A 71617-nucleotide genomic window follows, 5' to 3' on the forward strand; every position below is an offset into this window, starting at 1 on the left:
TTTATTGGCAGTTTGGTTTTGGTTCTGATTTTGACTTGGCTTAAATTGCTTGACGAACAGGTGTGCCTTTAACAACTTTGGTTTTAGTTTTGATTTTGATTTAGTGTAAATTAGATGAGTGAGTGACCTTTTACCCTTTCCGTCTTATAGTGTGAATGTTGTTTTGTCTCGAGAGAAGAATAGGTCAGACACAAAGTAAGCCCACTCTGCTAGGAACTGTCAAAAAGAAAAATAAAAGAAGAAAGGAAAGTCATCAAATCATCAAAACTTACTCTATCAAAATGCATGTTACAGAACCTAAGAAAGGTTTTGCAGGAGATTATAGAGTTAAGTTAACCCTTTGGAGGTTAAGATCTCTGTGTGAATTAGAACTGCCCTCTTTTGGTGTTGGATGGCCCACCGAAGGAATTATAGACAAGGAACAATTGGCCATGTATTTAAGGTGGTGACAGGGGTCGGAGGACAGCCAGTATACCTAGATCAAGTTCCCTCATATTGACGCATGGTTAAATATAATATAGAAAAAACCAGCATAAATTTAGCCCTGTTTAACAGCTTATTGCAAGAAAAGCCAAAAGTAAACGTAAGAGCAGCTTCGCCAGCAGACACAGAATTAAAAAAGGGAGTCTCAGAAACAGCAAGAGAAGCCAGTTTCGCAGGAGCTACCAGAGAGAGATAATAGAAATTCTTTCTCCATATGTCCCAGCCTACCCCGCTTTACCGAGGCCAACAGCCCCCTCAGAAACTAGATTCAGGAGCTAACACGCCCCAGGTCTCACCTCAAAGGGGAGGATGGGAGTCTCGAGAGACCAAGGAAGGAAGTCAAGATAATCAAGTGGGCCGTCTCAGATCTGGTCTTGCTGGAGCTATGCAAATGCCTCTCAGGGAGACGCGAGGGCCTGTCTATTATAATGACCAGGCCCACATCCGTGGGGGCAACAGACTTTCATCTATCAGCCCTTTTCAACCATTGATCTACGAAACTGGAAACACCCTGAACCCGCCACCTTGCTCTCGGCAGCTAGAGCCCTGTCGAGCATGACTGTGTAGAGGTGTTGGACTCCAGTTTACTCTAGCAGACCTGACCTCCGGGACCAGCCTTGGGCATCAGTACACTAGGAGCTATGCGCGGATGGGAGCAGCTTCATCAACCCACAAGGAAAGAGATGTGCAGAATATGCGGTGGTAACCCTGGACACTGTCGTGAAGCTGAGCTCATTGCTTTAATTCGGGCCTTAGAACTCAGTGAAGGTAAGACTGTAAACATTTACACTGACTATCGGTACACCTGTTTAACCCTCCAAGTGCATGGAGAATTATATATAACAAAGAGCCTGTTAAACTCTAAAAAATAAAGGGAAAAAAAGACCCAGAGAATGCAACTCAGTTTCAGCGTTCGCAGAGGTACTGAGAAGCACTTCTGCAGAGGCTAAGAGTTGGTAGAAAAAAACAAGTAATATAAAAAAAATTTCAGAAATGCTTCAAGGAGCTGACAAAAGCCTAAGTCAGTTTTATAAGAGACTCTATAAAGCATCCTGGCTTTACACCCCATTTAACCCTGAGGCTGCTGAAAACCAGTATATAGTGAATACTTCATTTGTAAAGCAAGCCCAGGGTAACATCAAGCAGAAGCTGCAGGCGTGAATACCACCTAGTCTACAAAAGTGGCCACCAAGGTGTATGTTAACTGTAACCAAGGCACAAAACTGGGAAAGAGCAAAAGAGAAAGAAAGACTAAGAGTAAGTGTAAAAAAAGAAAAATTAGCAATGTGAGAGGACGTGGATGTGGATGTAAATGTGAAAGAAGTCAAGGTAGGCAGGGATTCAAGAGCTGGACAAGGCTAGAGAGAGATTAATGTGTGAGATGCAAAAAGAAAGGACACTAGAAGGATAAATGTTCAAAAGGCAATAAAGGAAATCGCCAAGGCCACAAGACAAAGAGGCCATCGGCCAAGGGCTGCCGCACCTTGGAGGAACCAAATACTGATCTGATCAGACTGACAGGAGCTGAAGGATGTAAAGACTAGGGCAGACTAAGCACCTTCTCATTAGGCTCCCAGGAGCCCATGGTCACGTTAGAAGTTAAAAGCAGCAAGATTCTGCCGTATCTGGATTCCAATTTCTCACTGAAGGCTAAGCCACTAAATAGAGTTACAAAGCGGCAGGGGGCGGGGGGGTGGGGAGAAAAACTCCTCCTCTAAGAAACTTAAACAGTAAAAAGAGCCATGCCTTGTGAAAACTTGCTTATAGACCTTACAGAACTGCCCCGTGCTGGAGACTATTGGTACATGCTAGTGCTTGTTTGCTCATTTAAGATAAAATCAGGTTTTTGCCTATGGTCCTCCTCCGAGTCAGGTGCACCCCTACCAAACAAACTAGGTATTTGCCCTATAAGATTTTGTTCCGTCGGCCATCCCCAAATCATAAGTTAAATTAAAGGTGACCTCCAGAAACTAAAGGAATTAACCTTAAAAAAGCAAATGCAGGCTTTAAAAATAGCCATACAAAGTGTTCATAATTAAATAAATGAAAATGCCTAGAAGCCTGACACCCCTTTAAATCTAGTGACTCTGTTTAAAGTAAAATCTAATTTTTCTAGGACCCACATAAGATGGGCTCTATACTGTTAAAGTTGCAGGTGTTGTGTCTTGGATCCACCACAGTCAGCTAACACTGGCGGCTCAGGACAAGTGGACCAGCCAGCAGGACACAGATCATCCAACCCGGCTGATCCTGAGATGAGACCAAGCTGCTGCTGAGGACGACAGCCCTGCTCTGGTCACTCCGGAGGCTGACCAGTCTATGCACGGCTGAAGCTTGAGGAGACAACAAGCCCTGTTCTAGTCACACACCGGCAGCTGACTAGTCTACACACGGCCGAAGCTTAAGGACTTGTCAAGCAAGTAAATGTAGTTAAAAATCTTAAGACTAATAGTTTTCCTGTAATACTATTTTCCTATCGTTCTGTCGCTGTATTCAACCTTTTTCCCAGGTAAGGACCTCTTTTGCCCTTGCTGGATATGAACATGCTGTACATTGTTTTGTTGTTGTTACCTCCCATAACCATGCTAGAAGAAACACCTATATAAGGTGTCCCCACTGTACACATACTACTTAGGAAACCCGGACCTGTCCAGCCCAGCAACAATTCCGAGTCTTGCAGTCATTCTTTAAACATACAAACCAGAAGTTACCAGAACCTCTTCCTTTAGCAAAAACAGAAAAAACCTATTTGCTCAGTTGGCTGAACACGTTGCTGGCAGTCTGGATGTTTCTTCATGTTATGTTTATAAAAAGGTTAACATAGGAGACCAATGGCCTTGAGAAGCAAAAGAGTTAATGCCTCAGGATAACTTTTACTTTAACTTTTTCCCCAAACAGATGCCACCAGTTCAAGCATCTGACTCTTAAAAACTTCTCTTATTAAAAAATACTGTGTTACTCGCTAGGAAAAAGGTTTTAAGACCCAGTAAAAAACTCACCTGCTTAGGACATGACAAAGTTGATACATGTGCCTGTACAGGTTTAACACAGGTTTGATCCTAAGTCTTCATTTAGAAAATAGTTTGCAGCTGTAAAAATTTAAAACCCTCATTATAAATGTGTTACTGGTAATAGAAAGTTGCTTGCTGCTCCCCTGTGTATTACACTTGTTCCTTCAAATGATAAAAGGTTTTGTAGCTACCGTGGTTCATCAGAAAACTTCAGCGCAAGTGTATTGCATAAAACACTATCGCTCTGTCTCACAAAGAGACTCAGAAAGTAAAAATAAAAGTGAGAACTCCCACTAATTAGTAAAAATTCTCAAAGCGGGGGATAAGGAAGGAGACCACTACTACTCCTGCTGCCCTCCTCCCCCCACCTTGCCTAGTTCACAAGACAAAAGAGAAAAAGCAAAAAGTTAGAAAGAAACAAAAGTAAGATAAATAGCCAGACAACCTTGGCACCACCACCCGGCCCTAGGAGTCAAAAAAAGTGATAATAATAATGTGAACCGCTGACCTAAACTACTTGTGTTATCTGTAAATTCCAGACACTGTGTGAAAAAAGCATTGTAAAACTTTTTGTTCTGTTAGCTGATGCATGTAACCCCCAGTCACGTTTCCCACGCTTGCTTGATTTATCACGATCCTTTCACGTGGACCCCTTAAAGTTGTAAGCCTTTAAAAAGGCCAAGCATTTCTTTTTCAGAGAGCTCAGTTCTTAAGATGCGAGTCTGCCGATGCTCCCGGCCGAATAAAAAACCTCTTCCTTCTTTAATCTGGTGTCTGAGCAGTTTTGTCTGTGGCTCGTCCTGCTACAATGGCACATCATTTCAGTGGCTGTCATATGGGGTTGTCAAAACAAATAAGGTCAATCAATAAGAACTGATATGGAACAATACCTAAGATTTTTGTTGTTGTTGCTGTTGTTGTTGAGATAGAGTCTTACTCTGTCGCCCAGGCTGGAGTGCAGTGGTGCAATATCAGCTCATTGCAGCCTCAACCTCCCGGGTTCAAGCCATCCTCCCATTTCCACCTCCCTAGTAGCTGTGATTACAGGTGTGTGGCATCACGCCTGGCTAATATTTTTGTATTTGTAGAGATGAGGTCTTGCTATGTTTGCTGGTCTCAAATTCCTGAGCTCAAGTAATCCCTCTACCTCAGCCTTCCAAAGTGCTGAGATTATAGCCACTGCCAGGCCAATGCCTAAGACATTTGAAGTGAAAAAGTCAGTAACAGGATGGAACATGGTGTACTACCATTTATGTAAAAGTAGATAAGGGTCTTACCCATTTTTTGAAGCCAGACTGCCTTGGCTTAAATCCCAGCTCCACCACTTTCTAGCTATGTAACCTGGGAAAAGTTGCCTGTGCCTCAGTTTCCTCAGCTGTCACCCTCATACGGTTATCAAGGAAAGGAAGGAGTTTACTTCTCCCTCTTGTATTTTTGAACCATGGGACTATGTTAACCTATTCTTTTCTTTTCTTTTTTTTTTTTTTTTTTTTTTTTTGAGACAAGGTCTCTGTCACCCAGGCTGGAGCGTGGTGGCATGAAGATAGGTCACTGCAGCTTCCATCTCCTGGTCTCAAGCAATCCTCCCACCTCCTGAGTAGCTGGGACTACAGGCACCTATCGTCATGCCTGGCTAATTTTTAATTTCTTGTAGAGACGGGGTTTTGCTATGTCACCCAGGCTGGTCACAAACTCCTGGGCTCAAGCAAATCGTCCTGCCTTGGCCTCCCAAAGTGCTGGGATTACAGGCGTGAGCCACAGCCCCCAGCCTACCTAATTTTTTTTAGTTGAGATGAGATTTTGCTACATTGCCCAGGCTGGTCACAAAATCTTGGCCTCAAGCAATCCTCCCACCTCAGCCTCCCAAAGTGCTGGGATTATAGGTATAAGGCACTGCACCTGGCCTACCTCTTTTAATTAAAAATTCTAATCAAAGAAGACACACAAGTAGCAAATAAACATGTGGAAAAGACGCTCAACATCATCATTAGGGAAATGCACAGTCAGGCCACAATGAGATACCACCTCATACTTATTCATGTGGCTGAAATGATAAAGGCTGACAATACCAAGTGCTGGTGAAGATGTGGGCAGCTGGAATTTTCATGTGCTGCTGGTGGAAATGCAAAATGGTACAGCCACTCTGGAAAACAAGATGGCAGTTTCTTATTAAGTGAAACATGCACCCACTGTACCTTCACAGTGACCTGCAATTTCAGTCCTAGGAATTGACCCAAGTGGAATAAAAACCTATGTACGTGAATGTTCTTGACAGCTTCCTTCAAAATAGCCCAAAACTTGAAACCACCCCAAAGTTCATCAACCTGGAAATTGATAACCAAGCTGGTATATCCATACAATGGTATAAAAAGAAATGAACTACTGATACTTGGAACAACATTGATGAATTACGCTAAATGAAAACAACATTATACTAAGTGAAAGAATCCAGAAACAAAAACCTTGGCTGGGCATGGTGGCTCACTCCTGTAATCTCAGCACTTTGGGAGGCCTAGGTGGGTGGATCACTTGAGGTCAGGTGTTCGAGAGCAGTCTGGCTAACATGGCAAAACCCTGTCTCTACTAAAAAGACAAAAAATTAGCCAGGCGTGATGGCACGCACCTGTAATCCCAGCTACTTGGGAGGCTGAAGTAGGAGAATCACTTGAACCCAGGAGGTGGAGGTTGCAGTGTCCTGCCACTGCACTCCAGCCTGGGCAACAGAGTGAGACCCTGTCTCAAAAAACAAAACAAACAAAATAAAACAAAACGAAAAACCGCACAACACCTAAATACTGTATGGTTCTGTTAAGAGTAGGTAGGCAGACATGAGCAGGGCAGGAGAGGGCTCCCCCTGATCCACAGACCAGGACTGTCAGGCGACCATCAGGTGATGGCCAGGCAGCTGTTAAGCTGCTCTTTAAAATAATAATTGGTTGCCGGGCACGGTGGCTCAAGCCTGTAATCCCAGCACTTTGGGAGGCTGAGACGGGCGGATCACAAGGTCAGGAGATCGAGACCATCCTGGCTAACACGGTGAAACCCCGTCTCTACTAAAAAAATACAAAAAACTAGCCGGGCGAGGTGGCGGGCGCCTGTGGTCCCAGCTACTCCGGAGGCTGAGGCAGGAGAATGGTGTAAACCCGGGAGGCGGAGCTTGCAGTGAGCTGAGATCCGGCCACTGCACTCCAGCCTGGGCGACAGAGCCAGACTCAGTCTCAAAAAATAAATAAATAAATAATAATAATAATAATAATAATTGGTCACAGTCAGTGCCAGGGAAACAGTCTACCAATAGATAGAAAAACCTGAAACTAGTGAAGAGCAGCTTCCCAATAAGCTCTTGGGAGTTGAGTGAGTGGGCTCAAGCATGCTCATTAACAGGCAAAATGGCAGAGTTTAACTGATATATGGCCTTCCAGGAATATTCAGCTGGTAAGGGAAGAATGCCTCAAGTAGGCATGCGTACAACTCCAGTAAACACAGTATGCATGCAGCCCCTCCCAAGCACTGGCAGGTCACTGTGCATGCAGACAGCTCACCCCAAGAGAAGAATTAAGGAACAGATACAAGACCCTGGAAGTATGCCAACATATAAAACTCTAAGTCAAAAGGTCCAACCATGCACTGGACCTCTCTCAAGTCACCTGCTTGGCCCTCTTCCAAGTGTACCTTCCTTCCTTTTGTTCCTGCTCTAAAGCTTGGTCATAAACTTTCCCTCCTGCTCTAAAACTTGCCCTGGTCTCTCACTCTGCCTGATGTCCCTTGGATGAATTATTTCTTCTGAGGAGGCAAGAATTGAGGTTGTTGTAGACTCGTACAGATTAGCGACCGCTACAGTTCCATTTATAGAAAATTCTAGAAAAGGCAAAATCCATAGTAATAAGAAGTAGATTAGTGGTTGCCAAGGAGTAGGAGTGGGGAGGGCTTGAGAGCAAAGAGGTGCAAGGGAACTTTAGGGGGACTGAAATATTCTATATCATGGTAATGGTGGTGGTTCCATGACTGTATATTGTCAAAACTCAAATTGGATTAAAGAAATTGTGAATTTGGGCCACACACAGTGGTGCATGCCTGTAATCCTAGCACTCTGGGAGGCCTAGGCGGGTGGATCACCTGAGGTCAGGAGTTCGAGACCAGCCTGGCCAACATGGTGAAACCCTGACTCTACTATGAATACAAAAATTAGCCGGGTGTGGTGCCACGCGCCTGTAATCCCAGCTACTTGGGAGGCTGAGGCAGGAGAATCGCTTGAATCTAGGAGGTGGAGGTTGCAGTGAGCTGAGATCACACCACTGCACACCAGCCTGGGTGACAGAGTGAGACTCCATCTCAAAACAAAACAAAACAAAACAAAACAGCAGGCTTCATCTAACAACTATACTTTTTTTTTTAGAAGGATGACCTGGCCTAAAAGGCTCAGGGGAAGAGGGATGGCCTGGTCTCTAATGTTTGGTGGCAGGGAAATTAAACAGGATGAGGCTGGGAAGGGCCCATTTGGTTGGATGCTTTTGTGGCCCTTTTGCTGGGGCATCTTGGTTGGGGAGGGACAGAATGGATCCCAAACTGTAAGGAGTAAAAGAGTCAATGTGGGGTGAATAAGGGGAGGTAGCCATCTGAGATCAACTTCCAGGAAATTCGTCTGTTCGTAGACAATGGAATAAACATGACCCAACCTCTCTGGTTACAAAAGAAATGCAGATTAAAAGGACAACATTGTGACTTATCTGCTTGGTACAGTCTGATGGCCTGGGCAGTCCTGGGTGTAGGAAAGTGGTGTGTAATCTTTGTACAAAGCAATTTGAAATAAAAGGACTCTCTCTTCTCAAAGTGTAAGCTCTAGGCCGGGCGCAGTGGCTCACTCCTGTAATCTCGGTACTTTGGGAGGCCAAGGTGGGAGGATCACTTGAGGCCAGGAGTTCGAGACCAGCCTGGACAACATGGTGAAACCCCATCTCTACTAAAAATACAAAAATTAGTTGGGTGTGGTGTCACATGTCTGTAATCCTAGCTACTCGGGAGGCTGAGGCACGAGAATCACTTGAACCCGGGAGGCAGAGGTTGCAGTGAGCCGAGATCGCCCCACTGCACTCCAGCCTGGGCAGCAGAGTGAGACCCTGTCTCCAAAAAAAAAAAAAAAAAAAAAAAAGTGTAAAAGTGTAAACTCTTTGACCTGGCTGCTCCAGTAGGAATTTATCCTAAGGAAATAGTTTGGCAAAGGCAGCGGTGAATCAAAGTGTTGTTTATAATGTAAACTTATAGAAACAACCTATGTATCCAGTAATAGAGGATTGGCTGAGTGAAATAATGGTTTATTCATCCCAGAATTTGCTGTCAGCTTTAACCTGTTTTGATCCACACATGTGGTGGATCATGTGGTGGAGAAAAGGATTGGGTGAGTGGGAAATGGGGATGGGAGGGAGATTTTTGCTAAATATTCTTTTCTACCTTTTGTATGTTGAACCATGTGAGTCTATTACCTATCAAAAAGTTAAAATAAAAACGTTAATGTGATAAAAATGATGATCTTGAGCTATAATTGCCAACATGAAAGGCCATTTATGATACACAATTTAGTGGAAAAAGCAGATTGTAGGACCGGGTGAGCATATTTTTGTGAAAAAAAATATATATTATATATATATATTTACTTGGGTAAACACTACAAGAGAAAAGCAAAATGTCACCTATAGTTGTGTCTGGATCGTGGTTTTTGGTGACTGTGGGTTTTTTTTCTCTTTTTATATTTGTATTTTCTAATTTTTAAAAGAATGATGAATGAAGGTATTGTATAATTTAAAACACACACTTTTTGGACGTTAGTGGGAAAACTGGTGAAACTGAATAAAGTCTGTAATTCAGTTCAAAGTTTTGTACCAGCATTCATTTCTTAGTTTTGACAAACATCCCATGACTCTTTAAGCCACAGTAACATTAGGAGAAACTGGGTAAAGGGTGTACGGAAACTGTCCATACTATTTTTGCAAGTCATCCATAGAGCTAAACTGATTTAAAGCAAAAAGCCTTTTTTGTTTGTTTGTTTGTTTCAAGGAAATTGGGTCTTGTTCTGTCTTCCAGGCTGGAGTGCAGTAACACAATCACCGCTGATTGCAGCTTCAACCTCCCAGATCAAGTGATCCTCCCACTTCAGCCTCCCAAGTAGCTGGGACTACAGGTACATGTTACCACGTCCAGCTAATTTCCGTATTTTTTTGTAGAGACAGGGTCTTGCTACACTGCCAGGGCTGGCCTTGAGCTCCTGGGCACAAGCCATCCTCCTGATTCGGTCTCCCAAAATGTTGAGATTACAAGTGCAAGCCACTGAGCCTGGCCCAAAAAGCCTTTTAAGAAAAGTTTTTAGCTGGGCACAGTGGCTCACGCCTGTGATCCCAGGCGTGATGGAGGCTGAGGCAGGCAGGTCACTTGAGGTCAGGAGTTTAAGACCAGCCTGGCCAACATGGTGAAACCCTGTCTCTACTAATAAAAATACAAAAGCCGGGCATGGTGGTGCACATTTGTAATCCCAGCTATTCAGGAGGCCAAGGCAGGAGAATGGCTTGAACCCAGGAGACGGAGGTTGCATTGAGCTGAGATCACACCACAGCACTCCAGCTTGGGTGACAAGAGCAAAACTCCATCTCGAAAAAATAAAAAAATTAAAAAAAAGAAGTTGTTTTTAAAATAAGTTTACTGGTGTGGTGGCACATGCTTGTAGTGCCAACTACTCTGGAGGCTGAGGCGGGAGGATCACTTCAGCCCGGGAAGTCAAGACTGCAGTGAGCCAAGGTCACACCACTGCATTCCAGCCTGGGCGACAGAACAAGATCCCATCTCTTAAAAAAATAAAAAAATAAAAATAAATAAAAAGTTTATGACCAAAAAAAAGTCTCACAGGCAGGCTGGGTGTGGTGGCTCATGCCTGTAATCTCAGCACTTTGGGAGGGTGAGGCGGGTGGATCACCTGAGTTCAGGAGATCTGAGACTAGCCTGGCCAACATGGTGAAAGCCAGTCTCTACTAAAAATACAAAAATTAGCTGGGTGTGGTGGTACCCACCTGTAATCCCAGCTACTCGAAAGGCTGAGGTGGGAGAATCGCTTGAACCGGGGAGGTGGAGGTTGCAGTTAGCCGAGGTTATGCCACTGCACTCCAACCTGGGCAACAAGAGTGAGACTCCCTCTAAAAACAAAAACAAAAACAACAAAAAAGAAAGAATAGGAGGGGAATTGTGGGAGAACAAGGGGGATGAACGGCGGAGGGGAATGGGCTAGGGTAGAAGAGGCACCTCCTTCTCCAACCTTGGAGGGAAAAGAACAAAGATAAGAGGGGACATAAGTGAAGTTTCATTCATGCCAACACACCTTAGTTGTCTCTGGAAGGTCAGGGCCAGCTCATCTGCTGAGGCTTATGGGGATGAGTAAAGGGTGGGGATTGTGAATGGCAGAGAAGGTCTGGAATCCAAAATGAGATATGCAAATCAAATTACATGAAAGAACACTGTTTTCCAATTATCCCAGGAGATAAGTCACTTCAAAATTGTTAAAATTAAGGAGACCTTTTGGCCTCCAACCCCTACATATTGAGTCGGAAATTCCATGGAAGAGACCTGATATCTTCATATTTAACAAGCACCCCAGGTTCTTGAGGAATGGCTGAGGGACACTAAGGTAAAGGAATGCTGAACCCTGACCGCTGAAAGTGTGCTCTGAGGACCAGTAGCTTCTTTTTTTATTTTGTTTTGATTTGCTTGAGATGGAGTTTCGCCCTTGTCACCCAGGCTGGAGTGCAATGTTGGGATCTCGACTCACTGCAACTTCTGTCTCCAGGGTTCAAGCAATTCTCCTGCCTCAACCTCCCGAGTAGCTGGGATTACAGGTGCCCACCATCACGCCCAGCTAATTTTTGTATTGTAGTGGAGAAGGGGCTTCGCCATGTTGGCCAGGCTGGTCTCGAACTCCTGACCTCAGGTGATTTGCCTCCCTCGGCCTCCCGAAGTGCTGGGATTACAGGCCTGAGCCACCGCACCCAGCTGATGACCAGTAGCTTCTGCCTCACCTGGGAGCCAGTTAGAACTGTACACCTCATTCCAGACCTAACAGATCAGAGTCTGCATTTTAAATTGAATCCCTAATGGTTCATATGAAGATCAAAGTTTGAGAAGCATTATGCTAACTAACTGCCCTGACCATAAATGTGTAACTGATCAATTGATATAATTACACAATTTTCCCCAGCTGGGCTAATGAGCCCACTAGCCGAAAGAGAGAAACTCTCATTTGCACTGTTCCAGGGTTGCAGGAGTGAAAAGGTAGGGAGGTGTTGAATGCATGGCTAAAGTGTTTGACTATGAGGTCTCCTACAGAAAGATGAAGGAGAGGACAGATGAGTTGGGAGTTTAGCTCCTCAAAGTTGAACACTTGAGGCCAGGAGTTCAAGACCAGCCTGGCAACACGGTGAGAACCCATTTCCACAAAAAATTTAGCAAATCTGGAGATTCCAATTGGGTCAAGAAATAGGGTAGAGAACAAGAGTAGGAAAAGTGGAGGGGGCCAGGCACGGTGGCTCACGCCTGTAATCCCAGCACTTTGGGAGGCCGAGGCGGGTGGATCACTTGAGGTCAGGAGTTCGAAACCAGCCTGACCAATATGGTGAACCCCGTCTCTACTAAAAATATAAAAAAAATCAGTCGGGTGGCCGGGCGCTGTGGCTCACGCCTGTAATCCCAGCACTTTGGGAGGCCGAGGCGGGCGGATCACGAGGTCAGGAGATCGAGACCATCCTGGCTAACACGGTGAAACCCCGTCTCTACTAAAAATGCAAAAAATTAGCCGGGCGAGGCGGCGGGCGCCTGTAGTTCCAGCTACTCGGGAGGCTGAGACAGGAGAATGGCGTGAACCCGGGAGGCGGAGCTTGCAGTGAGCCGAGTTCGCGCCATTGCACTCCAGCCTGGGCGACTAAGCGAGACTCTGTCTCAAAAAAAAAAAAAAAAAAAAAAAAAAAAAAAATCAGTCGGGCGTGGTAGAGGGAGCCTGTAATCCCAGCTACTCGGGAGGCTGAGGCAAGAGAATCCCTTGAACCCCGGAGGTGGAGGTTGTGGTGAGCCGAGATCACGCCACTGCACTCCAGTCTGGGCGACAGGGTGAATTCCCTCTCAAAAAGAAAAAAAAAAAGTGGAGGAATGGGAAGTATTTCATACCAAATGTGTAGCTTTGGGAATGTGTGGCTACCAAAGACTGAAGAGGAAAGTTATTGGAGTTGAGGAACTCAAAGAATTGTGAGGTCTCCTGATTGAGTGGGTCATTCAGAGTTCAAGTACAATCTGCTCAAGCTGAGGACTTAGACTTGTTTGCTTGGTCACTGTTCTTTGGGAAATCCACATGGTGTGGGTGGCACTCACCTTTATCCAGGATGGAAACATGACTCAGATATGGCCAATGAGAGTGTCATCCTCTGACCACTGTGATTGGTTCAGAGCTGGGCATGTGACCCAAACAGGACCAATCAGAATCCCTTGCTGGGTTTGATCTATGAATGCAGGCCGAAGGAGGAGCTAGTTTTCTTTGACATGAATGAGCTGGAAAAGCAGTAGAGGCTTAGCGGGGTGAGTGGTTGTCAGAGGCCATCTTCACACACTGTGGAGAGAAGTGATCTCAAAGAAAGTCAAGGAGATCAGGGGAATGGAGGAGGGTGATAGATGGGGCCCTAATGACTGAACATTGGGTCCATCTGCCCTTAAAGCTAGATGCATCTAGACAGTTCATTTAAGTGAGTCACAATAACCCCCTCCCTCACTGTTTACCAAAGCCAGTGTGAGCTGGGGTGTCTGCCATACCTGAAAAAGCACAAATAAGACTGGGTGCCGTGGCTCAGGTCTATAATCCCAGAGCTTTGGGAGGCCAAGGCGGCAGGATCAGTTGAGGCCAGGAGTTGAAGACCAGCCTGGCAACACGGTGAGAACCCATTTCCACAAAAAATTAAAAAAAAAAAATTTTTTTTTTCTTTTAAGGAGCCGGGCATGGCGGTCCATGCCTGTAGTCCCAGCTACTCAGAAGGCTGAGGCAGGAGAATGGCTTGAGCCCAAGGAGTAGGGGCTGCAGTGAGGTATGATGGTGCCACTGCACTCCAGCCTGTGTCACAGAGCAAGACTCCATCTCTTCAATTAAAAAAAAAAAAATGCGTAAATGCAAGAGGAGCAAACAGGGCAGCAGGGGCTGAAGTCTTCAGGGGATGTAAACGGTCCTGGATGATGGTGGGTGGTGTTGGCAAGGGTGAGAGAGGTGGTATGTTGGTGCCAGGGTCTTCAAAGGAGGAAGGCTGTAAATAGTGCAGTGGAAGGGAAGTGGCAGAGACAGCCTGGGAAAATGTCAAGGTCACCTTGAGGAGGCCTGTGGACAAGGAAGCAGCCCGTAGCCTCCACCCAAAGCCTGACAGTGAGGCAGGACCATCAGGACCAGAGACCTGTACATGAACTGAGCCTGGCCCTTGTTCGGGTTTAACCCTGACCTGACCACCAATTGACCCCTGATTCTGACTGCACTGGGCTCTCCTCTGGCCATTGGCTCACCCTCGACTCAGGCCCCATGCCAAGCTCTGATCCTGTCCTTTTTCTCTCCCTCCTTTCATACTCAGTGTAAAGCCCCTGGTGTATGCTGGCTGGCCCACGGCCATCATAGTCTCTCCTTATTTCATGAGGGGCATCCATTACTCGCCAAGGCCAAGAACATTATTCTAAGATCTCAAGCCATGGCCCAGAAAGCCGTATCCAGTTTTCCACCTAAAGAAGCAGCTAGTGACCTTCTAAATCCTCCTCTCTTTTTCAACGTCTCTGCCCCAAGGGAGGATGTGATGAGGACACCCCCTTGACTCCCAAGATATTCTGTAAGGCCATCAATTTCCATAAACTGTCCATTGAGGGTGGGCTGGCATCTGCATGAATATGGGGGCTCCATAGATGTTCAGTTTGGTCATTTTTCAGGTGCCCAGCCTTAAGCCAGAAAGTTTAAGTCAGTAATAGTAGATCCCAGACAACTCCCTTGAGGATCTTCAAGAGTTGCAAAACCTGAGTTGCATTTATTATTATTATTTTAAAGTTCAAGATATAGCAGCTTTAAAAACCAGAAGATCCCAGAGGGCATTTCCCTGTGGTCCTAAAAGTTCTTTACAGCATCTGCCTCTAGGGCAGCAGAGGAAAAAAATTGTAGTTGGCAGTGCTTACCCAACATTAGCCCATTCAGCTGCCTGTAGGTGGCCTTACTAATGTCTGATGCATGGTAAATACCTAATGTTATAACAACAACAACAACAAAAACCCAACACTAGAAAATTCTGCTGTGGATCTTTCACGAGCCAGGCCCTCTGCCAAGCGCTCAGAATCAACCTTATCTCATTTTACTCTCAAAATAAGCTTAGGTAGTAAAAACTGTCATTACCCACCCCCGCCTCCACCTGCTTTTATAGATGAGAAAACTGGGGCAGAGACTGGTTAAGAAACTAGCCCAGAGTCATACAGCTAGTAAGTGTTGGGACTTGGATTTGAACCAGGTATTCTGACTTCGGGGCTTGAAAAATAATTCTGGATCGCTTCTTGGCCTTTTGGCCAAGATCAAGTGTAAAAAATAATTATAGGATAGGTGTGTAGTAGAATGGATGGATGGATATGTGAATGGATGGATGGATGAATGGATGGATGAACTGATATGTGAAAGGATGGATGGGTGAATGAATGGATATGTGAATGGATGGATGGATGGATGGATGGATGGATGAATGGATGGATGGGTATGTGAATGGATGAGTGAGTGGATAAATGAATGGATGGATGAGTGGATGGATGGACAGATATGTGAATGGATGAGTGAGTAGATGAATGGATGCATGGATGGATATGTGAATGGATGGATGGATGAGTGGATGGATGAACAGATATGTGAATGGATGAGTGAGTGGATGGATGGATGGATGGATGGGCGGATATGTGAATGGAAGAGTGAGTGGACGAATGGATGAATGGATGGATATGTGAATGGATGGATGGAGAATGGATGAACAAGTTAATGTTGGATGATTCAGAGGCTGGAGGTATTCAGGAGGCAGAAGTGTGTTCTGAGGCTGGCAGGGATCTGGGGACTGACTGGCTGCAGAAGGTTGGCAGGCAACCACAGATAGCCAGCCTCACTACCTTGCCAAAACTCCGTTTGCTTTTCTTCTTTTTCTCATGTTTGTACTTGAATCTATTTCATGTTGCTGGGTTGGAAAATCCTCTGAGCTGGCTTGAGTTCCCTCATGTAAGAAAAGAGAGCCCAGATGGTATCTCTTGGAAGCCTGTCATTGTGGAGTAATGGCTGGTCTTTTTCTTCTTTGTGCTTTTCTGAAAATGCCCAGTTTTCTATAGTGTGGAATGGGGTATCTATTGTTGCACTAAACCCTGGTGGCTCTTGGGCAATCATTCCTTACCCTCCTCTTTTAATGTGACTTTTAGGGGGAGGGCTGCTATCCCAATTCAGAAGTACACACAAAATCCAGGTCTGGCAAACCACAATGTTTTCATTCATTTGGCCACAGTGGTTGATTCAAGAAAAGCCCCATGACCTAAGGATGTCCAATGCAAGCCCATTCAATAATTTGGGGGTTTGAAATAGTTATAAGACAGAAGTTCTCTTTCTTTGGATGAGGAGAGTGCTAAGAGATAGTACATATGTCTAGGGTTTCTAGCACCCATCTTAACACTGTATGGTGAGTATGTCTAAGAATGGAGCTAACACAAGGGAAGACAAATGAGAGAGAGAACTTAGAGTTCAGATTTCATCTTCTGAATTCCTTGATCCAGCCATACCTGAAGCAGAGACCCATGGGCGTTTCAATTATGTGAGCCTATATGTATTTACTTTTTCTTAATCAAATGTAATTTAGGCTTTTACCACTGACAGACAAGATTCCAAACACAATACTTACTACTTTTCTATGACTACAAATAAAAAGTGTATTTTTAATAATGTTATTACCAGTCATGGAGGCTCATGCCTGTAATTCCAGCACTTTGGGAGGCTGAGGCAGGTGAAGCCCAGGAGTTCAAGACCAGCCTGGACAACATGGTAAGACTCCATCTTTGCAAAAAATACAAATATTAGCCAGGTGTGGCTACTGACTGTATACTTGGGAGGCTGAGGTAGAAGGATTGAGCCTGGGAGGTTGGGGCTGCAGTAAACTGTGATGGTGACATTTCACTCCAGCCTGGGTGACAGAGTGAGACCCTGTCTCAAATAATAATAATAATAATAATAATAATAATAATAATAATAATATTGTTCTTAAAAAAGAACAAAAGACAACTGTCAGATCCCTGAGTACATGCAATCATTTAACAAAGAGAGCTGTTGAACAACAGAGTTTGTCAGACCAACACCTGCCCATCTGGCCAGAGGTATGAGCAGACGAGGCTGAGAAGATTCCACTGGGAATGTTCCTGGAGGAGGGCGAAGGAGCGTTTTGACAATCAGTTCTGTTTCACCTCCTCCTGCTGCTCCTTCCAGCTTCCAGCTGGGCACAATGGGGCCCCTTCAGTCTGCAACCCGCAATTAGAGCACACGTCTCAGGAATCCTGCTGATCCAGACCCCTTCTCCACCCTGGGCCGGTCCTGCCTTGGGAGAGAAGGAGCTAGAACAGTTTATCCATTTCCTAGGAGGTAGCGGTGGCTGCATGAGCCAGAGGTGGGTCTGGAGGGGACATTCGCAGGGCAGCCACCCTGGGGAATGTGTGGCCAGTCATTTCTTGGGGATGCCTCTGTGGAGGGGACAGAGCCAGAAAGATATTTGCACCCTGGGGACATTGCCTTGAATGCTAGGTTGCTTTTAGGATGTGTTATGAACATCCATGCAACACCTGTGTTAACACCCACTCATCATTTTCTTGCTTTTCTAAGATTTTTTTTTCTAAGACAAAGTTTTGCTTTGTTGCCCAAGCTGGAGTGCAGTGGCATGACAATACTCACTGTAGCCACAAACTTCTGGGCTCAAGTGATCCTCCCCCACTCAGCCTCCCCAGTATCTACTACTACAGGCCACCATGTCTAGCTGTTTTTCATCTGTAGAGATGAGGTCTTGCTATGTTGCCCAGGTTGACCTCAAACTCTTGGGCTCAAGTGATCCTCTTGTCTGAGTCTCCCAAAGTGTTGGGACTACAGTCATGAGTCACTGAGTCTGGCCTGAGATTTTCAAAAAATGTTGCAAAATCATGCACTATGGAAGAATGCGTAAAAGACATATGTGGTTTTAAAAAATAGGAAAGCTGGCCAGGCACAATGGCTTACGCCTGTAATCCCAGCACTTTGGGAGGCCAAGATAGGCAGATCACTTGATCCCTGGAGTTCAAGACCAGCCAGGTAACATGATGAAAATCTATCTCTACCAAAAATTAGCAGGGCATGGCGACGCATGCCTGTCATCCCAGCTACTTGGGAGGCTGAGATGGGAGGATCACCTGAGTCTGGGAAGTCAAGGCTGCAGGGAGCTGTGATCATGTCACTGTTCTCACTCTACCCTGGGTGTTGGAGTGAGACCCCGTCAAAAAAAAAAAAAGCAAAGCAAACACTTGGGTTTCTACTGCCACTTAAAGTGAGAAATAGGTCCTTGCTACCCAGTTTTCCAAATGCCCTGTGTACCGCTAGTCACTTCTACTTTCTCCTCCACTAGTCCAGCCCCAGGCCAGAAGTTTCTGCTCTTCTAACTTCTATGCTTAGTGCATCTTGCTTTTCTTTATAATTTCACTTATTATTTTTCATTAGGTCAACTCGCTCTCTTTTCATTTAAATAAATTTAGTTTTTGGATTTTTTATTTTTTATCACATAACTCTTTTCTTTTTTTTAGGCGGAGTTTCACTCTTGCTACCCAGGCTGGAGGGCAGTGGCATGATCTCGTCTCATTGCAACCTCTGCTTCCTGGGTTCAAGCCATTCTCCTGCCTCAGTCTCCTGAGTAGCTGAAATTACAGGCGTCTACCACCACGCCCGGCTAATTTTTTGCATTTTTAGTAGAGATGCGGTTTCACCTTGTTGACCAGGCTGGTCTCAAACTCCCGACCTCAGGTGATCCACCCGCCTGGGACTCCCAAAGTGCTGGGATTACAGAGGTGAACCACCACGCCCAGCCACATAACTCTTTTAAAGTGCACAGTTCAGCAGCATTTACTATGTCCTCCATGCCATGTAACTACCACCTTTATCTAGTTCCAAGGTTTTTTCGTTATCCACAAAGGAGACTCCGTATCCATTAAGCAATCACTCTCCATTTCTCCTCCCTGCAATCTGCTTTCTATCTGTGAATTTATCCATTCTGAGTATTTCGTATAAATGGAATGGGACCATATATGACCTTTTGCATCTGCTGGCTTTGTTCACTTTGCATGAGGTTTTCAGGGTTCATTCATACGTCAGTAGTTCATTCTTTTTTAATTTTTTGTTTTATTTTTATGGATTTAGGGATACAAGTACAGTTGTGTTACATGGATATATTGCATTAGTAGTGAAGTGTGTGCTTTTAGTGTAGCCATCACCTGAACAGTGTGCATTGTCTCCAATAGGTAGTGTTTCATTCCTCATCCCCCTGCCACCTTCCTACCTTTTGGAGTTCATTTCTTTTAATGGGTGAATAATATTCCACTGGGAATAAATTATTTATTTATTTATTTATTTATTTATTTATTTTTGAGACAGAGTCTTGCTCTGTTTCCCAAGCTGGAGTGCGGTGGTACAATCTTGGCTCACTGCAACCTCCGCCTCCTGGGTTCAAGCGATTCTCCTGTCTCAGTCTCCCAAGTAGCTGGGATTACGGGTGCACACAACCACGCCTGGTTAATTTTTGTATTTTTAGTAGAGACGGAGTTTCACCGTGTTGGCCAGGCTGGTCTCGAACTCCTGACCTCAAGTGATCCACCTACCTCGACCTCCCAAAGTGCTGGGATTACAGGTGTAAGCCACCACAGCTGGCCCAGAATAAACTTATTTTAAAAGGAAATGTTTCTGTTACCACTGGCTTCTCCTTCTTCCTAGAACATTCTTCCTCCAGACATATCTGCATGAGTGATTCTCTCCAGTTGCTCAGATCATATCCTCTCAAGGTCTCCCCTGACCAAATAGTATCGTTCCCAGCTCCCTCTGCCTGTCCTTGCCCTCTCAGCGCCCCTGACTGTTCCGTGTTTTCTTTTTTCCATAACACTGATTGCCTACATATATATTTTATACATTCTATCGTGCATGATTTTGTACAATTTTTTGAAAATCTCGGTTAAACAATTGACTTTTTTCTTCCATTGATCATTTTCGTGGTTTCTCATCCCCCAGTAGCCAAGTGAGTTCCATAAGGGTGGGGAGTTTTTTCTGCCTGACTGACAGATGCATCCCTAACTCCTACCATGTGCTGAGCACGTAGTAAACACTTTTGAAGGTAACGAAGAGACCCCCTCGCCCAAATACCCACATCCTAATGCCTGAGACCTGCGAACATTACCTTCTATGGCACAGGAAGAGACTTCACAGATGTGATTAAGGATCTTTCTCTTTTTTTTTTTTTTTTTTTCCTGAGACAGGATCTCACTCTGTTGCCCAGGCCAGAGTGCACTGGCTTGATCTCAGCTCACTGCAACTTCTGCCTCCCAGGCTCAAGCGATCCTCCTGCCTCAGCCTCCCAAGTCGCTGGGACTACAGACACGCACCACCGGACTCAGCTAAGTTTTGCATCTTTTGTAGAGGCGGGGTTTCATCATGTTGCTCAGGCTGGTCTCGAACTCCTAAGCTCAAGTGATCCACCTACCTTGGCCTCCCAAAGTGCTGGGATTATAGGTGTGAGCCACTGTGCCCAGCCAAGTTAAGGATCTTTAAATGTGGAAAATATCCTGAATCATCTGGGTGGACCCTAAATGTAATCACAAGTGTTTTTGTTAAAAGGAGGCAGAAGGAGATTTGGCAACAACAGAAGTCAATGTGATGACTGAAATAAGAGGCTTCTCTGCAGGCTTTGAAGATGGAGGAAGGGGCCACGAACCAAGGGATGCAGTTCTAAAAGTTGGAAAAGGCAGAAAAACAAAAACAAAAAACAAAAAAACAAAACAAACAGACAAACAAAAAACAGATTTTCCCCTAGAGCCCCTGGAGGGAGCACAGCCCTGCTGATAGCTTGATTTTAGCTCCATAAGATTCATTTCAGAGCTCTGGCCTCCAGAACTGTAAGAGAATAAATTTCTGTGGTTTTAAGCTACTAAGTTTGTGGTAGTTAGTTACAGCATCCACAGGAAATGAATACAGTGCTCAATAAACATTTGTTGCATGAATAAGTGATTGTTAAACTAGTGACCGAAGGAGATATGTTCTTTTATAATGCATGATCTTGCACTTTATTTTGCAAATCTCAGTCAATCAATTGACTTTTTTCTTCTATTGATTACATTAAGCATTGGTTACATTAAGCAGAAGACCACTGAGAAAACAGATGCAGTGAAGAAATGATGCTGTTAAGTTCAAATTAGATAGCAAGAGAACTAGAGAGCTACAGGCTCTGAGGCAGCTCTCTCTTTGTCAGAAAAGGGAGACGAACAGTGTTAGAAAGTGTTGAAGACCCATGAGCATCAAACTGAGATTTTGTTTTTTGTTTTTTTGGGATTTATTTTTGCAATGGGGTCTTGCTCTGTTGCCCAGGCTGGAGTGCAGTGGTTCAATCGCAGCTCACTGTGACCTTGACCTCCTGGGCTCAAGCCATCCTCCCACCTCAGCCTCCTGAGTAGCTGGAACTACAGGCGCACACCACACCACTCAGCTAATTTTTGTATATTTTTTTTGTAGAGACAGGGTCTATCTGTGTTGTGGCTGGTCTTGAACTCCTAGGCTCAAGCAATCCTCCTGCCTCGGCCTCCCAAAGTGCTGGGATTACAGGCATGAGCCACCACACCTGGCTGGAACTTTGTTCTTGCACATTGGAAAATGGACTAGCTTTCGTATTCTGTTAGTCAATGATATTTGATGCTCCAACTTGCTGGGGCAAGGGAAGACCATATAGAGAGAGTGACATTTGCATCTGGTCTTGAAGGATGCATGAATGAGTGGAGGGTGAGTGGAGGAAGACAGAGGGAACCATTCAGAGTTGCAGATAAGTCTGTGTGCTGCCTAAAATTATCACCATAGGGTGAGTCCTGCAACTTGAGAAACATGGCCAAGGTGTGATGGGGCGGATGGGGCACTGCCAAGAAGTGTCTAAGCAGGAGGTGTTGTGGTCCAGTCTGCACTACGGAGACATTCTCCTGGCATAGCCTGGAGTAGGGAAGGAGGAAGGAGAGCTGGGAGAAGGGAGATTCATGAAGAGGAGGGAGTTTCCTGTCACTTCACCTTTTGTCCTTATTAAGGATCCTTCTTAAACGTCAGAGTCTTGGAGTCTCCATCTTTGACTCTTTCTCTGCTTTATTTTTTTCAAGATGAGGATCTTGCTGTGTTGCCCAGGCTGGAGTACAGTGACAGACTCATGGGTCACTGCAGCCCCTAACTCCTGGGCTCAAGCAATCTTCCTGCCTTGGCCTCCCAAAGTGCTGGGATTACAGGTGTGTGCCACCGCACCTAACCCTTTGCTCCTCTTCTGATCTGCTTCCCTCCATGGTGACCTAAACCACACCCCTGGCTTTGTCCTGCCTGGATGACGCCCATGTCTCCATCTAGCCCAGACCTCTCTCCTGAGTTTTTAACCCCAGAAGAGATTGGCATGTTTATCTAATATTTTCCCTTGTGCAGGTTCGCAAGACATGGGCTGGGTCTGCAGTGCCTCTGTTCATCAGGGAGGTGGTCCATGGGTGGCAGGACACTAGGGTCTGGGATTCAGTGACCCTCCGAGAAGCAGTGAGGGTGGTGGCTCCATTTGAGAAGACCAGGGGTACATTAAGAACAGGCATTCCTGTGACTTACAAATGGAGTCGTTGTCCCTTGGAATCAGTAACTCCTGGCCATGGCAGTTGCTTATGAAAGGGTCTTGGAATGAAGTTGTTCTACTCCGTCCTCACCTTTGTCCTGGGAAGAGAAGGCCCCTCAGCTGAGCAGGCTGGATCTGAAGCTAAAGAGGGCTGGAGAAAACTTCAGGGGAAGACACACTTAGCCTCTGGGGAAAAGCTTCTATCTGAAAGGCAGTTTGCACAGTGCTTAAGTGCATTGGCTCTGCCTGCTAGCCTGGGCACATCAGTTACTAGCAGTGTGGCCATGAGAACTCTTTGTGACTCCTTTTCTTTTCTTTTCTTTTCTTTTCTTTTCTTTTCTTTTCTTCTCTTCTTCTCTTTTCCTTTCTTTTCTTTTCTTTATTTATTTTATTTTATTTATTTTTTAGATAGGATCTCTCTCTGTTCCCGAGGCTGCAGTGCGGTGGCACAGTCTCAGTTCATTGCAGCCTCAACCTCCTGGGCTCGAAGGATCCTCCTGCCTCAGCGTCCTGAGTAGCTGCTGGGACTACAGGCGTGTACTACCATCATGCCCAGATATTTTTTGTATTTTTTGTAGAGATGGGGTTTTGCCATGTTGCCCAGGCTGGTCTCAAATTCCTGAGCTCAATCTGCCCACCTTGGCCTCCCAAAGTGCTGGGATTATAGTTGTAAGCCACCACATTCGGCTTCCATTTCTTTATTTATGAGTTCCTGAGCTGTTAGAATTACACAAGCTGATGTGTGTGAAGTGCTTAGCAGAATCCCTGGCAAACTGTAAGAGCTAAATGCATGTTAGCCATTGTTAGTATTGTTACTGTTTTTGTAAGTGCCACAAACTTTTCCTAAATGCCAACACTGTACTCTGTCCTGTCCCCATCTAGGGACAAAGAGATAAGACACAATTCCTGTCCCTGCAGAGCTCATAGTCTAATGATAGAGACAGATGTAGGAAAAAATTTATACAGGGCCAGGCACCATGGCTCATCCTGTAATCCCAGTACTTTGGGAGGCTTAGATAGGAGGATAGCTTGAGGCCAGGAGTTTAAAACTAGCCTGGGCAACATAATAGGAACCCATCTCTACAAAAAATTTTAAAAAATTAGCCAGGCATAATGATGTGCTTCTGTAGTTACAGCTACCTGGGAAGCTGAGGCAGGAGGATTGCTTTAGCCTAGGAGGCTGAGGCTGCAGTGAGCGATGATTGTTTCAAGTCCAGGAGTTCAAGACCAGCCTGGACAACATAGTCAGATCTTGTCTCTATAAAAAATTTAAATACCAGCCATGGGTCGTGACATGCGCTTGTAATCCCAGCTACTCAGGAGGCTGAGGCAGGAGGTCAAGGCTGCAGTGAGCTATGATCATGCCACTGTGCTCCAGCCTGGGAGACAGAGGCAAGACCTTGCCTGTTTCATATATATATATATATATATATATATATATATATATTATATACACACACACACACACACACACACATATGTGTGAAAGCTGTATAATGGTGGAAGCTCCAACTTCTTGGGGCAAGGGAAGAAGATCAGGGAAAACTTTACAGAGGCGCTGACATTTGCAGTTGGCCTGGAAGGGTGAAGTGGGAAAGGAGGCAAGGAAATGCTGGACACTGTAAGAGCCAAACAAGAATGGAGACAGCTAGAGCTTGCTGGGTGTGCACGCCTGTGTGCTTGGGGAGAGTCGAGCAGCTGTTGGCTTTGGATTCTCGTGGCCTTGCCTTTGGCAAGCCTCACTAGAAGTGTTCCTCCATCAGGCAGAGGCTGGCCAGTTCCATGAATCTGAGGGCACCTCCTGCTCCCACCGTGGAGAAGGACGAGGAAGCTCCTGTCTGCGTTGTGCCCAGGTAGGCATCCGCTGCAAGTTCCCTGTCGGCACCGGCTATAGCCACCAGAGCCCAGCGTGGATGAGAGCCAGGCTCACGGCCTCTGTAACCCAATCCCCACCTGCATGGGCCTGGCTCCTGAGCCCACTTCATGGGGGAGCTCCCTCCAGTCTGGGGTCACCATGACCTCCTCCTTGCTGACTGGCATACCTGCTGGCAATGCCCTGCCCCGTGAGGTCTAGTGGAAACACCACGTAGGGCAGAGGCTTACTCTAGTCACAGGCCTGGGGTTGGGTTGAGTTGAACCAGGGGTGCCCAGGTCCAGACAGGGTCCCTACAGTCCTCTCTTTTACCAAGACTCTTGCCCTTACTAGCAGCCATTCTCATGAAGGGAATTAGTCCTGAATTGTGGACCTTCGCCAATCATAGATGAAGGACTTCCTTCAGCCCTAGAGCCAGGGTATTTAGCCTCTCCCCCTTCCCACCCAAAATAAAGGATGAAGCCTCATCCTTCAAAGGTACAGACCAGATTGGCTGCAAAATAATGGAGCGATAAAAGGCACCAGCTCTGGAGTCAGACTGTCTGGGGTCAAATCCCAGCTCAGCAACCTCCTAGCTGTGTCACCTTAGGCAAGTAACCTAATCTTTTATGCGTCAGTTCCTTCATCCACAAAATGGGATAATCATATCCATCGAATGTGCTCATCCAAGGATCAGCACAGTTTTCTGTAAAGGGCTAAAGGGAAAATATTTTAGGGTTTGCTGGCTTTGCAGGTTTGGGTTGTAGCTACTCAGCTCTGCCACTGTAGTGCAATGAATGGCCGTAAACAAAACTTGAACAAATGGATGTGGCTGTGTACCAACAAAACTTTATTTATAGACACTCAAAGTCGAATCTCATATCATTTTCATGAGTTACAGAATCTTCTTCTTTTGCTATTTAAAAGCAAAAATAAAAATTCTTGGCTGGGCACGGTGGCTTGTGCCTGTAATCCCTGCACTTTGAGAGGCTGAGGTGGGAAGATCATTTGAGGCCAGGAGTTCAAGAACAGCCTGGGTAACATAGTGAGATCCTATTTCTACAAAAAATAAAAAATAAAATAAAATAAAATTAAATTAAATTAAATTAAATTAAAATTTTAGTTCATGGTCAAAAACAGGATTTCGTTTGCAGAACACCATTTGCAGTCCCCTATGCTAACCTATCTAGGTGCTTAAAACAGTACCTAACACCTTTTCTTGGGTTGGCTTTAAACACCAACCAAGGATTTAATACCTGTTAGCCATTTTCGGGTGGGAAGATGTGAATGTGATATGAAGTGGGTCATCTGTCGCAGTTGGCTTGTTGGTGAGGGACAGGCCATTGGTGATGGGGGGGTCAGCTCTGTCTTGGAATAGCTGCCCAGAGCATGGCCCACCATGCTCCCCGTCTTCCCACCCAAAGTGACATGGGCCTCACCCTTTAAAAGGTACAGACACAAATTGGATGCAAAATCGTGGACTCAGATTGTCTGGGTTCAAATCCTAGCTCTGCCACCTCCTCACTGTGTCACCTTGGGCCAGTAACTTAATCTTTCTGTGCCTCAGTTTCTTCATCCACAAAATGGGATAATCAGATCCATCTCCTGGGTCCACCCCTGCCCCAAAGTGAGGACACTCTGACATAGTCCCAGACCTCCACCACGGCACTCTGATCTCCACCAACACTCCAAGGGCCCTGGGCCAGTTCTCTGCTGCCTGAGGGCATGGAGGACACCTTTCCCCAGTGTCAGTGACGAAGAACAGTTTATTCACAAACGGCTCCGGCTTCAGGGCTGGCACTTTCTCCTATCTTTGGCATCCGGCAGTAGCTATCCAGCCTTGATACTCAAGGTCACATCCTTGGGCCCCGACCCAGGCTGGCAGTGCGGGTGAAACCCTCGGCTTTGGGGCTTTGGAAGAGTCCTTCCCTCTCAAGACCTGCAAAGAGCTGCATCAGCCCTCACTCGCCTTCGCTTGGGCCGGCACCACTGCCTCGGCCCCCAGTCTCTACTGACGCGCTAATAGTTCAGGTCCCAGGATATATCTCAGCCTGGATAGTTGTGAGTGTTGCTGCGTAGTACCCGATGGGTCTTCCTGCACATGTCCAGGCCCCATCTTGCGGTTTAAAGCAGGCTTTTTGGTTGGAGTCTCTGAAAAGCCCAGAATGGGGCAGAGGGTCCCCTGTGAGCACATCTGGGGGCACCCGGTCCATGTCCTTAGACTGTGGCTGGTGGTCCTTAGACCATGGCTGGTGGTCCTGACTAGATCTGTCTTCTCATCCCTGACTCAGAGCTCATCTAGTATTTGGGTATCTGTGAGCTGGTTGGAAAAGGCCCTCTCCAAGCGCAAGGTATTGTATTTGGGGGGCGGTGTGCCGGGCACTTGGGTTCCTAGGGCTGGAGGCAGGTGCAAAGCAGAGTTGAAAGTGGGTAGGTCATTGTCTATATCCAGGGCTGGGTTGTCCTGGCCCTGTGGGCTGCGGGGAGCTTCTGGACAGGGGGGAGCCTGCTTCCGAGCCCACCACTCCTTGGCTTTCTGCCACTGGCGGCGGGCAATGATAGAGAAGAAGTCGATGAAGAAGACCTCAATGATCTCAATGACGCAGACAACAGAGCAGCTCATCCACAGGCCCAGCTGGCCACCGAAGTTGGACAGAAGCATCTCAATCTGCAAGAGAGGCCAAGCCACATAAGTCCCATCAAGAGGGACCTCCCCACAAGTTGGTCTCACACAGGAACCCTGATTCCCAAGGGAGCCACGGGTCAGCCCTGACCCTGCACAGACTGGGAGGAAGAAGCAGGCAGGCTTCCTGTCTCCTCTTACTCTGTGTGTTCTGACCTGAGACCCTAGCCTACAGCAGCCTTCCTAGAGCAGGCTGGAACCCCTTTCCCTGATTCTGCTCCCCAAGGCCAGGCAGATGCTCACATCTGCCCCCAAAGTGAGGACACTATGACATAGTCCCAGACCTCCACCACGGCACTCTGATCTCCACCAACACTCCAAGGGCCCTGGGTCAGTTCTCTGCTGCCTAAGGGCATGCAGGACACCTTTCCCCAGTGTCAATGACAAGGGACATAGGCCCAGGACAGGTCCTGGAAGGAAGCCACTCTACTCACACTGTTGGCTGGGCTCTCCATGATGGATCTCTGGTTCAGGTCTTTGTAGAATATCAAGAGTTTTGCCAAGTCTGTCCTGCAAAATTCCAACAGGTGAGTCAAGAGCCTTGGCATCCTACCAGATCACCAGTCCTCAGCATGGCTGTCTCCCTCCTACCCAAGCTGGCAGCACAGTCAAGGCACTGAGCTCCTTGGAGGTATCAGAACCTGGCCCATAAGGGCTCCGTCTACACCCCAGAGCATATCTCCAGGCTGGAACTGGTCCTCAGGTCATTCATTCACTCAATAACTGCTCCCCAGCTTCCAGATTAAGTCAGTCGACCCAGCCATACTGCCATTATACCCTGTTCTTCATTAAACGTCGACATTTGTAATTGTTTGATAGCAATCTCAAGTATGTACAGGTAATGTACATGAGCAGGGTAGTTGACGTAATATGATAATAGGCGCAATGGCAATGAGCATTTATGGGGCACTTCCTATGTTGCCAAGCACTGTCGTAAGAACTTTATGTGAATTAACTCACTGAATTCTCCCAACAGCCCTGTGAGGCAGGTATGTATAGTTTCATCCTCCTCATTTCACAGATGTGGAAACGGAGATGCAGACTGGTTAAGGAACTTGTCCAAGACTACACTGTCAATAATCGGCTGAGCCAGTACTCCAACCCATTTAGATTTGGCTTCAAAGTCCATGCTCTTAACCATCACACTAAACTGCCTCTCCACAGGACGATGGCAAACTGGACCATGACTCATTCCAAAGGAGCAGGTATTACTCAGCTCTTCGGTGCTACAAAACAGTGGAGGGTCGTTCTTGCCAGAACTTTTGAACTTTCAGGAAAAGCTGGAAATAATGGGTTGCATTCATGAGGCTAGATTTGCGCCAAGGATCAGTCACCAGTTTGCAACACTTGGTTTAATGGTTTGCAATTGCTTGGTCAAAGTCTATTTTATCATTAGAGTGTGAGTACCTTGGGGGGCAGAGACCATGTCTGCTTGATTGTCCTGGTTTCCCCAGCACCTCACACAGCACCTGGCACCTAGCGGGTGCTCTATGAATGTTGGAAGCCAGATTGGCCAGATTGGCTCTCACAGTGGGCAGGCCCAGCAGTGGGCATGAGGGAGATAGTGAAGGCTTAGAGAAATGTGAGTTCACACGGCATGATTCACAGATGCGAGTTCACTGTCTCCTAGCTTTGAGGAAATGAATGAGTGAGTGAATGAAAAGAAGAGGGGGGCAGGCTCAGTGGCTCCTGCCTGTAATCCCAGCACTTTGGAAGGCTGAGGGAGATGGATCACTTGAGGTCAGGAGTTCAAGACCAGCCTGGCCAATATGGTGAAATCCCATCTCTGCTAAAAATATAAAATTAGCCGGGTGTGATGTTGCGCACCTATAATCCCAGGTACTTGGGAGGCTGAGGCAGGAGGATTGCTGAAATCCAGGAGGCGGAAGTTACAGTGAGCTGAGATCACACCACTGCACTCCAGCCTGGGTGACAGAGTAAGACTCTGTCTCAAAAAATAAAAAAAGAGATTTGGCCATACCCATAAGCATATGGAAGCAGGTGAGAAGACTGGGGGCTGTGGCGGCCAGAGCAGAGGAACAGGGTAGAGGAAACTTACTTGTTGAGCTTTTTGTTTATTTGCCGGCCTTGGTCCCAAGTGAGAACAGGCAGCAACCACTTCTACAATGGAGAGAGAAAGAGTGGGTCTGAGGATGCCCAAGAGGCCAGGGCCAGCCTCCTGACCTCAGGCTCCCCAACTTGTTCCCCAGCCTCCGCAAGGACCATGTCCCAGGCCAGAGGACACAGCAAAAATGTCAGTGGGGCTCCAGGCTGGGGGCTTGACTGGGGAAGGGTGGGCAGAAGAACTTACCTCCGAAACCACAGATGGCCATTGTGCCAGGCTCGTGGTTAGTGTCCACTCCTTAAAGCTAAGGGAGGAGGGGACAGTATGAGTGTAGGTAGCCCAACCCAACCCAGCCGCCCATCTCACCCCTTGGGGTCCACAAACCTGCAGGCTTCCTTGCACACAGACTGGCAGCCCAGCTCTTCCTGGACAAAGGCTCGATGCAGTTGGTAGTAACAATACACTGAGGGACAAGGGAGAGGGCAGCGTGAGCTTTGAAAAAGCCACAGGACCCTTCCCGGGCATCCCCGGGTCACCAAGGACAGCCCCGCAGTCTCATTTTAATGATTTCTCCTCCCACTTTCTACCAACACTGGCTCTCTGGAAACACATACTGCCTTGTGATGTTGGGAAACAGAAAGCAGTGGTGGTTAAGGGTGTGAGCTGAAGGTCAGGCCGCCCTTGGTTTGGATCCAGCTCTGTTCCTTTCTGGCTGTGTGACCTTGGGCAAGCCGTCTAGCCTTTCTGGGTCTTGGTTATCTATTCTGTGAAAAGGTAATATCGACCCATTCCTACCTTCTGGAGTTGACTAAGGTGGTCAGTTGCAAAGTATAATTCAAGGCAGGCTTGACAACAGAAGTAAAACTCTAGCTAAACGGCTCTCAACCAATACCTCCCTCATGCAAAAGGCAAGAGGGTTGGAGTCCCATGAGTGCCTGTTGCCAGGGCTAGGCTGACCCTGGTCCTGGGGCATGCAAGGCTGGGGCTGGGTCTCACTCACTCCAGTTGGGGTGTTGCTGGTAGTTGCAGTAGTTGGCTGCGGGAGGTAGAGGCTGGCTGTACTGGGCACACCCACATTTCTCCACCATCTTTGTCTGGAAGCATGAATGAAGGCAGATCTGAAAGAGGAGACCCAGGGATGCCATTCATGTCTTTGCACAGGGATGCCAGGGAGTTCCCTGCACATCCTTCAGCCCAGGGGGTCAGCCTCCCTCAGCCTTGGTCAACCACATGAACCTGCCCCTTATGCCAACTGGGCTGGGCATGGTCCCGGAACTGCAAAGGGCCCAAGCTGGAAGATATATTAAGAATTTATTTATTATTTTTATTTATTTACTTATTTTGAGACAGTATTGCTCTGTTGCCCAGGCTAGAGTGCAGTGGCACGATCTCAGCTCACTACAACCTCTGCCTATCGGGCTCAAGTGATCTTCCCACCTCAGCCTCCCAAGTAGCTGTGATTACAGATGTGCACCACCATGCCCAGCTAAGTTTTTGTATTTTTGGTAGAGACGGGGTTTCACCATGTTGGCCAGGCTGGTCTCGAACTCCTGACCTCAAGTGATTCTCCCACTTTGGCCTTCCAAAGTGCTGGGATTATAGGCATGAGCCGCCGCACCTGGCCAATGTATTAAGAATTTAGACTAACTGAGATATGGAGATTAGGCTGAGCTGGGGCTGGAGTGGTCATTTTCCATCATGTGGGTGCCAACACAAAGTTAAGTGGGAAAATTGGAGGAGTCCTCCAGAAACAGAGAGAAATGAACACAGTCCCAGGGTTCCTATTCTCAAGCCCAAGCCCTCCTTGTTGGGTCTTCATGGATCATAAGCTACCATAATATCCATGGAGCTTACAGCATAAAAGCTAATAGCAGAGTTCCTGAAGGCAGGCTACTCAGGTCAAATCCCAGCTTTGCTACTTATCTACTGTTTGGCATCAGGCAAGTTACTTAACCTCTCAGATGCTTTGCTTTCTTTATAATAATATCAACTTCATGAAGTTGTGAGCATGAAATGAATTGATACATGTAAGGTGTGTGTGTGTGTATGGTAGCTCTCACTAAATACCATCCAGAAGTATCTTTCTGATGAGCTCACTTTTTTTATTTTTAGAGACAGGGTCTTGCTCTCTTACTCAGGCTGAAGTACAGTGGTGTGATCATGGCTTACTGTAGTCTTGAACCCTTAGGCTCAAGGGATCCTCCCTCCTCAGCCTCCCTTATAGCTGAGATTACAGGTGTGCACCAGTATGCCCAGCTAATTAAAAACTTTTTTTTTTTTTCAGAGGCAAGGTCTTGCTATGTTGCCCAGACTGGTCTCAAACTCCTTTGCCTCCCAAAGTGCTGGGATTACAGGCATGAGCCACCGCGCCTGGCCCAAAAGTCCTCTTTTACTCATATTCTACACCACCTCTCAACTCAGCTCTTATCTCAGTTGGAAGACTCAGTGGTGAAGGTTTCTGGTCCTTTTGTTCTGCTGGGCTGATTTTCATGGACTCTCTGGGGTATGCTGGTAGGAGGTGAACTATAAATTCCCAGAATGTGAGAGGAGGCAGAACAGATCATCTCACTTAAGTGTTAAAAAGTCAAATGTCTACAGGAGACAGTGATGTAAGTGACATACGGAGGGGTGGTGAAAACTGTGGGAGCCAGAGAACACCTGCTTCATTTATTGGGGTGGCTACACCCACTGTTTATCCTGCAGGAAATATGGGCTCAATGCTGCCGTATCGTTTCATTTATTCGAGAGACTGGAAATCTGGATTTTCTTGTGAAATTCTCTGACTTTTAAACACCACCCAGGCTCTTGAAAAACTGGGTATGCCACCTGGAAGGCGACTGGGAGCTGCAAATTAGCAGCCGCTGATCCAATCCCACCTCCCCTTGTGGTTGCTGAGGGGAACCCAGCTGGTCCAAGGCCATCATCAAGTGAGGGGCACCAGCAGGCCTGGAAGCCATGCTCTTGACCCTTCGGCCAGCGTCTCTCTCAGACAGCTTCTCTCCTGTTCCTCCCTTGCCAAGGCCCATTTAGGAGGTGTGTCTGTCTCAGCTGTACATTGAGTTCCACAGAAACCTCGGTGAATCAATTAAGCTCTGGTTACAGATGAACTGCAGAGGACTGGAACCAGCTGGCATCATTTGTTCTTGAGGTCTCTGGATGAACCCCAGGGATCCTCACCAGAGTTCCTGGTGCAAGCCACACCCCAGCCTAGATATAACTTTGTCTCCTGGGTCCGGGCCATAAACCCAGGGCTGAGTGCCCCCAGCACTGTTACCTGCAGTGAGTAGGCAGCGTTGTAGATGTTCCTGATTGGCACGTCACTCCCATCCTCCGTGCACTGACTGTAGGGCTCACTCAGCTTGAAGGACTCTGTCTGCAATCACAGCAACACACATTCAGCCCTGTCGTCCCCCAGGACCCAGGTGGAGGGTTTTGCAGGGGGCACCAGACAGAGGACTTTGCAAGCAACCCTTGGGAGCTGAGAAGCTATTTGGTCATTCATTTAACGAAAAGTTAGTGAGCACCTATTAGGTGCCTGGTACTATGGTGGACACTGAAATCAGCAATGATCAAGACAGATAAGTTCCTGCTGTCCTGGAACATACCTTCCAGTGGGACAAATAGATGGTCAGCAAGCAATTAAATAAACAAGATGATTTTGGATAAATCTGGATGGTGTTTAATGAAATGGGGTAGGGAAACTGGAGGGGTTAAGAGAAGATGGGCAGTTTTGCCCATAGAGTGATTGGGGAAGGTATTTCTGAAAAAGGGACCTGTTGGGCTCAACATGGAACTGCAAGAAAGAGCTGGTCTTGTCAAGAAGTGAACAGGAAGCCAGGCATGATGACACACGCCTGTAGTCACAGCTACTGGGGAGGCTGAAGTGGAAGGATCACTTGAGCCCAGGAGGTCAAGGCTGCAGTGGACCATCATCGTACCACTGCACTCCAGCCTAGGCAACAGAGTGAGACTCTATCTTTAAAAAAGAAGATGAAGAAGTGGACAGAGGATGACTGGGTAGAGCAAACAGGAAAGGCTTGAGGCAAGAGGGGCTGGTGTGGCTGAAAATGGCAAAATAGAGAAATTGCTGGAGATGAAGTCAGACAGGGAGGTTGAGGTCAAATCATGCCCAGCTGAGAAATTTGGATTTGATTGTCTGAATGAAATGGATTTGCAGTTGGCGAATCCACTGGAGGGTGGGAGAAGGGATTAGAAAGATAAGCAGGGGCCAGGCACAGTTGCTCATGCATGTAATCCCAGCACTTTGGGAGACTGAGGAGGGAGGATTGCTTCAGTCCGGGGTTCGAGGCTGCAATGAGCTACAATTCTGCAATCCAGCCTGGGTGACAGAGCGAGACCCCATTTTGAAAACAAAGAGAGAGAGAGGAGGGAAGGGGGAAAGGAGGAAAGGAAGGAAGGAAGGAGAAAAGAAGAGAGAGAAAGAAAGAGAGAGAGAAAGAAAGAAAAGAAAGGAAAGGAAAGAAAGAAAGGAAAGAAAGAAAGAAAGAAAAAGAAAGAAAGAAAGAAAGAAAAAAGAAAGAAAGAAAAGAAAGAAAGAGAGAGAAAGGAAGGACAGCAGGGACTGTGAGTTGCTTGGGATTCCCGCTCAGGTGAAGGACCCATTGCCTTGTTTTCTGGTCCCAGAAGCTGACTTGAAAGATGTTGACTTTCTTAGAAAAAAGCCAAGGAAAGTTCAACAGAGTAGAATGCTACCCTGATCATCAGAGGAGGTAAACAGCATTGTCACTCAAAGTTCAAAATCCTTATTCAATAATTTTTTATTTTTATTTTTTTTAGAGATGAGGGTCTCACTCTGTCACCCAGGGTGGAGTGCAGTGGTGCAATCAAGGCTCACTGCAGCCTCTACCTCCCAGGCTCAAGGGACCCTCCTGCCTCAGCCTCCCCGAGTAGCTGGGACCACAGGCTCCTGCCACTGCACCTGGGTTCAATGATGTTTTACCGTGGATGACTAAATTTTGCTCTAGCTTAATATTTGTCACTGCAAATAAATAATCCAGCCAAGCCAAACAAGCATAAATGGGGGTGGGGGGAGGATAACATCTTCTAAGGGCAGCAACTCAATGGAAGATAAATCGTGACCAGTTTATCACAACTGTGTGTTTGTATGCTGTGTGCATCCACGTGCCCATGTACAATCGTTTTTATTTTTTTGTTTGAGGAGATGGGGGTAAAGAGAAAATGAATGACAGATTTGTGGGAGGGAAGAAAATTATTTTCACTTTGAAGAAAGAATGAAAAGCGGGGGCGGGGGGGCGGGGGAAGGAATGAAGAGGTTTGAGACGGGTGGAAACTGTAGCCATCTCAATTGGCTATAATCCCTTTCTGTTTGTATTGCATTTCATCTGCTGACCCATTAGTCTCCCTCAATTCACTGCAAGTACCTCCAGGGCAATTGACGATTCCCATTTAAAACCTTTTAAACAACAGAAGCAAACAAAGGGGAAAGTGGCTGTCTGGCGTCCCCTCTTTCCCAGGGTGCCTGCACTAACAGATGAGATCCTGCATCTCAGACAGACAGACATGGACTCACACATTCACTTTGCCCTGCAACCTGCCCTTCTCACTAACAAGGGTGAGTGTCTTTCTATGTCAGTACAGAATAAATAGACTTAATAGCTGGGTAGAAAATGCATGCAGGGCCTCTAGTACACGCCAGGGCTGGGCTGGGCACAGAGGTGCAAAGATGTCAAGCAGTGGCCTTCCTGGAGGTCACAATTCCTTGCCATCCTCTAAGCTTCTTCAAGCAGCAGGATCCCTGGGCAGACGTGTTCCTTTGGGTGCCCCGCCGTCCTGCTGAACTGTTACTGGAGTCTAGAGTGTCAGCTACAGGCTCTACCTGCCTGGGATAGGAAAGCACAATACCCTGGCATCCAGATGAGGGGTCTGTCCACTTAGGCAAGCCGTGTGCAGCCAGCAGGGGTGGCTGGGGCTCCCTCTACCTTGAAAACCAGCCCATGGGCTGCTTCCAGGAAACCAATTATGAGAAACCATTTGGATTTCAACGCTTTCTGGGTACTCAATGGCCCTTCATTCTGCAACGATGCTTATCAAACTCACAGCTCTTAGAAGGTTCCGGTTGTTTTCTGAAGCAACCAGAAGTAGAGCAAATGGAGCGAAATTCCTGTTCTGAGTGGAGTAGGTCTTGAGATTCTCAAAACCTCGAATGCAGTAACTTTGACAGAATGCTCTTCCCTCCGACCCAGCTTTCAGTTTTCCAGAACTGCTGGCTTGTGGAGGCTAGGAAGACATTTTGACTTCTAAGCTGACCCCTGGGGACACACAAAAAAAGAGTGTGTATATGTGTGCATATGTGTGAGTTTGTATGTGTATCTATGCATACACTTATGCATGTAAAAGTGTGTATGTGTGTGCATGCATAGGTATGTGTGGATGTGTGTGTACACATAGGTATGTGTGCATGTATGTATATGTATAGAGGTATATGTGTGGGACATGGAGCCCATTTATATCAAACCAGGTTCTATCTGCTTCTTTCTGAAGATCTTGGGGGAAGGAGACAATTGCATAGGAGTCCTTAGCTCACCACCCTTTCTGTCTCAGACAGGGTCTCGATCTGTCACCCAGGCTGGAGTGCAATGGTGCTATCATGGCTCATGGCAGCCTTGACCTCCTGGGCTCAGGTAATCCTTCCACCTCAGCCTCCCAAAGTGCTAGGATTACAGGTATGGGCCACTGCACCCAGCAAGCTCATTCTTTAAGGTATAAACAGTGCTAAGGGGAAAAGTCCAGATGGCAACAGAGCCTAAGGGGCAGGGAGGTGACAAGAGGAGGGCCTTTATCAAAGCCCCCACAGCTTCTGGGGTTAGAGAGCCAGCTCCCACCTTCTTGCAACCTTGAGAACTTCCAACCAGTATAATCATGTCTCATCTGTGAGATGGTCAGTCCAGCCAAGCTATTCTCAGACAAGGTGGCTATTGTTCTCACATTTCAGTGGTAACTCTTGTCCCAGCCAGTAATCTCAAGTCACCTTCTCAGAAAGATTGCCTGCCTTGCCACAGCTTAGCGGTTTGCAAATTCTGTTCTGTCTGCACCCTGTTTTAGGGCCCATCACAGAAGGGTGGGTGGCAACCAGGCTGGTCTGTCTCGCAGGCTCAACTACATTCATCCCGCATTTCTATTTCCATTGTGTACATTTCTGGGTAAGACTTTGTTTGAGTGAGAGATTCTCCCAGTAGTAAAAAGGACTTCCTCCCCCAGCCACTGAGGGCATGGTGGAGGTGTCTACCAGCCCCAGTCAACAGGCCAAAGTGGCAGCTGGGCTCTGGGGGTGGGTGGGGAGCCTTCCTTTCCCTTGGTTTCCATGCTCTGCCCCTGATTCTCAGAATGGACTGCTGCTTCTGCCAGGCAGGGGACAGCAGGGATGGCCAGGCTGGGGATGAAACAGGTGGATGGTTTTCTTCTTGAACTGTGCAGACCTGGGAGGGACTTTTTTTTTTTTTTTTTTTTCTTGGAGATGGAGCCTCACTCTGTCGCCCAGGCTGGAGTGCAGTGGCATGATCTTGGCTCACTGCAACTTCCACCTCCTGGGTTTAAGCCATTCTCATGCCTTAGCCTCTCAAGTAGCTGGGATTATAGGCGTGTGCCACCACGCCCGGCTAATTTCTTTGTATTTTTAGTAGAGATGGGGTTTCACCGTGTTGGCCAGGCTGGTCTTGAACTCCTGACCTGAAGTGATCTGCCCTCCTTGGCCTCCCAAAGATTACAGGCATGAGCTGCTGTGCCCAGCTTGGACTCATTATTGAGGAAGTTTTGTTTGCTTTGAGTCTCTAGGCTGTCTCAGGGCCCCCCCATGACCCTATCCTGATGGTCTCCTCTGACCTCGGGCATAAGGGGATTGAATTCTGGGCCCTTCTAGAAGGCTTTTTCTCTAGGAACCGTATTATGGTCAATGGTCATTCACCCCTAAGCAACCAGTAGCACCAGGTGGGCTAGCTAAGGGGTCAGGAATGTGGGCTCGGGTCTGAATAAGTCTGAAATCAGATTCCCACTGTGCTACCTAGTGGCTATTTGATTTTGATTAAACAATAACAACAATAGACCGGGCATAGTGGCTCACGTTTGTAATCCCAGCACTTTGGGAGGCTGAGGAGGGTGGGTCACTTGAGGTCAGGAGTTCGAGACCTGTCTAACATGTCAGCCTGTCTAACATGGTGAAACCCCATCTCCACTAAAAATACAATAATCAGTTAGGTGTGGTGGTTCACGCCTGTAATCCCAGCTACCTGGGAGGCTGAGGTGGGAGGATTGCTTGAACCCACAAGGTCAGAGCGGCAATAAACTCCCACTTTGGCCTCCCAAAGCACTAGGATTATAGGTGTGAGCCACTGCACCCAGTGAAAAAAATTCTGATGGCTTAAAATATTACATGAAATAATAAAAAAACTGGAAGCAAACTCAATTTAGTCTCTGGTCTCAAAGAGGAAGAACTCTCATTAACATAATGACTAAAGAAGAAAACAAAGACTTTGACTATGTAAACATTCACTATTTTGCATGTGAAAAAGTACCCTAAAGAAAACCACAAACTGAGAAAGATACTTGCAACACATATGGCAAATAATCACTATCCTTTATGTATGTACAATTATTAATAGTATCTTTTATATATAATGTACTAGTAGTGTATAATATAAATATATATTATATATGTGTATACATATATGTGTGTGTATATATATAATTCATAAAGGAGAGAGGTGTCAAAAAAGACAATAGAAACCTTCCCTAACCCCTCTTTTTCCTTTTTCACTCAAAATTATTTTTCCTTCTCTTCACCTCTTTTCTTAAAAAACATATAGTAACAGTCTCTCTCTCTCTCTCTATATATACACACACACACACACACACACATACATTTTTGTGTGTGTGTGATGGAGTATCACTCTGCCACCCAGCCTGCAGTGCAGTGGCATGGCCACAGCTTACTGCAATCTCTGCCTCTTGGGTTCAAGTGATCCTCCTGCATCAGCCTCCCAAGTAGCTAAGACTACAGGTGTGTGCCACCACAGCTGGCTAATTTTTATATTTTTTGTAGAGATGGGGTGTCACCATATTGCCCAGGCTGGTCTCAAATCTCCTAGGCACAAGTGATCCACCCGCCTCAACCTCCCAAAGTGCTGGGATTACAGGTGTAAGCCACGTGCCCAGCCAAGCCAATATACTTTAAGCACTTACTATACGCCAAGCACATTTCCAAGCGTTTCACATGTACCAACTCATTAAATTCTCACCAGCCATGAAGTAACATCATTATTATCATCCCTATTTTACAGATGAGATCACTGAGTCAGAGATTACACAACCAACGTGCAAAACTGGGGTTTGAATCTCAGCCATTAGAGCTCTTAATCCCTGTTTGGCATAGATTGAACTTGTGAAATGAAGTCTGGGTATGTGCTTTAGAATCAAAAGGTACAACAGGATTTGTAATGACATGGAGTCTCCCCAGTCTCCAGGGCCTGGTCCCCAACTCCACTGGGTGAGTGGTCCACCCATGTCCACTTCCTCATTTTCCATTCACCATTTAACCCATTGTACTTTGGTTTCTGTTCCACTCCTTCCACTGAAAGCGTCTCTGGCACAGAACACTGGTGACCTCTTGGCTGCCAAAACCAGAGAATGCTTTTGCCCTCTACCTTGCCTGACCTCTCGACTGTACTTGCTACTTTTGGTCACACCTTCTGTAAAATTCTCTTCCTTGATCTATCTGATGCCAACTCTTTCTGGCTTCTGATCCTCCTTCTCTGCCTCTCTTTCTCCTTTAACTTTCTGCTCAGCCCTTAAACATTTGCAGGTTTAGGGTTCTGTCTCAGGTCTTGGGTGATGGCATTTATTTCCATGTCTACAATTACCCCCCAAGATTTTCTCCTGAGCTGTAGGTCCATAGCATCTAAATGAATGCTTTCTTTTCACCTTGACTTCTCAAAGGCATAACAAATTGGGTCTGTCCCAAATTGAAGTGGTCTTCTCCCCCAAACATACCCTGCCCTTGGATTCTCTAATTCTGAGCCTGGCATTCCTCCATCTCTCTGCCCAAGCCACTACCTAAATATCAGTCTAACTTCCCCCTGGCCCTTCTCGCTAACATTGGCCGTCAAGCCCTGTTGCTTCTGTGCTATAATATCCCTGAAATCTATTCCCTCTGCTCATCCCCACAGCCATTGCCTCAGCTGAGGTCCACATCATTTCTTTCTAGAATTACTACAAATGTACTGTCTCCAGTATACTGATAATACTTCCATTAAAATGATTTCTTTGAAAAATTTCACTACACAGCTTAAATAAACTCATTTTGTGACTCCTTTGTAATTGTTACGTTCTTTGTCTGGACTGGCTCTTCTTGACTATTTGCCTGCACTTGTCCTTCTAAATCCATCATTTATAAAGCCTTCTCCAATAGCTTCTGTCTGGGCATCCATCCATCCACCCGCCTACCCACCCACTCACCTATCTATCCATCCATCCAGCCAGCCAACCATCTACCTACCCATCTACCCACTCACCTATCCATCCATCCATCCATCCATCCATCCATCCATCCATCCATCCAACCATCCATCCACCCACTCACTTATCCATCTACCCATCCACTCATCCATCTGTCATCTATCAATATTTACTGAGGATCTGTTATGTTCTAAGAAGCAAGCTTCGGAACCAGGCAGAAAAGGTCTGTTTCCACAGAGATGGAAACTGTATTGCAAAGTTGTGCTTACTTTTCTCTTTGGTCAGGCGTGGTGGCTCATGCCTATAATCCCAGCACTTTGGGAAGCCGAGATGGGAGGACTGTTTGAGGCCAGGAGTTTGAGACCAGCCTCAGCAACATAGTGAGACCCCCATGTCTACAAAAATTTAAAAATTAGCCAGACATGGTGGCATGTGCCTGTGGTCCCAGCTACTTGGAAGGCTGAGGCAGGAGAATCACATGACCCCAGGTAGTCAAGGTTGCTGTGATCTGTGAGCTGTGATCACACCACTACACTCCAGCCTAGATGACAGAGCAAACCAACTTTTTTAAAAAAAGCAAACAAACTTTTGTCTTCCCCTCTTCAAGTTAAGAACTTTGAAGGCAGGAGCTCTGTTGGGTTCACCTTTTAATGTTCAGTACTTTGGACACACAATCTCTCAGTGAATAAAGGAAGTTTTGTTTACCAACTGCCAGCCAGCCTGACTGAGCCTACCAGCTACACACACCTATTAATCAATCAATACATAAATAAAATCAGAAAGGAAGGAAGTCTAGTTTGGTTGGACTTTTTCTTAGTGACTCTCTGCTGACCTCTTCATAATCCCTGGGGTTTTTTTTTTTTTCTGTTGTTGTTCTAAATGCTCATAAATCAGACCTAAAGCTGACTGACTCTGCTCTGTGGCTTTGATTTTCTACATATCAAATTAAGTGTAGCAGAAAACTCACTCATGTCTGTGTTTACCCACCACTGGTAAAGAGAACATTTGCTTAACAATGTGGTGGATATTTCCAAGCTCAGAGCAAGAAAACAAGAGAGCAGAATTCCTTAGTTCTTGTACTTTTGCAAGCTCCAGTAACTCACACCAGTTTGAAAAGAGGGAAGAGGGCGAAAGGATAAGGGAAGGATGTGCTGCAAATCCTGGATCCTACTTCGGGGTGCAGATAAAACTGTGTGGGACATGTCTGACCAAAATGCTCACTACTGTGCTCTGAGGTTTTGCATCTGCCAGTGAACAAAAGAATGAGTTGCCCAGCTACTTAAGTGGCTGTCTCTTAAAAAAGTCTTTTCAAGTCACAGTTTGAGCAGATTGGGCGTTCAAGATAGTTTTTCTTTTTTCATTCACACAGCTCAAGCTAATACACATTACTTCCCTCCCATGCTGGAACAAAGCCCCTAAGTAACATGCCTCCTGAGAGCATCTGGGGGCCCAGAAAGACCATTCTGATGGTTTCCCTTGTCCAGGGTTGTCCTTTCTATGGGGCACCATGAGGCAGTGAAGCCACAGACTTCATCTGTCATACTTCCATTCTAGTTCATCATCTTACTGTCTCAGCTTAAATAGCACCTCCTCAGGAAAGCCTTCCTTGAACCTCATCTTCCCCACTGAAAATGAGCCCCAGGTCAGTCATGTCATAATATACACTCAGATGGTCTTGCATTTCTTCTTCAGAGCACTTACGGCAATTATAATGAATCATTTGTGCCGTTTCTGGTTTATTAGTCAGTCCTCTCTGCTGGGCTCCAGACTCTCTCAGGACAGGGACGGTGTCCTCCAGACTGAGGTACCCCATGTCTAGCACATAGAAGGTGCTCAGAAAATATCAGTTGAGTGGATAAATGACAGATGGATATCCAAGCCCTAAATGCCCACCATCTCTTTGTCTAACCCAATGCAAAGCTACAGCTAGATCTTTGTGTCATTCTAGCTTCACTTTCACTTGGGAAGACACAATTAGCTTTTCCTCTAATTCTGCATTGCTCAAGTTTCTAAAGCCGAGGCCCTCAGGAGTTCAAGGCTCCAGTGAGCTATGATTGTGTCACTGCACTCCAGCCTGGCTGACAGAGCAAGACCCTGACTCTAAAAATTTTTTAAATTTAAACATTAAAAAAAAGGTCGAGCCAAGGCTCCCAAGTGTGCTGCCTCTTAGAATAACCACTGCAACTTGGTAAAAATATAGATCCTTAGGCTCATCTTCTACAGATTCTGATTCAGTGACTTTGAGTCTGATAATCAACCAGGGTTGGAAGCCACTGCTCTGGAGGATACGTTTGTGAAGGATAAAGGCTAGGAAGTTTAATTGGGGATATTAAGGTTGGATTTAAATAAAGGCGTGAACAGATGTATAGTCCACAAGGGGATTTTGTTTCTTTCTCCCCACCCCCAAACAGGTAAAGAAAAGTGTCATTATGGGCCAGGCACAGGGGCTCACACCTGTAATCCCAGCACTTTGGGAGGCCGAATTGGGTGGATCACGAGGTCAGGAAATCAAGACCACCCTGGCTAACACGGTGAAACCCCATCTCTACTAAAAACACAAAAAATTAGCCAGCAGTGGTGGCAGGCGCCTGTAGTCCCAGCTACTCGGGAGGCTGAGGCAGGATAGTGGCTTGAACCAGGGAGGCAGAGGTTGCAGTGAGCCGAGATCGCGCCACTGCACTCCAGTCTTGGTGACAGAGTCTCACTCAGGTTGGAGTGCAGTGGTACAATCATCGCTCACTGAAGCCTCGACCTCCCTGGGGTCAGGTGATTCTCCTACTTCAGCCTCCCGAGCCCTAGCTGGAACTACAGGCATGTGCCACCATGCCTGGTGAATTTTTGTATTTTGTTTTTGGTAGAGATGGGGTTTTGCTATATTTCCCAGGCTGGTCTCAAACTTCTGGGCTCAAGTAATCCACCCACCTCGGCCTCCCAAAGTGTTGGGATTACAGGCATGAGCCACTGTGCCTGGTCTAAATAAGTTCTTAACAGTCATTCTATGAAAGAGAGAAAGGGAGAGGCAGACAGATCCTGGAATAAAAAGACCCCAGGCCTGCAAACAAGAAAACTGCAAACAAGAAAACTCCATAAGCAGTGGAGTGACCAGGGCCATCAGAGTCCGCTCTTTACCTTGCCATTCAGCTTCCACTGGGCAAGGCTGACTCAGGGGTTGGAGTCTGCAGCTTACTTGTGTTTCTGTTGATAGGTTTGTGTGTTCTCAGTGCCCAGAGAGGTCCACAAAGGTCAAATTTGGAGAGAGAAGGGGTTCTTGGTAAATGAGGTAAAATTGATGGAAGCATGATGGGCTAAAGAGACCTTGGAGAGCTGAGTAACTTTCCACTAGGCTTTAATACAGTTACTGGCATGCCTCATAGGCCTTTAAGCAACCCAGAAAGATAGTTGGTAATCTTATCTATTTGTATTACCGACAAACATACAGTTACTGTCCTAATGCCTTGCTTCCAGCATAGGTTCCACAAATGCTGGTGTCTTGCTTTTTAAATTCTTTCCACAAATGGCATCCTGTCCTATTAATCCATACAAATACAACCTTTTTTTTTTTCTTCTTTTTTTTAATTGGAGTGTTGCTCTGTTGCTTAGGCTGGAGTGCAGTGGCATGATTCATGATTTTGGCTCATTGCGACCTCCTCCTCCTGGGTTTAAGCTATTCTCTTGCCTCAGCCTCCCAAGTAACTGGGATTACAGGCATGTGCTACCACACCCAGCTAATTTTTTGTATTTTTAGTAGAGACAGGTTTCACCAAGTTGGCCAGGCTGGTCTTGAACTCTTGACCTCACCTCGGTCTCCCAAAGTGCTGGGATTACAGGTGTGAGCCACTGCAGTCAGCCAGAAGATACAAGCACAACCTTTAATGTAACTCCTGAAGTGAATGGGGTAACCATGGGAAAATCTGGGACCATGTTCCCTTTTGAAACAAACACCCTTTTCCACAGGCTGCACCTCATTGGTTATCCTTGAAAAAAAACATCTGTTCTCTCCAAGCCTATGGAAATGAAAATATTCTCTTACCAGGTGCATTCCTATAGAGGTGACCATTGCCGTCTCAATCTCTGTTCCCACATCTTCGACGAAGGGATACTCGTCCTGCCGATGGATGATCACCTTAGCTCCAGTGGAGGAAACGAGGAATGGGTTGTATTCCTCTTCATTTATGTACAAAATGACTTGCAGCCCTGGGAGGATAAGGCAACCTGCCGTGATCCAAGGCTAGGAAAACATTTCCTGGGGCATAACCCACCTCTCCCACTGCTTCAGGAGCTTCAAATCCAAGACCAGGTATTTCCAACAAGTGACAGGTGGACAAGGGCTAGACTGGAAGCTCCATGAGATTGGAATGCGTGCCTGACTTGCTTTCTGCTGTGCCCCCACAGCTTAGCCCAAAACAGGGGCTCAAACAGTATCACTGTCACAGTTCTTGCTAAGCGTACGTTTTTGCCAAGTGTAAGGAAATTGCCACTCTGCCCAAGACATGCATCTCCATGTGGTCCTCTGAGATGGGGAGCTCAGAATATTCAAAAGAACATGCATTGCTCTGGCTGCTTAACCCCTCAGGGCGGGCACTCAGAGAAGAGATGAATCACTAATGGTGTTTCTGATCACTGGTGCAACTTTTTCTCCCACTCCTGCTCTTGTCCCCTGCAGTCTATGCTGACCCAGCACCAGAGTAAACACAGTACCAGTGCACATGGGAACTGAGAGTGAAAAGTTGCAGGGCCCTGGCTCTTCTACAGATGGGCTGTGACCTCCAGCAATTCCCTTCCCCTCTCTGGGCTTATTTACAAATTGTTTGCAATTGTTTACAAATCATTTGCAATTGTTTACCGACTGCCCTTGTTTACAAATTGAATGTCAGGATAACTCAAAATTCTCTTCTTTCCATCCATAGAGACCCTGCTCATTCATGTATGGGCTGAGGTCCTTTGAAAATTGGACTTTAGACCAGGTCACTCCTTGAAACCTGAAACCCTTCAGTGGCATCTCACTGGATATATGGGAATGCCACAGGATAAACCTAGCTGCATCTGTCAAGGTGATGATGATACAGCCCCTGCCTACTTCTCCCTCCTCATCTCCTCCCACTCTCTCCCCACCTCAGTAAGCTCCAAGCACACTGGTCTTACTTCTGTTTCTAGAACACATCTGATTCATGTCCTTCCCAGGGCCTTTGCCCTTGCTAGTCCCTGGAATGTTCTTATGTAGATCTTAACATGAATCTTTTCCTCCTTAAATAGCCCCCTCTTAGAGATCTTATCCAAACGAACCACCCCCCCCATCCTGACCCCAGCCACTGTCTTCCCACTCTGCCTCTTTCTTCCCTCAATAGCAGTCCTTAGGATTTGTAACTAGATCATGTCTGTGTAGTTGTGTACTCATTTTTTATCTGTCTCTCCCCAGGAAAATTTAAGTTCCCTGACAGCAGAGAAGACATCTGTCTTTTCACTGCTGTGTCCCCAGTATGTAGAAGAGGGCCTGGCAAACAGGAGATACTCCATGCTTGGTAAGTGGGTGAGTGAATCAGCGGGGTCTATATGGATGGAAAGAAGATACTTTTGAGAGTTATTCTGACATTCAATTTGTAAACAAGGGCAATTTGTAAACAATTGCAAAGAATTGGTCAACAATTGCAAATGACTTGTAAACAACTTGTAAACAATTGCAAACAATTTGCAAACAACTTGTAAACAATTGCAAACAATTCGTAAACAACTTGTAAATAATCGCAAACAATTTGTAAACAACTTGTAAACAATTACAAACAAAGCCCAGAGAGGGGAAGTGAATTGCTTGAGGTCACACAGCCCCTCCATAGCAGAGCCAGGACTCTGCAACTTTTCACTCTGTTTCCAGATTACTTCTTCCCCATGAAGTATGTGCACTGAATTATGATTCCTTGCAGACTTAGAAAGAGCACAGACTACACAGTGACAAAGGCCAGGATTCCAAGTGTGGATTTCCTTTATGACAGGCCCTTGCTTGTCCTGGTGGGAGTATATCTGCATATCACATCATGTTCTATTTGCATGGGACCTTTCAAGCATTCTTTCTGGGCATAAGCCAGGCCAATCTGTTCAGTTCCTACCTTCTCTACCAATGTAATCATAGTGGAATAGTAGTAATAGTAGTGCTGGAAGTTGCAATGGTATTATTTTGGGGGTAGTAGCAGCAGTAGCAATGGTGGTAGACTGGTGACAATGCTAGTAACGGTAATAATAGTAGTAATAACAATAGCAACTAGCACTTATTGTGTGCTTAGTATGTGTTATGGCTGAATTGTTTACTGCCTCAAATTCATATGTTGAAGCCCTAACCCCCAAAAGGATATTATTTGGAGATAGGGCCTTAATTAAGGTGAAAGGAAGTCATAAGCAGAGGACTCTAATCTGATAGGACTGATGTCCTGATCAGAAGAGAGACATCACAGGCCTCTCTCTGTGGACACACCACAGAGGAAAGACCATGTGAGGACATGGGAGGAAGACAGTCAGACTTCTGAACCCAAAGAGAGGAGCCTCACCAGAACCGAGTCTGCCTGTGCCTTGATTTTGGACTTTCTGGTCTCCAAAACTGTGATATATAAATGTCTGTTGTCGAAGGCACCCAGTCTCTTGTATTTTGTTATACAAGCAGACTAAGAGAGTGCAGACCAGGTCTTAATCTAAGTCTGTATCTCAAGTCCTCTCAGTAATCTCATATGGGAGATACTGTTATTAGTCCCACTTTATAGATGAAGCACATTAACTTGCCCAAGGTCACGCAGTGAGTGGCCGAGCTGGGTTTCGGCTCCGTCCAGAATCTGTCACCTGAACTAAGATAAATGGGCATCTACCTCCCTAATCTGTTCAGCATATTTGGGCTCAACTCCATTTGGAAACCACCTGTCCTGCATTACTCACCCTAGCTATGAGTCTAAACCAGAGTAGTTCCCTAGCAGAAGAAGCCCCAGTGACGTCCCTGTCACTCTCAAAGGTGGAGGAGAAGTCAAAAAGGAAAATAGACACCAACATGGAAGGAAGGAACCAGCATGAACACTGATGGAAACGCTGATAGAAAAAAAGGGCATCCTTAGTTTCTGGCCAAGTGGGAGAGATCCTGCATTTCCAGAGGGCTCCCGCATCCCCACTGTCCTGCTGCCCCTATGTCCACTGTTGGAGGACCTCAAGATCTCCTTGGCACACGTTTCCTTACCATATTCGCTGCCCCCCATGGAGGTGCTGAGAATGGTCTCATTTTCTCTGTTGTTGAAAGTGTAGCAATTCCCATGCATTGGATGGTGGAAAAGCGTGAAATTCCTATGGAGGAAGAAAATGGGTCAGAAAGGGATCTCCCCCATGCGTCTTGGCTGAAGTTGGGCAGGGCAGTGCTAATGGAGTCAACTCTCTTTGGGGAGAATGCTTGAGAGACGTGACTCATTTTCCACATCTTGCTCCTGATCAAATGACACACAAGGCCCCTCATCCTGGTTGACACACATGGACATAGAACTAGACTCTCTGCCTTCTGTTTTCTCTTGGAATCCTCTCACCTTCATCTCTATCCTGACTTGACATTCCTTGTGCCATGTCTGTCCCCAAATTTCTCCACTTTTGAATTTCTCAGTCAACACTTGATATTTTCCATTCAAATTTCCATTCCTAGAAAATAATCCCCAGGGAAAGAATCACATCACCTGTGCCCTTACGTGACTTTGGAACCCAATTCTTAGGGAGACATGATTCCATTTATTTACTTTTCACAAGAACCAATCTGTCTGCTAACATATGTATAGGCGAAAGAGGCTTAGTATTTTATTTTATTTTATTTTATTTTTATTTTTATTTTTGAGACAGGGTCTTGCTCTGTTGCTCAGGCTGAAGTGCAATGGCACAATTATGGCTCACTGCAGCCTCAACCTCCCAGACTCAAGTGATCTTCCCACCTCAGCCTCCTGAGTAGCTGGGACGACAGGTGTGTGCAATTATGCCCAGATAAGTTTTTGATTTTTTTTTTCTAGAAAGGAGGTTTTGCCACATTGCCCAGGCTGGTCTCAAACTCTTGAGCTCAAGCAATCATCCTCCTCAGCCTCCCAAAGTGCTGAGATTACAAGTGTGAGCCACTGTGTCCAGCCCAGGAACACTTTAGAATGTCTCACCCACTGCCCAGTCACCATGAGGGGTCTGAGTGCTATCCTAAAGGTGAACGGTTTGACATCTCACATATTTGAACATGCGCCTTTCTCCCCCCATCCCTCTCTCCTTCTCTTCCTTCCTTCCTTCCTTCCTTCGAACGATGGTTCTTAATCATCAGTATGCATCTTGGTAATAGGCAAGGTTAGGTTATATGCACACTATATGACAAAAACAGCAATCACTTTTGTGCCAATCTAATACCTTGTGGGTTAGTGTGTTTGTTTGTTTGTTTGTCCAGAGTCTTGCTCTGTAGCCCAGGCTGGAGTGCGTGCAATCTCGGCTTACTGCAACCTCCGCCTCCCGGGATCAAGTGATTCTCCTGCCTCAGTCTCCTGAATAGCTGGGACTACAGGCGTGCACCACCACGCCTGGCTAAGTTTTGTATTTTTAGTAGAGATGGGGTCTCACTATGTTGTCCAGGCTGGTCTTGAACTCTTGACCTCAAGCGATCCACCTACCCTAGCCTCCCAAAGTGCTGGGATTTAGAGGCATGAACCACCATGACTGGCCAACTACCTTGTTTTTAATGAGTAGTTTAATGACTTTAAGGATATTTTGATTTTATGTCATGCACACCTCACTCACTGACTCTAGAACACAGCTCCCATGTAAGCAATTTCCAAAAGGCAGCGTCAGTGAGAAGAGCACATTTTGCTCCCAAGACCTATCATCAAGGCTGTAGGTTCCTGCAAGGGGCCTGGTACTCAGAGCTGCCAGTCCTCAGAGGCTAAGAGAGCAGCATTCTCTCCTGACCTGGCATCACAGGACACTCCATCAAAGAAGCAGGTCACCAGCAACTCCTCAGCAGAATAGCTCATGTTGATTTTCTTCTCCAGAGGCACCTGTGCCATGATATTCATGTAGTGCAGCTTATACCACTCCTGAATGGCATTGATCCCCGAGCTGAAGGTGTAGGTGGCACAGTCGGAGGTGTCATTCGAGCACTGTGAATAAGAGGAGACACGAGGCTGAAGCCATCGATCCTATCGCTGCTCTTCAGAAGGACCATAAGAACGAGGGACTGAGACTTCCAGGCCAGATACTCAGGGGAACAGGTTGGATATCTGGGGCAAGGATGAGTTTCCTCTGATTCTAGGGGCTGGGAGTGATCATCCTCAAGCCTCAAAGACCAAAAAGGGGCTGAGTGAGAAAGGACACAGAGTCCTACTACTACAACTCTGCACTACTTGCCCACCAAGCAAGAAGGAAAACCAGCTTCTTCAGGGTCCCCAGGTACCCTGGGGTTCACCTGATTGATGCTACTATGTTCCTAACAACCTTTCCCATTTCCTATCATATCAACAGTCAAGCTATCTGGATTCCAGCCCGGACTCTGCAGGAGGAAAGACTACTTCTCTGCAGGATCTTAGGCAAGATATTCTGTACCCATTATCTCACCCACAAAATATTGGCTGAAACACCATCCTTCTCAACCACGTGTGGTAGCTGGGAGGACCCATGTTTGAAATATACAATAATGAAAACGTCATAGGGAAGCCATTGTACATTCCAAATGTTCTCATCACACAAAGCTGGGAAACTTTCCTAAATGGACAGATGTCAACTGATTTTGGCTGGTTGCAGTGGCTCATCCCTGTAATCCTAATGCTTTGGAAGGTTGTAGTGGGAAGACTGATTGAGGCCAGGAATTCGAGACCAGCGTGGGAAACATGGCTAGACCCCCATCTTCACAAAAAATAGAAAAATTATCCAGGTGTGGTGGTGCATTCCTGTAGTCCAAGCTACTTGGGAGGCTGAGGTGGGAAAATTGTTTGAGCCCAGGAGTTCTAGGCTGCAGTGAACTGTGATTGCACCACTCCCACCTGGATGACAGAGTGAGATCTTGTTTCTAAAACAAACAAACAAACAAACATATATATAAAGAGTTGATTTTGGTATCAAGAAGAACCTTGCAGATATCCTATGAAAGGACTCAAGAAGACTTTGAAATCTCAATGGTTTAGAAGGAGGTCCATTTTTCAGGATTTGGGACTATAGCTACAAGGTCACACAATTGGCAATCAAGCCTATAAGGTATGGACATAGCCCCCGTCCTCCAGAGGTGACTGGGGCATGGACAGGGAGGGTGGTGATAGAGTTTGCCCAGGAAGGTACTAGAATTCATTTTCAGTGAATGGCATTTCTCAAGAGCCCCTCAGGCCAGGTGCAGTGGTTCACGCCTGTAATCTCAGCACTTTGGGAGGCCGAGGTGGGGGGACCACCTGAGGTCAAGAGTTCGAGACCAGCCTGACCAACATGGTGAAACCCAGTCTCTACTAAAAATACAAAAAATTAGCCAAGCATGGTGGTGCATGCCTGTAATCCCAGCTACTTGGGAGGCTGAGGCAGGAGAATCACTTGAACCCGGGAGGTAGAGGTTGCAGTGAGCTGAGATCGCACCACTGCACTCCAGCCTGGGTGACAGAGTGAGACTCTGTCTCAAAAAAAAAAAAAAAAAAAAAAAAAAAAATTTCCCTCAAATGGGACCAAAAGGGAAAATGAAGTCAGATGAGGCACCTCATGAAGGCAAGTACTGCAGGAACACTGATGTTTCTGCCGTTTATTGTCTGTCTTTTTCTTTCTGGTGCCTGCACATCAATTTTGCTTTGGAAGAATTTCCTTTCCCCCTCTGGATACAGCCTGGTGTGATTGTCCATGAAGATACTCCACCATCCATTAGCCAAAGAGTGATTAGGTGACCCAAGCTTGACCAACCAGATAGTCCCAAGATGGAATCTGACTCTTAAGCATTAACAACACCAACAAAAACTGAACATATTTGACGCTTCTTTACTCCAGCAGCAATATCTGAAATGACTTTTCATTATGCCTTGCTACCTAGATCCCTGCATCTGTCCTAATTTCTGCCCCTTGAGAGGCCTCCATGAGTTACTGGTTGCCTTCTAACACATTTCCCCCTCCCTCTGCACCCCCCAACTTAAAATTACCTGAGTCAGTTTCAGTTGTTTGCAGCTGAATCACCCCAGCTGGGTGTCTTTCCTTTCTTTTCTTTTTTTCTTTCTTTCTTTCTTTTTTTTAAAAATAATTTTACTTTAAGTTCCGGTATACATGTGCAGAACATGCAGGTTTGTTACATAGGTATACATGTGCCATGGTGGTTTGCTGCACCTATCAACCCATCACCTAGGTTTTAAGCCCTGCATGCATTAGGTGTTTGTCCTAATTCTCTCCCTCTGCTTGCCCCCCACCTCTACCTCCCCCCCTTTTTTTTTAACGGAGTCTCATTCTGTCACCCAGGCTGGAGTACAGTGACACCGTCTGGGCTCACTGCAACCTCCACCTCCTGGGTTCAAGCAATTCTCTTGCCTCAGCTTCCCAAGTAGCTGAGACTACAGGCATGTGCCACCAATTTTTGTATTTTAGTGGAGACGGGTTTCACCATGTTGGTCAGGCTGGTCTCGAACTCCTGACCTCAGATGATCTGCCCGCCTTGGCCTCCCAAAGCGCTGGGATTACAGGGATGAGTCACTGTGCCTAACCCCAGCTGGGTGTATTTCTTCCAGTGGGACCACAAGGACTAGTGGCTAAGGAGAAGAGTCCTGGATCCAGCCCATCACATGCCCTTAAGCAGTGAAAGAATGAGAAGGTGAAATCTTACCAGCTGGAATCCCACCACTTGCTTGGACTCGATGTGCATGACATTTGAAGCCTTGTGAATGATTCTCCCATCAACTTTTCGCTTCCTCCCTGTGAAGAAGTCCCTGGCCTTGCCCTTCTCATACTGATCAAAGATCAGCAGCGGGATCCTGTGGGAGAATCTGGGCTGCATTCCCTCCAAGACGGAGCTCCAGGACTCCGCCTCTCGGCGCTTCCGGGACTCTGGAAAGCCGTACAGGGACTTCAGGGCCTCTCTGGTCTCCTGTTCCAAGTCAGCTAGAAGGTTGCGCACAGCGCTGTACCTGCCAAGGTGGGGAGGAAAAGTCAGGGAGAGGGGAGGAGGCACTGGCAGAACCCTGGTGCTCCTCCGGGTTGTTTTCCATCAACACGTGTCAGCCTCGTGCCCACCTTTCCCAGCACCTTGGCAGAGGAGACCACGCCTTTCATGACTTGACGCATCCAGAGTGACCCTGGCTCCCGCGAATGAGGAAAGGCTCATGCGTGACCTGTGTGTGACTTCCTGTGGCCTCACCTCTGCCGCCACTATCTGGTTGCTCTCGGGGTGTGTTGATGAATTTGTCCCGACCAGCATTTCTGGAGTGGTGACTGTAAGGTGCCTCCCATAAACCAGCCACACTGAGGACAAGTAAATAACTGCCAACCAACAGTCTACTTAGTGGGCAGGCTCCTTCTCCACCCAGCTCACTCTGCCTCTGCCCTCTGATTGTCCTCAAATCTGTGCTGGGGGGAAGGAGGGTATAACTGTTACCTCGACGACCCCAAGAACACAAAATAGTTATAAAGGAGTTACCTTCATGAAGCACAATATACCATCTTTTAATTTTCACAAATCAAATGGTTCCAGCCTCCTCTTAACTCTCTCCTCTCTCCTTTCTCTCCCTTGCTCTAGGCATAGGCAGCAGAGCATAGCAATTGAGAGTAGAAACCCTAGAGCCAACCTACCTGGGTTTAGGTTCCCCATCTTGGTACTGGCTACCTTACCTCGGACAAATGTCTTAGCCTTTCTGTGTTTTAGCCTTCTCCTTTGTAAAGTGGGGTTGTTGGGAAGGTTCAATGAGTTTATTATATATAATAAACACACACAGATATACATATAGATAATTAAATGGCCTCTATTGTTGTTATTATTTTAGAGACAGGGTCACTCTGCTGCCCAGGCTGGAGTGCAGTGGTGCAATCATGACTCACTGCAGCCTAGAACTCCTGGGCTCAAGCAATCCTCCCACCTTGGCCTCCCAAGTTGCTAGGACTATGAATGTGTGCCACCACACCTGGCTAATTTAAAATAAAATGTTTTTAGAGATGGGGTCTTGCTCTGTTACCCAGGCTGGTCTCGAATTCCTGGCCTCAAGCAATCCTCATGCCTTGGCTTCTGAAAATGCTGAGATTTCAGGCATAAGCCACTGTGCTTCTATTGTTAACTATATTAGTGTTATTATATTGATTAAGACTTTATTCCTCCACTACAATATGATGCTCCACTAAAGCAAATACTGTGTTTGGGTTGTTCAGTTCTCTATCCCAGAACCTAGTACAGTGCATGACAGTTTATAGATGCTGAGTAAATTATTATGGAACAAATAATGAATGGAAAGAAGGAAGGAGGACCAGAGAGAGAGAGAAGGAGGGAGGGAGAAAGAAAGAAGAGGAAGACATGGAGGGCAGAGAAAGAGTCTTAGACTTGATCTTGATTTGGAGCTTTGCACCACCTCGGTGATGACTCTGGACAAGTTAGTTTCCTTTGATAATCTTCCTCCCCTGCTCTTCTTCCCTTCTCCCCACCCCTGCTCTGACAAAGTCTGCCTGATTCTGACCTGCCTCATGGACCAGTTTTCCATAATCCTGAGAAGGACTCTGATGACCTATTTAGAACAGGTCCTGCCGAGGATGATAGGGCAGTCCCAAGGGCTGATCACACCCAGAGCCTGATGATCTCAATTAATGGGGCTGGGTTTATTCAGATGAGGGTTTGGGGCAGCTGAGGTGCTCACAGAAGTCACCTGGGTGTCACTTCTGAGTCAGCCTTGAGCTCACTCGTGCTGCAGGGGGAGTGAGCATGTGAGCTTGGAGAACCAGGGGCGCAGATGTGGACGGGGGTTGGCTAATTGGGGCTTAATATGGGGAGTGTGCAGAGGGGGTTAGTTCGTTCCAGGCCTCTTCTAAGTGAAAAAAGCCTGCAGCTTCCTCTTTCTGCTCTCCCCGGGCTAGCCCAGCCTCGGAAGTCATTGATGGAGTGGGTGTGGTGGCTCACTCCTGTAGTCTTAGCACGTTGAGAGACCAAAGTGGCAGCACCACTTGAACTCAGGAGTTTGAGACCAGCCTGAGTAACACAGCGAGACCCCATCCCTTAAAAAAAAAAAAAAAAAAAATTGCTGGATGTGGTGGCATGTGCCTATAGTCCCAGCTACTCAGGAGACTGCAGTGGGAGAATTGCCTGAGCCCAGGAAGTCGGGGCTGCAGTGAGCTATGATTGCACCACTGCACTCCAGCTTGGGTGACATGAGACCCTGTCTCCAAAAAAAAAAAAAAAAAAAAAAAAAAAAAAAAAGGCCAGGTGCAGTAGCTCACGCCTGTAACTCCAACACTTTGGGAGGCCAAGGCGGGTGGATCACCTGAGGTCAGGAGTTCAAGACCAGTCTGGCCAAACATGGTGAAATCCCGTCTCTACTAAAAATACAAAAAATTAGCCTGGCATGGTGGTGCCCCCCTGTAGTCCCAGTTACTTGGAAGGATTATTTGAACCTGGGAGGTGGAGGTTGCAGTGAGTCAAGATCGTGCCATTGCATCCCATCCTGGGCAACAAGAGTGAAACTCCATCTCAAAAAAAAAAAAAAAAAAAAAGAAAAGAAAAAAAGAAAGAAAGAAGGAAAGAAAGAAAGAAAAAAAGAAAAAAGAAAAAGAAAAAAAGTTACTGATGGTTTGAAAACTTGGCACATACAGATTTAGAACCGGGGAGAGGGCTGTTTACCAGTGTTAGCAACAAATTCAAATTTCTAGAAAGCACGTTTGTAGGCTGGAATCGACCTCCAGGCTGCCAGTGTGTCACTTTCCGGAGGGGCTTTGGCCTCCGCAGGGGGCCTGGCTCCCTACTCGCATTTCCCTGCTCATGCCTCTTACTTGTAGGGGTTGATATTGCAGATGGTGACCGCAGGAAAATCCAGCTTCCGGAAGTGAACTTTGATGGAAACCGAGACAGTATAGAAGGAGAAGACGAGGAGGGCGCACTGCCAGAGGATGAGGGCGACGGCAGTCAGTGTGAACCCGATCCACAGGAGGCGGCGCAGGCGGCCGCGGGACACCACGATGCGGCGGCAGCCGTGGGTGTTGGTGTTGAGGCAGTACCACCGCATCAGCTCTTTAATGGTCGGCGCCTGAGGGCCCGTCACGGGCAGATTCTTCTTGATCTTGGCTTTGATCTTCTCTCCGGGAGCCATGGCGAGGATGGGACTGTGAGGACGGGACTCTGAGGACGGGCGTGCTGGAGGGGCAGAGAAGAGAAGCAGGTGAGCTGTCAGGCCCCAGTGTGTTACTGGAGGCCACAGCCTGAGAAACACCAGTCCACGCGCCCTTAGAGGCCTCCTTCCTCTGTTCCTCTGTGACTTAGACACTTTGCATTCCGAAGCCTTGGCCCCTTCTCCACGACGTTTGGTTTTGGCCACCACAGCTGCCAGAGAAGCTGCCTACTTCTCTTACGGCCCCCAGGCCTAGCCGCGCGGGGGCTGGGTGAGGTGCAACCTGCGAAGCACTGGCTGGACAGGCTGCAGGACCTTTCCCCGGGTTTCCTGGGGCAGGAGCTCTGGAAGCAGCCCCATCAACTTTCTTATCAGGCAGGAGTACCCGTGCCTTATCACCTCCAGTGGCCCGCCTTCCTCGAGGGCAGCATTTCTATCTCATTATGCCCCCTGGTGCCTAGCACAGTGTCTGGCACAGAGCAGGGCTCCTCAGATGGTAACTGACAGATGAAATCTGCCAAGAAAATTTCCCGGCAGCCACCTTAGATCATGTTCCTGGCTGTATTTTCCCCAGCTTTTTCTCTGAGGCTTTATTATAAGTGAAACGATTTATCTTTCCTTTCTTCTCTTTATAGTCAAGCTCTTAATGTTTCCAGATCACCTGATGTAACAATAACCTACAACTGTTGGCCACCTAGTGTTTGCCAGGCACTGTGCCATATTTCCTTGATTCTAATATACCATTAATTTAGAGAATGCCCTTGATTTAATAACAGCTTTGGAGGAGAGTACCAGTATTGGAAAGCAAATTATCACATTCATCAATGTACACGATGCATCTCAACTATACAAACTTTACAATGAGAAACAATTTTAGAAGTGAACTAATATACTACATAAAAACTCATTTCATGTTTATAATATATAGTCTCATTAGTCTCATAAGTAAATTAGTCTCTCTCTATAAATACACACATAGCCTATATATATTTCATTTTGTGTTTCAAATTAGGACATGTCCTAGGGTATACAAGGTGGTCCCCAGGACCAGAAAGGGCCTGTGTCTGTGACTTCGATGTGCCCCATCAAGATTTTTAGGCAGGATTCAGATCCTGCAGAGTTATGTTTTTTTCCCACCCTGAACCCATGAAATACGGGCTAAAATTGGAAGCTGGGGCAAAGCTAGGAGGCTTCCAAGCTTATGATACTAGTGGGTTTGAGGTCTCTGATGCAAAGGAAATGGAGTGCTGGGCATGGAGGTGAGATGCCCAGAGCAGCCAAACTGCTCTAAACCCTCCATAAATTGATACGATTTTACCAGGATAAAGAACACCATCAAAATGATGCTAGTAGCTTCTGGGCAACAGGAATATAATTTGTTTTGCTTTTATCACTTAAAATATTGTCTATCCTTACCTCCTCCCTCACTACAATCCAAAAAAAAAAAAAAAAAAAAAAAGAAAGAAAGAAAGAAAGAAGAAAGAAAGAAAAAAAAATTAGCAAGAGTTTGTTTTTAAAATCTAGGTCCAGGTTCAATTGCTTATCAAATAAAACTGCAGCCCTTCTCTGTGAATGTTCAACAGAAGCTGTGATTCTGGAAGCTCCTATCCCCAACTCTCAGGGGTCTCTCTGCCCCATCAGCTCCTTCCCCAGAAATGACCTTGGCCCCAATGGATCAGTCGACAATGTCAGAGGAGCCCCAAGTGAAGGAAGGGAACCGATCTTGCACTTTGCAAAACAGATAAAATATTCATATAAATAATATTTCAACTTCAAAGCAAAACAAGACTGTAGCTACCATTAGATTATGCAGCCTGATCCAATGTGATACCTTGGTGGAAGAATTACTGGCTGATATCCAGCACTTACTCTTCTAAGTACTTTGTAGGTGTCACCTCATTTAATTTTCACAAGAATCTTCTGAGGTAGGTGTCACAACCACCCCCATTATACAAATGAAACAGATGCTGACAGGTTAAGTAGCTTGCCCAAGGTCACACTAGAAAGTGGCTGAGCGGGGATTTGCACCTAGGAGTCCCTTTAACGACTAGCTAGGCTGCTCCTCAATCATTAATAATAATAACAGCAGCGGGGAAAGCAGCAATAATAGCAGCTATCACTTATTGATCCCTTTCTCTACTCCCAGGCATCCCACTCAGTCCTTTTCACACACTACCTGATTTAATCCTCACTACAGTTATATGAGATGCTATTACTTGGCCCATTTCACAGAGAAGGAAACTGAGGCACAGAGGTTAGGTAATTTGCCCAAGACCACACGGGTAGAAAGGATTTGAAGGATTCTTTAGAATTCCACGGTCCTGGCTCACCGCAGCGACTCCGTGCACCCCCTCCTCGCCTACCACCGACTTTGCCTGTCCCCCATCCCACAGTGCAGGACCCCAAGGGGAAGGATGAGAGATTTGCCCCAAGTCTAGCGTTGGGTTCGCTGGACCGAAGAGTTCCCGACCAGTGCCCGTCCCGGGGGGCGACTCCTGTGCAGAAATCACTTGAACTCAGCCCTCAGCCTCAGGGCCGGGACCTGAGCTCCTACCGAGCGACCCCGCAGCCCCTGCCCTCCCGGCGCGGAGCAAGCGGGCGCTGTCCTGTGAGGAAGCCACGCCTGCCACGGGGAGCCCCGGCTGAAGACGCTGGAGCGAATCCAACCAGCCCACTTCAAATGTTTGCTTCTTTCTGCACCAAGTTACCCCGGAGAAAGCATTCCAGAGGGTAGAAGGAACAGTAGCGGACAGGTCCACGCGACTCATCCCGGGAGGGAAGGGGGCTGAGCAGGCGCTGGGCAGAGAAAAGAGGCTAGGTGCGGCCCAGGACCCCCAGACCCCCGGACTCCGGACACGGTTCCTGAGTGGCTCTCGACTGGGTCCGTGCTCCAGGTCACGGCGTGGGTAGACCGCGGAGAGCTGGCCGCTACCGCCCGGGCAAGGTGTCCCAGCATCCCGGGCACCGGGAAGCCGCCACCGGCTGATGCTGGCTCGGCCACCTACCGCGCTGACGGCGTGCGACGCCCTGGCGCCCTGCAGTCGCTCTAGTGTCCAGAACCCCGGAGCTGGTCCGACCCAACCCGGCTGAACTCACCTCTCGGTTCCAAAGGGTCCAAGGCTCGTGAATGAGCGATCCGGGTGCGCTGCTCATCTGCTCGCTCTCGGGCTAGCATCCCCTGGCAGCGCCACCACGGGCTCTTGTGGGCCGGCCGGGCCCCGCCCCCTGGGGCCCCGCCTCCCCAGGCCCCGCCCCTACCTGCCCAGGTGCTTTCCCCAGTCCGCCAGGCACCTGCGGCCGCCCGAAGCGGGCCACGACTTCGCAGCGCCCCCTGGCGCCACGAGGCCGCCCTGCGCCCCAGCCCGGCCTGCGCTGCGCCTTCCTGGGCCACCGCGCAGTGCCTGCTGCCGCCCCGAGGGCGCCCTGCCACCCTGCATGCCCGCTGGGTCTCTGCGGCACTTACCCCAAGGCGCCTCGCAGCGCCTCCCGCCCCCTATTACTGCCCCGCGCCTTCCTTCCACTCTCGCGGATGGCAGGCGCCTGCCCTAGCACCAGCAGGAATCCCACGCAGCCGCTCTCCTCCGACTCCCTTCAGACCCGCAGCGTGAGGCCGCTTCAGGGCCCACCTGCGTCCGGCTGTAGGCAGCAGGGGCTGTTCAGCCAGGCCACTCATCCTTTGCCCTTTTCAGCTGCTTCTTTCTCTTTCTTTCGTTCTTTCCTCCTTCCTTTTTCTTTCTTTTTCTCTTTCTTCTTTTTTTTTTTGAGACGGAGTCTCGCTCTGTCGCCCAGTCTGGAGTGCAATGACGTGATCTCAGCTCACTACAGCCTCCGCCTTCCGGGTTCAAGCAATTCTGGCTCAGCCTCCCAAGTAACTGGGGTTACAGGCACGCGCCGCCAAGCCCGGATTAATTTTTGTGTTTTTAGTAGAGACACGGTTTCACCATGTTGGCTAGGCTGATCTCAAACTACTGACCTCAGGTGATCCATGCGTCTTGGCCTCCCAAAGTGCTGGGATTGCAGGCGTGAGCCACCGCGCCTGGCCTGGCTTTCCTTCTTTCTTTCTCTTTCTTTCTTTCCCTCCCTCCCTCCCTCCCTTCCCTCCCTCCCTCCCTCCCTCCCTCCTTCCTTCCTTCCTTCCTTCCTTCCTTCCTTCCTTCCTTCCTTCCTTCTTTCTCTTTCTTTCTTCCTTTCTCTTTCTTGCTTGCTTGCCTTCCTTCCTTCCTTCCTCCCTCCCTCCCTCCTTCCTTCTTTCCTTTCTTCTTTCTCTTTCTCTCTTCCTTTCTCTTTCTTGCTTGCTTGCCTTCCTTCCTTCCTCCCTCCCTCTTTATTTCTTTTTTGTCTTTTTCTTCCTTCTTTCCTTCCTTCCTTCCTCCCTCCCTCCCTCCCTCCCTCCCTCTTCTTTCTTTCTTTCTCTTCCTTCCTTCCTTTCTCTTTCTTTCTTGCTTGCCTTCCTTCCTTCCTCCCTCCTTCCCTCTTTCTTTCTTCTTTCTTCTTTCTTTCTTTTCTTTCTTTTCCTTCCTTCTTCCCTCCCTCCCTCTTCTTTCTTTCTTTCTCTCTTTCTTTTTTTCCTTCTTTCTTTCTTTTCTCTCTTTCTTTTTTTGACAAGGTTGCCCTCTGTCACCTTGGCTGGAGTGCAGTGGTGCAATCATAGCTCACTGTAGCCTCCAACTGCTGGGCTCAAGCGAGCCTCCCACTTTAGCCTCCCAAATAACTGGAATTACAGAGGTAAGCCACCTTGCCTGGCTTCAGCTGCCTTTTTATAGGGACTCAGATGACTACAAGAAACGAGATTAGAAAACTGCAATTGGGAAGGACCAGTTTCTCTTTGTGCAGGGGAGAAACTGAGACTCAGAGAGAGGAAAGGATCTGTTCTCACCTAGAGCTTCTCAGACTTGAATGCACTTACAATCACCTATGGATGTTGTTAAAATGCAGATTCTGACTCGATCAGGGTGGAGTGGGTCTTAAGAGTCTGAATTTCCAAATTCCTAGGAGACGCCTTGGTTGCTGGTCCAAGGGCTGCCTGCCCGGGTGGGTGGAAACAGGTCCAGCATTATTGGAGAGAAATTTAAAGAAAATCCTCTAAAAAATCTCAGCTCCTTCTTCTAACAATATATGCTCATTGTAAAGAATTAAAACAATAATCTGTGACCCCACCCCTTCCCAAATAAGCATGGCTAACAGTTTGGTGATTATTTGGCGTGTGTATGTGTGTGTGTGCACATACACATATTTTATATATATGTGTGTGTGTGTATATATATACACACACACACATATATATATACACACACACACATACCTATACAATGGGATTTTGAAACACACACTGTTCAAATTCTATATTTGTTTTGAATGACAATACACAGTTATATTCTCACTGTAAAATAAAGCCAGCTTTTTCTTCTTTTTGTCTTTTAAATTTATTTATTTATTTATTTAGAGACAGGGTCTTGCTCTGTCAGCTAGGCTGGAATGTAGTGGCATGATCACAGCTCACTGCAGCCTCAACTTCCTGTGGCTCCAAGGATCCTCCCACCTCAGCCTCCCAAGTAGCTGGGACCACAGGTGCATGCCACCACACGCAGCTAATTTTTGGGGGTTTTTTGGGTAGAAAAGGGGTTTCACCATGTTTCCAAGGCTAGTCTTGAACTCCTGAGTTCAAGGGATACACCCATCTCAGCCTCCCAAAGTGCTGGAATTATAGGCGTGGAATTAGGCTAGACTGGCTTTTTAAAAAATCAAGTTAAAATTTATATACAGTGAAATGCACAATTCTTTTTATTTGTTTGTTTTTGAGGCAAGGTCTTGCTCTGTCACCCAGGCTGGAATGCAGTAGTGTGATCATAGCTCACTGTGGCCTCCAACTCCTGGGCTTAAGAAATCCTTCTGCCTCAGATTACAAAATAGTAGCCAGGACTAGAGGTTTGTGCCACCACACCTGGCTAATTTCTTATTTTTGTGGAGATAGGGTTTCACTATGTTGCCCAGGCTGGTCTTGAACTCCTGGCTTCAAGTAATTAGCCTGCCTTGGCCTTTCAAAGTGTTGGGATTGCAGGTGTGAGCCACTGCACCTGGCCCAAAATGTACAAGTCAAGGAGTTTTGGTAAATGTGTACATTCCTATGACCATCACCATCTGATTCTTCAGTACAGAGTGGTATTGCCTCTAAACCACTCCTGTCATCATAAGACCATAGGCAACGTCCTCTCCCTGTTGAAGCATCAGTGTTCAGATTTATAAAACATACCTAGAAAATACATCTCCCCACCTCTGGGGCCACCACCATGCTCCAATTGATCATTGTCTCTCACCGGAATCATTGCCATAGGCTCCTCACTAGTCTTGCTAATTCTGCCCTCCACGGCCTATTGTCAATAAGCCAGCCAAAGAGATTCTTATTGAATTAAGGTTAGATATGCCATTTCTCCATTTAAACCCATTCAATGTCTTCTTCCTTCATTTATAATGAAAGCCAAAGTCCTTATGATCATCTACAAGGCCCTCCGTCGTCTGACCCTGTTGTCCCTCTGCCCTCATCTCTTTCTACTCACATTCTGGCATATTCTGCTTCACCTTCGCTGGCCTCTGTGCCATCCTTGGATGTGACTATGACTGGACCTAGCCTTGGCAAAGTCATTTGGTTTCAGGCAACAGAAACAGACTCAAATTAGCTCAAGCAGAATCAATAAATTATTAAATGGATGCAGGCAGAGCTCTTTTACAGATTCCAAAGAAACACAGAGGGTCTCAGGAGAATGGGAACCAGGAAAGGTCTGGATCTCTCAGGAGGAGGATTTTGTGGTCTTTCTTTATTTTTATTTTTATTTTTACTTGAGACAGCATCTGGCTTTGTCACCCAGGCTGGAGTGCAGTGGTGCGATCTTGGCTCACTGAAACCTCCACCTCCCAGGCCCAAGTGATCCTCCCACCTCAGCCTCCAGAGTAGCTGGAAACATAGGCATGCACTGCCACACCCAGATACATGTTGTGGTTTTGTAGAGATGAAGGTCTTTCTATATTGCCCAGGCCGGTCTCGAACTCCTGGGCTCAAGCAATCTGCCCGCGTTGGCCTCCCAAAGTGCTGGGATTACAGGTGTAAGTCACTGTGCCTGGCAGAGGATTTTGTGGGCTTTCTTGAGTTTTCAAAGCCTGTCTTATTCTCAGTGGGTCCCGAAGATGAATTTGATTGGCCACTGGCCTGCCAATGAGCTAGATTCTTTGAGTCTGGTGTATTCATTCCTGGTCCAATCAGCTAACACCGTGAGGGTAGGAACGGGTAAAACAAGTATGACGGAAGAGGTTCACCACTACCGGTAAATGGGAAATTCTCAGATCATGTGGCTGTAAGTGAGGAAGAAACCTTAAAACAAGTGAACCAAAATTTCCCTTTGTTTTCAAAAAAACACTTCTGGTCCACTTAGGAAAAAGCAATATTAGATGAGACTTACATTGTCCCCTAGATACTAAGATTTTAGACTTGCTTGTCAAGAGCAATGGTACAGAAGCCATTTGCTTGTTTTTCTACTGATATCCATTTCTTTTTATTTTAGAGACATCCCTGAATTTCCTTTGGAGAACCATTCAATCCTACCCACACCCCACCCAACCCCATTCACGTGGTTCAACCTAGGTAGACCCCCATCTCTGGCTCTAGCAAATCAGCTTATCTTGTCCACTCAGGTTACAGTCTTTTTTTTTTTTTTTTTTTTAAATGGAGTCTCACTCTGTCGTCCAGGCTGGAACGCAGTGGTGCTATCTCAGCTTACTGCAACCTCCGCCTCCTGCGTTCAAGCGATTCTCCTGCCTCAGCCTCCCAAGTAGCTGGGACTACATGTGCACATCACCATGCCTGGATAATTATAATTTTTTTTTTTTTTTTAAGTAGAGACGGGGTTTCACCATGTTGGCCAGGCTGGTCTCAAACTCCTAACTTCAGGCAATCCGCCCACTTTGGCCTCCCAAAGTGCTGGAACTACAGGCGTGAGCCACCGTGCCTGGACTTCAGGTTACAGTCTTTTGCTCAGGAGTGGGCACAGACCGAAATTCAATCCAGTGAGAATTACACCCACCCAAGACTTTGTCTGGAATATTGCAGAGGAGGATGTCTCTTTTTACAGGGATTTCTAGCAGAAAGGACTGTGCAATCCAAGGACTTTGGAGAGTATCACATAGGGCCTTAGAGTGAAACCAACACAAAGAAAAGCAGAGTCCAGAGATGGAGAGGATTCCAGCAAGTCTCTGGACCCAGCACTACCTAAAGTTGGGTCTACCTCCTGGAATTCTTAGTCATATGAGCCAATAAACTTGAGATTGTGTTTAGGACATTTTGAGTTCAGTTTATCTCACTCAAAACCAAAAAAGTCCCAACTAACATAGAGAATAAAAATCCTATCTTCCCTCTTGGATGTGGTGATGCCTTCTTCTGTTTCTTAAAGTGAGTGTATTTGGTATCTGGTCCCAGATGAATATCTACAAATCTGAGGAACATTTTTCTATGCCAAATAACAACAGGGAGGACCCCGAGCTACTTAAAGGGATAGTAGGTAATTAGAACTCTGACAGGGAAATAGATTGCCCTTGATCCTAGATCTCTCTCTCTCTCTCTCTTTTTTTTTAGATGACGTCTCACTCTATCACCCAGGCTGGAGTGCAGTGGCATAATTTCAGCTCACTGCAACCTCTGCCTCCTGGGTTCAAGTAATTATCGTGCTTCAGCCTCCTGAGTAGCTGGGATTATAGGTGTGCTCCAACACGCCTGGCTATTTTTTTTTGTATTTTTAGTAGAGACGGGGTTTCACCATGTTGGCCAGGCTGGTCTCGAACTCCTGACCTCAAATGATCCACCTACCTCAGCCTCCCAAAGTGCTAGGATTACAGGTGTACATCACCACACCCGGCCAGCTATCTCAATAAGACCCAAAGTTTACCAAATTATCTTCATAGGATCTAAGGCTAATATGAGTGAGGTGTGGGGTGAATGGGACTCACATTTCCAGGATCACATTTATATTATGTAGTAGGATGGGAGGATTCTAAGAAGCAATCAACAAAGTCTTCCTTGTTGAAGACAAGGAAAGTCTTTCTTGCTGGGCTGATGAAGGGTAGTGGCATGCTAGAAGACCATTCTTATTTATTAATTGGACCCTAATTCAATGACCTGGATGCTATTTCTGTGTATAGTCTTAGCTTAAGCCAATAGCATCAGTTGTTGAAATAGAGAAATATAAAGTTGGTTACGTTAATTTTCTAGGACCTTTTTTCCCCAAAGGGTACACATATGTTTCTGGCAAAAGTTAGCATCATTTTTCTAGTGTAAGACTTTTTTTTTTTTTTTTTTTTTTTTTTTTTTGTAGAGATGGGATTTCGTCATGTTGCCCAGACTGGTCTCAAACTCCTGAGTGCAAGTGATCCGCCTGCCTTGGCCTTTCAGAGTGAAGAAACATTCTTTTATTAATTAGACTCTTTTATGGGTCAAGAGAATGCACAGATTACCTATGGTGATGGGGGTTCATTGAATGCACAGCTTTCCAACAGTGTCAGAGGGGCTTTTATTGCCCTATACCCCACCTATTTCACCCTTGTCAGTTCCACATTTTATCATGCATCACTTGAAACATTCTGCATCCAGTACTTATTTCTAATTCAGGTAAAACTGTGTATATTGCAAATATCAGAATCAAACAACCATGAACTAACTTAGGCTAAAGAATGAAACAGGCCAGGCGCGGTGGCTCAAGCCTGTAATCCCAGCACTTTGGGAGGCCGAGGCGGGTGGATCACGAGGTCAGGAGATCGAGACTATCCTGGCTAACATGGTGAAACCCCGTCTCTACTAAAAATACAAAAAACTAGCCAGGCGTGGTGGCGGGCGCCTGTAGTCTCAGCTACTTGGGAGGCTGAGGCAGGAGAATGGCGTGAACCCGGGAGGCGGAGCTTGCAGTGAGCCGAGATCACGCCACTGCACTCCAGCCTGGGAGACACAGCGAGACTCCATCTCAAAAAAAAAAAAAAAAGAATGAAACAAATTGGCTTCTGTATAAGGGAGTCTGGCTTCAGGCTCAGCTTACACTTGAATTCAAAAGATGTCACCAGGTCCTGGTTTTTCTGCCTTTGAGTCTTAGTTCTAATTCATTAGTGTTCACACCATTCTCTGTCCAGTGTTGTTGCAAGATGGCTACTCTAGCTCTAGCCCCTACATATACATAATGCTGAGTCCAGATGGACTGATAGCTTAAGCACATATTGTAGGACAATCTTGATTGGGCTTTATTGCCTTGTTTGAGGCATGTTTCAACTCCTTTTTTTACTTATTAGAGACAGGGTCTCATTCTGTTGCCCAGGCTGGAGGGCAGTGGTGTAATCATAGTTCACTGCAGTCTTGAATTTCTAAGCTTAAGCCTCCTGAGTAGCTGGGATTAAAGGTGCAAGCCACCATGCCTGGCTGTTTCAAGTTCTAGTTGAACACCATGATTAGAAGAATGGGATGCATTGATTGGCTCAGGCTTGGATTATATGCTCCATCTCTGGGTAGATTCAGCTTCACGCAAAACACAAAGGCTGAGAATGGGGAAGAAGTGGTTCTTTCCAAGCAAAATCAGAATAAATTCTGGATTGCAAAAACATCTCATATTGCATAGTTTCTCTACTGTTGCCTTCTTTGGCACTTGCAAACGATCATTGTCTCAGTGAAACACACTCTTCTCTTGGCTTCCCCAATGCATCGCTTTCTCTGAAATTCTATTTATACTCCTTTGGAATGTTTGGGTTTTGTTTTTGTTTTTGTTTTGAGACAGAGTCTCACTCTGTCACCCAAGGCGGAGTGCAGTGGTGTGATCTCGGCTCACTGCAACCTCCACCTCCCAGGTTCAAGTGATTCTCCTGCCTCAGCCTCCTGAGTAGCTGGGATTATAAGCATGTGCCGCCACACCTGGCTAATTTTTGTTTGTTTGTTTGTTTGTTTTTAGTAGAGACGGGGTTTTACCATGTTGATCAGGCTGGTCTCAAACTCCTGACCTCAGGTGATCCACCCACCTCAGCCTCCCAAAGTGCTGCTCCCAAAGAGCTGCGTAAGCCACTGCACCCAGCCTTGGAACGTTTTTGCAATACCTCTGTCGAGTTTCTGGTCCTTAGAGGATCAGTGCTGGGGTCCAGGGTCTCAGGAGGCTAGTCACAAGAGATAGCAGGAGATCTTAAATCTTCCATAGAGTCAGAGGAGATATAAAGATATATAAAGTGGCTTAGAAAACTTGATTAAGCTGCTACTAAGGCTTAGGCATCTGTGGCACAGGGTTGGCTACACGTGGGACCCAGAGGAGATAAGTAATCTTGCTCCCAAGTTTGACTGTTTCCAGGATTCCTACAAATCTAGAATGATGTCCCTCAGTTCTTGTGGATGTTATCTTGCTCCACCAAGATGGGATCAATGCTGTCTCTTCATGCATTCTTACTGACTTAGTCTTTTGGAGCAACCTACTGTCTTTGACCTTTGGGGAGTAGGAACCAGAGTTCTCAGATTCAGTTGTGTGGATTTCAATGATTTTTTTGATGTTGCTTCTCTTGAGAGAAGCTGGCTTTAGATATCAGCACTGCGGACAGCAGCCATAGTTTCTCCTTTTACGCAGGAGGTCTCCAGTGGAAGGCTCATCTCCCATGACATGCGATTCACAATTTTAGAATGAATAGATGAAGGAGTAAAAGGGACATTCTCCAACCAGCCTCTTCAGTTTGTGTGGATGAGAGATATCATGGTCAGATTACCTTTAGAACTGGACATGTACAATCAATTCTTGCTATTTGGGGTAGCTATGTTCTATAAAGCTGCCACAAACACTGAACTAGTGAATACTGAACCATTGCTTCTAGACGAAATATAGAGTTCGGTTCCTGAGAGCCTCTGGTCACAACATTTTCATCAACTGATCGACACGTAACTTTGTTTTATGTGTGTTCCTGTTTAAAGTCACCTTATTTAATATATAGTTGATTCAATAACACTGAAATAATGGCCAACAGCACTATATAACTCATGCCTGAATAAAGCTTATCTAACACATAAATTTTTTCAGTAAGGCACATACAGCCTTCCTGTGCTTAGGAATACTAGATAGCACTTCAGCACTAGGGAGCAAACTCACCAACAAAACAAAAATGTGAAAATTGTGGCACTAAATAGACTGCAAAAAAGGACATGTGTTTACAGTGTAAGAGCTGAAACAAGAGGGTAGAGTGTTGCCTTATTTGACCTCAGCTGAGAACAAGCACAGTGGGTGATTAAATTTTCTGCTGCTTGGCACATGTCCCTGAAGGCATTGCAAGTATTGATTTTAGGGTTACAAATAAATTCTAGTAAGTAGGCGAATTTGCAAATATGAAATCCATGAATAATGAGAATTGACTTTTTTTTTTTTTTTTTAGTTTTCTTTAAACCCGTGGGTTGGTTCTTCATCTTTTGGATTTTTCTCCAGGTCTCAGAATACAAAAGATACTCAGAGGTTATGGAAGCTGATGTTCTTACAGTGCCCCATAAGGCCCTACATGATTTCATTCATTCTCCCTTTTCTTGAGTCTGAGGGTGTAGAGTTAGGTTATTGATTTGAGATCTTTCTTCTTTTTTAATGTAGGTGTCCACAGGTGTAAATTTCCCCCTAATAACTGCTTAAGCTACATTCCATAATTTTTATATGTTGCGTCATTTTTACTCATCTCAAAATATTTTCTAATTTCCCTGTTGGGTTTTTTTATTTTTTGTTTTTTTATTTTTTTTGAGATGGAGTCTTGCACTGTCACCCAGGCTGGAATGCAATGATGCAATCTCTGTTCACTGCAACTTCCACCTCCCGGGTTCAAGCAATTCTGCCTCAGCCTCCCAAGTAGCTGGTATTACAGGCTCCTGCCACCACGTTCTACTATTTTTTGTATTTTTAGTAGAGACGAGATTTCACTATGTTGGCCAGGCTGGTCTTGAACTCCTAACCTCATGATCCACCCTCTTCAGCCTCCCAAAGTGCTGGGATTACAGGCATGAGCCACCGTGCCCAGACGGTGGTTTCTTTTTTGATCCAATATTTATTTGGGAGTGTCTTAATTGTCACATATATGTGAATTTCCCAAATTTCTTTCTGTCACTGATTTACAATTCCACTCAATTGTGCTCAGAGTACAATGGCTCCCGAGTGTAGTGAGAAGTGCTACCTAGTATTCCTAAGCACAGGAAGGCTGTATGTGCCTTACTGAGAAAGGCGTGTGTTAGATAGACTTTATTAAGGCATGAATTATAGTGCTGTTGGCCATGATGTCAACGTTATTGCATCAACTACATATTAAATAAGGTGACCTTAAATGGAAACTCACATAAAGCAAAGTTACATATTGATCAGTTGATGAAAATGTTGTGACCAGAGGCTCTTGGAAACCTAACTCTGTATGTTGTCTAGAAGCAATGGTTGACCTTCTCCCCATTTTAACCTGAGCTGCCTAATGCACAGTGGGGCTGGGGCGGGGCTGGGGAAGCAGGGCTGAATCTTGGATTCTGGGGAAAGTTAAAGATGCAGAAGTGGTGTCAGCTTTCTGTAGCGCAGTTCCGTTCCTGGTCCTTGCCACATAGCACCTTCTACAGAGACTAGCTCTGTGGGTGGCGGGGACCCCCACATGCCCCACTGCTTCCCCTCCCCGCTGCCCATGCTGCTTCTCCAAGCCTGCTGTTGGAGCTCTGATTGGGGGAGTAGATGGCTGCCTTGTGAGCTTGAGGGGCTGGGGCGTCTGCCTGGGTCTCTTCGGAGAGCAGCTTATGGGTGTGGTCTGTCCAGACATGTTGTTCCAAAAGCGGTGGGCGCGAGCTAGCAAGCAAAGCATCCTCACAGTTTGAAGGGGTGGCCTGCCCCTCCACACCTGTGGGCGTTTCTCGTTAGGTGGAACGAGAGACTTGAGAAAAGAAATGAGACACAGAGACAAAGTATAGAGAAAGAAAAAGTGGGCCCAGGGGACCGGCGCTCAGCTTACAGAGGACCCACGCCGGCCACCGGTCTCTGAGTTCCCTTAGTATTTATTGATAATTATCTTTACCATCTTAAAGACAAGGGAGTGGCAGGACAACAGGATCACTTTAGGGAGAAAATTAGCAGTAAGACATATGGATAAAGATATCTGTGACATGGGTAAGTTCAAAGGAAAATGCTGTGCCTTGATATACATATGCAAACATCTCCAGAAACCTCTTAGCCGCATTGCTCCAGCAAGTCCTGTCAGCAAGTCCCACCTTATGCGGTAAGGCGGTTTTCTCCTATCTCAGTAAACAGAGCATACAATCGGGTCTCACACCGAGATGTTCCATTGCCCAGGGACGGGCAGGATTTTTAACCAGCAAGCTGCCTTCAGGCACTTGTTTAACAAAGACACATCCTACACAGCCCAAAATCCATTAAACCTTGAGTCACCACAGCACATGTCTCTAGTAAGGACAAGGTTGGGGGTAGGGTCACAGATTAACAGCATCTCAAATACAGAACAAAATGGAGTCTCTTATGTCTACTTCTTTCTATATAGACACAGTAAGAGGCTGATCTCTCTTTCTTTTCCCCACAACAGTTTATCAATAACTTTTCTTGGTTTTATACCGTTGCGTCTTCATTTCACATTGAAATAAAGCGAGTTTTTGAAACCTGGCCAAAAAATAAAAAAAAAGAAGAAGAACAAGGAATGGTTCAGTACTCACTAAGTCAGTGTTTGTGGCAACTTTATAGAACGTAGCTATCCATAACAGCAAGAATTGGCTGGGCGCAGTGGCTCATGCCAGTAATCCCAGCACTTTGAGAAGCTGAGACAGGCAGATCACCCGAGGTCAGGAGTTCAAGACCAGTTTGACCAATATGGTGAAACCCCACCTCTATTAAAACTACAAAAATTAACCTGGCGTGGTGGTGAGTGCCTGTAGTCTCAGCTACTCGCGAGGCTGAGGCAGGAGAATCACTTGAACCCAGGACGCAGAGGTTGCTGTGAGCTGACATGGTGCCACTGAACTCCAGCCTGGGTGACAGAGCTACACTCTATCTCAAAAAAAAAAAAAAAAGAAAAAAGAAAAACATTTTACATGTCCAGTTCTAAAGGTAATGTGACCATGATATCGCTCATCCATGCAGACTGAATAGGCTGGCTGGAGAATGTCCCTTTCACTCCTTCATCCTTCTTACCGTATTCACTCCAAAATTGTGAATGGCATTTCATGGGAGATGAGCATCCCATTACAGACCTCCAGCATTGCATGGCTTCAGTCTTTTAAATGTACTTGGTTGGGCTTGTTTTGTGGCCTGTCATATGGTCTATCCTGGAGACTTGCATGATTTAGCAACGTTGCCAGAAGGCTCAGGAAGGTCACCTGATGCCGGTGAGGCCTCAGTCCCAGCCACTGGCCAGATTCTTTACACTGTCAGAAGAAAAAATTCAGCGATGAGTCAAAATGAAGCAAGAAGCTTTTATTGCAAAGTGGGAACACACACTTAAGAGAGAAGGGCAGGCGTGCTTGGGAGAATGAATCTCACATGATGGAGTTTGGGTTTCTAATTCTATGCGTATCTCTTCAATTAGGGGCTGGAATAATCAGTAGGTATTCTGCAAAAGGAGGGAATTTCAGGGACCCCAATTACTGCCTATGTGTTTGCCTGGAAGAGTCATGGGCACGTCATCCTGATCGGGGTTTTGGCCATTTTCTCTCCCTTCTTTTGGGTTTTCGGTTATCCTGTGGTTTCTTTGCCTAGTTCTTGTTTGAGCTGTTGTTTGGGTTTTTCCATCCTCCTGTGACCACCCAGTGCTGTTCCTATCTTGGTACTACTAAACCCGTTGCCACTCAAACCTTGCATCCCACTATTCACCCCGTGTTTATTCCCCTCTAGTCACTCTAGTCTCCTTGGTGTTTTACACACTCATCCAGGTAAGTTCCTTTCTCAAAGCCTTTGGCGTTGGCTCTGCTCTGACGGTAATGCTGTCCCTCCTGATTTTTGCCTGGCTCCCTATTTCAGCTCCCTCAGATCTTTGCTCAACAGTCACCCTCCCAGCAAGGGACCATTGCTATTTATTCATGACCACGCTATTTAAAATTTCAACCCCATGTACATTGTCTTTTGTTCCCCTTTTTAGCTTTATTTTCTCCATAATGCCAATTTTCTTTCTTTAAAATTTTTTTTTGCTTTTAAGTATATATATATTTTTCTAATAATTTACATCTATGGGATAGGTTTCTTTATTTTCTAACACTTCTTTTTTATTTTTATGTAATTTTTAATTTTGTTGGTACATAGCAGGTGCATATATTTATGGGGTACATGAGATGTTTAGATACAGGCATGAAATGTGAGATAAACACATCATGGAGAATGGAGTATCCATCCCTTCAAGCATTTATCATTTGAGTTACAAACAATCCAATGACACTCTTTATTTTTAAATGTACAGTTAAATTATTATTGACTTTAGGCCGGGTGCAGTGGCTCAGACCTCTAATCTCAGCACTTTGGGAGGCAGAGGCAGGTGGATCGCTTGAGCTCAGGAGTATAAGACCAGCCTGGGCAACATGGAAAAATCCTGTCTCTATTAAAAATACAAAAATTAGCCAGGTGTGGTGACACACACCTGTCATCCCACCTACTTAGGAGGCTGAAGCAGGAGGACCCCTTGAGCCTGGGAGGCAGAGGTTACAGTGAGTCGAGATTGTGCCATTGCACTCCGGCCTGGGCAAGAGTGAGACCCTGTCCCAACAAAAAAAATTATTTTGACTTTAGCCACCCTGTGGTGCAATCAAATAATAGGTCTTATTCATTCTTTCTAT

General features: G+C 46.4%; 1 protein-coding gene across 1 annotated transcript; it reads right to left on the bottom strand.

Moving 5' to 3' along the window:
- Positions 1 to 25114: 25114 nt before the first annotated feature.
- Positions 25115 to 57998, bottom strand: SCNN1G (sodium channel epithelial 1 subunit gamma). The gene is made up of 13 exons (XM_050773826.1): positions 57895 to 57998; positions 54464 to 54824; positions 51327 to 51627; positions 48461 to 48651; positions 46728 to 46831; positions 43551 to 43714; positions 32307 to 32405; positions 30033 to 30150; positions 29417 to 29495; positions 29279 to 29336; positions 29027 to 29088; positions 27402 to 27477; positions 25115 to 26952 (listed from the first exon to the last, which is right to left on the bottom strand). The coding sequence occupies exons 1-13, from the start codon at positions 57971 to 57973 to the stop codon at positions 26572 to 26574; spliced, it is 2073 nt and encodes a 690-aa protein (XP_050629783.1). The 5' UTR covers positions 57974 to 57998; the 3' UTR covers positions 25115 to 26571.
- Between the last annotated feature and the right edge of the window lie 13619 nt (positions 57999 to 71617).

This window comes from Macaca thibetana, chromosome 20 (genome assembly GCF_024542745.1).
Source record: "Macaca thibetana thibetana isolate TM-01 chromosome 20, ASM2454274v1, whole genome shotgun sequence".
Classification (NCBI taxonomy): Eukaryota; Metazoa; Chordata; class Mammalia; order Primates; family Cercopithecidae; genus Macaca; species Macaca thibetana.

Coding starts and splice junctions, on each gene's coding strand:
- SCNN1G (XM_050773826.1), bottom strand. CDS start 57,973: ATGCTAGCCCGAGAGCGAGCAGATGAGCAGCGCACCCGGATCGCTCAT. Junction 48,652..51,326: donor AAGTGGTGGGATTCCAGCTG/GTAAGATTTCAC, acceptor TCTTATTCACAG/TGCTCGAATGACACCTCCGA. Junction 43,715..46,727: donor CATGGGGGGCAGCGAATATG/GTAAGGAAACGT, acceptor TTATCCTCCCAG/GGCTGCAAGTCATTTTGTAC.